General features: G+C 35.6%; 3 protein-coding genes across 3 annotated transcripts; all 3 read left to right on the plus strand.

Annotated features, from left to right (window-relative positions):
- The first annotated feature begins 21,246 nt into the window (after positions 1-21,246).
- LOC130047577 (uncharacterized) lies at positions 21,247-23,454 on the plus strand. The gene has a single exon (XM_056142898.1). The coding sequence runs from the start codon at positions 21,247-21,249 to the stop codon at positions 23,452-23,454; it is 2,208 nt and encodes a 735-aa protein (XP_055998873.1).
- A 368-nt stretch (positions 23,455-23,822) lies between these two features.
- LOC130047578 (uncharacterized) lies at positions 23,823-25,658 on the plus strand. Its single transcript, XM_056142899.1, has one exon. The coding sequence runs from the start codon at positions 23,823-23,825 to the stop codon at positions 25,656-25,658; it is 1,836 nt and encodes a 611-aa protein (XP_055998874.1).
- Positions 25,659-30,788: 5,130 nt separating this feature from the next.
- On the plus strand, positions 30,789-39,983 carry LOC130047663 (uncharacterized). Its single transcript, XM_056143041.1, has 5 exons — positions 30,789-32,188; positions 32,628-32,760; positions 33,534-33,670; positions 35,293-35,467; positions 38,531-39,983. Exons 1-5 carry the CDS (start codon positions 31,625-31,627, stop codon positions 38,794-38,796), a joined length of 1,275 nt encoding a protein of 424 aa, XP_055999016.1. The 5' UTR covers positions 30,789-31,624; the 3' UTR covers positions 38,797-39,983.
- The last annotated feature ends 29,740 nt before the right edge of the window (positions 39,984-69,723 follow it).

Here is a 69,723-nt window from a genome sequence, read left to right on the forward strand (position 1 = left end):
TATCACAAACTTTCTGTATATTCTTACACCGACAGCAAATTAATCCCGCGCACAAAGATCTTCAAAAATTGTTCATTTGCTTTTTAAACAGCTTCATTAAGTTTTAAAGACAAATCATGCATGTATGTTGACATTCTTATAACAATGTAATTTAAATGAGTCCCCTCAATACGTTTAAAGAAACTAAAGATAGTGAGCACGAGAGTTTGTAGCAATAAAGTTTTAACAGACTCGAGATTTTCTTTGTTTAAAGTTCATATATATATAACATCACCCAAGCTTCGAAAAATGATGTACCAAGGTGCGATATAACGAGCCCCCCCCCCCCCCCGTAATTATAAACAAATCAAAAATTAAAGCCAGTAATTTAATTGTTACTAAATGAAGAATTCAAACGTAACCCTCTAAAATTTCGCCGCATTTAGATGGGTAAGTACATCAGTCGTTTACTGCAAAAGGAAAGTTAAAACTCAGAAGTAATCGCATATTCCCAGACCTATGAAAAACGTGCAACATGAAGAAATCTGACAAAATCAAGTGACAAAGGACGCGTACAGGTACAAAACATGTGCTAGTCACGGTATCATAATATCATGGCAGTTTTAAAAATTGCACGATGAAATATTTTAATTGACTGTTTCATAATGATTAGTTACAGGGTGTAAGATAATTTTTTTAAAAACAATTTTACGGTTTTAGATAGGTAAACAACGCGGCGAAAAATTATAAGTGCACATTGCATTGACTAAAACAAAATGAGTCAAAAACCTTTAGTGATATCTATAATGTGTTCCTTTACATAAAAAAATAATTAAAAAGTGGGTTAGGGTTAATTAATAAGCATAATGCAGGGGCGGATCCAGGAATTGCTGTTACGGGGGGCACCGCTTTATGAGGCAGATGGTCCAGGGTGAAGCCCTCGTGGGGGTCCAGGGGGCGAAGCTCCCGAATTTTACAGATTTTATGTGGCTTGAAATATTTCTCCTATTTAGACATTTGTACTATTTTCTATCATTTTGTGAAGGTGAAATTAATAAAATGACCAAAATTTTAAGTTTTTTTTTTTTTAAATGAAGTTCTCCCAATAAAGTAATTAAAGAAATCAAAAGATTTTGTCATTTATTTCTCCGGGAGTGGAAGGAAATATTGCTTCTTTTATTGTTTAGTACATTTTCCGAAACAAGATACCGCGATTTACCTTAAATTTGAAAATTTTAGGGGAGGGGGGGGGGGCGCCGGCTGCGCCCCCTCTAAATCCGCCACTGTAATGTACTATTCCGATTGTATTTTTTTTTTGAAGAATTATGGAATTCCATTAATGTCATTGTAATAGTCAATATTTACGTTTTCCGAAGTACGGAAACCCATTTCAGTCATATTTCTAAATTCATCCGACGGTATATATATGAGATTTTGTAAACAATTACTTATGCCCCCTTTCAAAGAAGAAAAGGAGGGGGTGTGCTTCGTACTTGTCCGTCGGCAGACCACATGTTCGTTCTTGGGAACCATTCACTTGATCGTTATGATATTTCAAATGTTGGTTGGTTATAAGTAGAAGAGGACACCTATTGGTTTTTAGGTCGAAAGGTGAAAAGTCAGTCCATTCTGGACATAGGAAAATACTGTCCATTCAATATCTTGAGAACCCTTTTTTTGACAGACATCAAACTTGGTACACTGGTACATCCTAAGAAGTAGATGACCCCTTATGATTCTAAGGTCATATGGTTAAAGGTCAAGGGTAAAAATGGACATAGGAATATACTATTCACTCAATATCTCGAGAACCCTTTGCTTGACGGACATCAAACTTGGAACACTGGTACATCTTAAGAAGTAGATGCCCCCTATTGATTGTTAGGTCATATGGTTAAAGATCAAGAGTCAAACTGGACATAGTAATATATTGTCTCCTATATTAAAAGAATCAGTAGCTTGACTGACACCAAACTTGGTACACTGGTACATCCTATGGAATAGATGACTCCTATCTATCTTAGATCACATGGTCAAAGGCCAAGGGTCAGTCCATTCTGGACATAGGAAGATATTGTCCACTCAACATCTTGACTTGCATTGGTTTGGTACTAATATCAATTAAATGATGCATGTGTATAACCGTTTACAATTCTGCACCACGTTGGGAGTGGGGGTATTGTTGTATGTTTGTATTGTTTGACAAACATTTCTTGTTTTCTTTATTGTTTTGATGGTAGCATTATATGACTAGTTGATGAATAAACTCTAAAAAAAAATATGCATGGATAGTGAGTTAAGTAAAAACAGCAATGTTTCTTACAGATGTCAACTGCATAGTCATTGTAACATTGAGTAAAGTTTAAGGAATTGATTTGCTGAACTTTTTGGTTGGATGGTATCTTCTTACAACCACTGTGGTGCTTATTTGAGGGTTTTCTGTTGTGATATAAAGTACTATATGACTACATAATGATTTTCCTCCAATTCTTAGCATTTGTACATCATGGGTTGTTTAGCACAATCATAAGTTAGCAATGACTCTTTACATCCATGTTGGATATGTACATGTAATTTAAATGGCAGTGGCCATGACTTAGTCGAATTTAGTCACCTTACACAGATGTGATGCATTAAAATATAAATCCTGCTAAAAGAAGCGTGCATATGCGAACTCACACACACGATGTTCGTCATCCGTGTACTATCTTGCTCCTTTAAGATTACCTATTCCAGTTGACAATGAAGAGTGAGTAGACTCTCAGGCCCTTGAGGCCTTTGATTTTTTTATCCATTTTATTTTTGCAAATAATTGGGGGTGGCGACCGTCGCTCCTATGCCGACGCCCTTGGACTTATTTACATAATATGGCCTAATTCTACCCAGCGTCGCTCAAAGCTTACCTTGAATTATTTTCATTGCCCCATTTTGTATTCCGTTTAATAGAGCTGAAATGTTGGCTGTCTTGCAGATATTTGATTTCTTCTGTATTTTTAAAAATCTCTTTGGGTCCTCAATTATAGTGTTTTCAGAATTTTCTTCTCTCAATCTTTTTCCTTCCATTTCTTCAATCAGTTTTTTTTTATTATTGAAAGACGCGCCTACGTCACTAGTATCGGAGAAGGGTTCTTCTATTTCACTATCATACATTTGTAAGTCAACTATTGTTGTGTTGTCGTAAAGACAGATATATATTGTTTTGTTGTTGTAAATAAAGGTATATATTATTGTTTGTTTTTTTATTGTAAATACAGGTATAAATTATTGTTTTGTTGTTGTATATATACACGTGATATTGGTTTCATTTGATCATGAATGTTAATATAATACATTTTGAATATATTATTTTTATTATTAAACTATTTTCGATTTGAAAGCACTTATGAGGTTGAATTTAAAACTGTTCACGTGCCCTTTGATGGTTTACAAGGAAGTGCATTGCGTGTTTCATCGTTTACATCCATTGAGTTATCCTTCCTTGATCAGAATCTAAGCTAAACCTGCATGAAAGGCAGACACTCTCTGTGGCCGGAAGTCTTTTTGTCTAGTTCTTAACGTTTAGAACGTTTAGTGATGTTTCATAATTACATTTGGCTTGGGAATGATGTATCGATATAATACACTTGGGTTGACATTTAATGGAGCATGGTACAGTACTGTGTTATCAGGAGTTGAACACGAAAGCGGAACACGAAATTCTACAGAAAATGTCGATCATCACACACGATTAGTAATGACTTCTGTAGAAATTATAGTTTAAGGTCTACAAGGTACATGTACATAGATTTAACAAGCCCTTGCTTATGTTTCAATATATGGAAAACCTGAGGTATACTTTATGGTGAAATCTATGTTATATAGGTACAAATGCATTTAGCCGGATATTGAATCAAGAAATGAATTTTAATTTTATTTTAAAATGACGCGCGTCATGACGTATGCCATTATGTCGCAGTTCAAATTTTTTTAGAATGAAAATGTCTGATATTGAAATTCTACTTTTAAAACCCCAGAAATTAAAATAGACGTACTACATTCATCAAAACTCATACGCGTATTGTTCACAACTACAGCGCATTTATGAGAAAATAGCTGTCTTTACAATTTGTAGATATATCAAAGGCAAACACAATGAAAATATAATTACCCAAAATTGACAGCCACAGACTGTACATTCACAGTTGTACGTTTTTGTATGTGAATACTGGCGATTTTGTCATGTTGTCATCAACTATCCGACTTAGCATCAAAGGCAAAATAGGTGGAAAGTATGTTTTTAAAATTTGCCATATTTTGTGTTTTTACATATTTGTACACGTTTTATTGGATAGGTTACTTAATGTCACGTGACTAGTCAGCCTGTTTTAAACTCTAACTAGTCAATTTGTGTATGTAGTTGTCAGTTAATTTCTGATATAAAGAGTTTCGATCCTGACATTTGTAGTATTGTCAATTTTAGGGAAGATATCATTGATTTCTACATTGAAAAAGAATTATGAAATTAAAAAGAAATACTGGGGTCATAGTATTGTTATTGAGCTGCAATGTGTTAAACTTGACTTTTTTGCGCTTAAGATTCACTTAAATTCGATTTGTAAGTTGGCATCACAGTAACAGAAATTAATCATTACATAAAATAGATATGCACATCATTCTTCTAACAATATAGATATAAAAAGTTTAATGCTAGTAGATTGAAAAACAAAAATAATGACCTTTTTGCACTTCGTAATTAAATTCATCATATGCAATTTAAAGTTACAAATTTTATAACCGATTTACCATCAAACTTTGCAGGATATCTACATTTTGATATTCTTGAGAAATAAATCACTGAAATTTACATTACAAGACCAGTGTATATATTTGTGACGGACGCAACTTAAAGAAATGTAAGACTGTTCATCAAAAGCTGGCTGCGTTATAATGATGACTATCGGGGTCTATAAGGACCTCTTCTAATGACTGTGCCTCTGTTTAGTTCATGTAACTCAAAACTCAATTTATTTTCTACGTATTTCCCTTTCTACACGGAGGTTTTTTTTAAGGATTGAAAACTATTTAGCAATACGAGGGAAATAAATTAGCAGGGATCTGACAAGGACATTTTGTACACAAGTGTTACACTGAATATGCGACATACAGGTACATGAAGGGGAGAAGTCCCGGCATTCAACAAGACTATAACGAAATTACAATTAGTGTAAGACAGACCCTATATTGGTGTAAGACAGACCCTATATTGGTATAAGACACACCCTATATTGGTGTAAGACAGACCCTATATTGGTATAAGACACACCCTATATTGGTATAAGACAGACCCTATATTGGTATAAGACAGACCCTATATTGGTGTAAGACAGACCCTATATTGGTATAAGACAGACCCTATTTTGGTACAAGACAGACCCTATATTGGTATAAGACACACCCTATTTTAATTTCATTTACGTACACTAAGGATATTCCGAAGTTTTGCTTTTACTTTTTAAAAATATGGAACCCGTGTACATCTAAGATGATCAATATAGTTTAGCCCTTAATGAGACAACCTATGTCATACAAACCATACAAATGTATATAACGGTACATACACATGTACATAACGGTACATACACATGTACATAACGGTACCGTACACATGTACATAACGATACATACACATGTACATAACGGTACATACACATGTACATAACGGTACATACACATGTACATAACGATACATACACATGTACATAACGGTACATACACATGTACATAACGATACATACACATGTACATAACGGTGCATACACATGTACATAACGGTACCATACACATGTACATAACGGTACCATACACATGTACATAACGGTATCATACACATGTACATAACGGTACATACACATGTACATAACGGTATCATACACATGTACATAACGATACCATACACATGTACATAACGGTACATACACATGTACATACCAGTAAGCGTGGGTAAGCGATAAGATGTCACTAGGAGAGATAACTCTACTTGGTTTAAAAAATGTTCGAGGACACGTAAATTCGTGGGTAAGAGTGACCCACGAAATCCGCGAACGTCAATCCCCCACTGACAATGATGATTCCTCAGTATGTCGGTGTGACGAGGCTTCAGGTACACGTATATTATATACTTTCAAAAACTGAAACAAATTTCTTATATTCACATTTTAATCATTTCACACTCGACGGTTCATGTGGAAGGCGACTAATGGGTTAGGCCAAGATTATTCATACGCCGTGGTTAACTTCAGCTAGGGAGACTGTTGAGGAAATAATGTGAATATTGTTAGGTTACCCCTACTCATTTTATGATAGCGTGGTTGTCCTAAATACAGTATTGATATATAATTCCGTTTTTGTAATGAAATTATTAGGTACGTTTATAGAGTTGATCCAGCATGTCTGTTCACATTGTGAATATTCACCACAAAACAACTCGGGGTATTTAGTGCGCTCCTGCTGGATAAGCATTCCAAGTAATTGGTTCCAGTCAGTAATTAGAAACACTAGTTAATTGATTTTGTAAAATAAGGAGGATGGGTAACGGACATAAAAAAAACGACTTGGGAATGAAAGCAAATGTTGTAGATTCGTGAATGTGTTCATCAGCAGCGACTGAATGAAAAGAATGAATCAAGAAATGAAGAATGCTAAAACTTCAAATTAATTTGACATTTTTTTTCCGGTAAAGCAGAATTTTTTTAAATCCACAATGAATCAAATCTTTGGAGATTCAGAGTCAATGAGTTGATATGGCGTTCAACTGATAAAATTGATATACTGTATCTGAACGGTGAGTTGTTAGTGACAGCAACCACTTCATTTTCTACGAATTTAACAGAATATACTAACTTAGAAGGATGGTTGCTATATAGCATCGATGTTCCATAGAATCAAGAAAGTTAAGGTTAAGATAAGTGCATATAAGATAACGAAAAATTATACCATCCTCGACCATGACACGAGAAAACACCTCTCGATGCAACCAGAGGAAATTGAAAAGAAGTCGACGTATATTTACAGAAAACTGAAGTTTGATAACTGTTATGTCAGTGCGGAAGACTTCAAAAGTAAATCCATGTTTCTGCTAATGTTTGAGTATATCGGATTAAATCACAGTTTGACTGCATGTTCAGGGGACAGCGTACAAATGTCCGGTTGAAAACAGTGTGTTGTGCTTCAAGAACAACTGTTGGCCGTATAGTGGCTTCATGTTCCAGCATCCCCGAGAACGCCTCTAGAAGATAATGGTTGATTGTATATTGTTTAACCTCTCGCTCGAGAATATTACTTCCTTATGCATGGACTATAACAAACATTCTATTTCCAGGGCCCCCTGGGTAATAAAGACTCGAGAAAATTTCACTCATATGGAGACGTCGCCTTTGTCTATCGTGCCACACTTGCTGAGGACCTATTCTATCCCGGATCCTAGACTATAATGGAAAACAGAGTACTCAGTATTAGTGGAGCTACAATGTAGGTACTGGTGACGCAGTGTAACTAGATCACGGGAAGTGACGTAATCCGAGATTCTTCTGACGTTATATTGTGACGTGTGCAGGAGAGAGTCATCGGAGGCCGTATTAAAATGTGGGAATTCACCAACACCAGCTGCTCTCGCTACTTTGCCTACCTTTAACTACTTTAATTCGCAGGTCTAACTGCCGAGACACGAGCATTCAGTAATCGGATAACCATTCTACAAGTTAATCATGACTAATATGATGTTATCACCGTTTAAACGGACTAACTCCGACAAATGAAGCATCACTCTGAATTAGATCGCCTCCTCGCGATTCGATTTCTTTGCGCATGACGTTAGCACACAAATACACGAAATTCCAATCGGGATCAACGTATTTATGATCAACTTGAAGAATAAGCATTCGGTTACTGAACCTTCGCGTTAAGAGGCTAGATCTGTGAATAAAATTGTAAAAGGCAGGCAAAGTGGTGACACCAGCTGGTGTTGTGAATTCCCTCTTAAAATTTTCAAAATGGCCTACGCTCAGACTCCCTCCATACGTCACGACATACAGGAGTAGGTAATAGTCAGAAATATTGAATTAAAAGGACAGTGGAGAACTTTTCTTCACCATCCTGATTCAGACTACATCTCCATTTCTCATACATTTGAACGGCAATCAAACAACATGAAAACGTGCACCCAACATCACGCTTAAATTCCCCAATGTTATAAGGTGTTGAAATATATACTTTTGTGTTATCGCCAAATCGTAGAGGTAGGAGAAAGATAATGGCAAATTTACTTCCAAGTTGTTACTGAGTGGTTCTTTATAGGACCGATCAAACATACATACCCCGCAATAAGCTTAGTTGATTTCTCTAACAAATATACCACACTTTGATACATGTACTAGTGCTTTTAAAAACGCCACCATCGACATATATTATATACTCGTACTTTTTACTAACACTTAAATGAAAACCATAAAATCCTGGCGCCAATTCCATAAATCTCCAAAACATTTTTTTTTTCAGAGACAAAATATATTCAATTTTTATATCACAAAGCTTTGTCAACGACTCAACAATCATGATCTCCAACATGCCGATACATTATTGATATTCTTCCGAGAATGGGCACTCTGTTACATTATGTTTGTTTACAATCTTTCGCTTTTTCTATAAATGTTTCCACTTGCCTAGCTGTCAATTCCATTAGTGCATTGTATAGAAACTGGTCAGGGCTGTGGATTAGCACTGAGCCAGCATTCGTCGTATGGTATGAAATAGAACGAGTTAATGCCATGTCTTTGATCGAGTCATCACTGTGCTTTTACGATTGATTGAAGAAAACACGCTTTTTGACATTAGAATAACGAATTACCATGGTCCGTTAATAGATCAAAGTACAAGGATATTCGTGTTAGGATCGGATATGGCTACTTTTTGGCATTTTTATTGCATACGGTTCAAAAGCGTCTTGTTAGAATATAATGATTTTCCACCTTGAAAGCGTGCATAGTCAGAATGAATCATGGGTAACGAGTGTGTTTCTCTACACTTGGCGTCTGACATTGATTGAAATGAGATGTCTTTGTTTTTAATTTGTATGTATCCAGTAAGGAAAACATTTATATTAGAATGATAAAGAATTACAAGACACGCAAACGTGTTTGATTGGATAAGAAAAGTATCTACAATATATCTCGTTATTTGATTGGATTAAAATAACATCTCCAATATATGTCCTTATTTGATTGGATAAGAAAAGTATCTACAATATATCTCGTTACCGGGTATTTGATTGGATTACAAAAGTATCTACAATATGTCCTTATTTGATTGGATAAGAAAAATATCTACAATACGAAAGGTGAAGACAATGAATAGTGATCAATCTTATACCTCCTATCAGGAATATAAAATAAAGAGTTGGGCAAACACAGACCTCTGGATATACCAGAGGTGGGATTAAGTCCTTAGGGGGAGTAAGCATCCCCTGCCGACCGATCAAACCCGTTGTAGGTCCTATGCCTTGATCAGGTAAACGAAGCAATCTTTAGTCTTAATCAGTGTGCCAAGAACGGCCTACCAATAGATATGAAACACGTCAGACAGCATTTGACCCATTAATAGGCTGTATTGACAATCTAGATCATTATAACGATCATAGAATTTGCGAAACCCTCAATTTAAACGAGACTGTTGAAACCCATGTAACATCATTTTGTTTGTTATTAGCCTGCTTCGATTTAAAAACTGATCATACGCAGATCATGCTCTTGCTTATAGCATCAGTTGAGAGATACATGTACAATTTGATTTGCTTTGAAGATATTTTATTATATAAATATACAAAAAGATTGCTTACACGTTCTAGCAACTTAGAAAACCTCTCCCGTATACAAAATATATTATGTTATACATGTACAAATAAAGATTGTCGTACCACAGAAAATATAATATTCGTTATATTATACATTTATGAGAATATACAATATATGTTTAGGTTCATGTAAGTACATAATCAGGCATGAAATGCTAAACATATTTTAAAATTATGATATCTTCCGATTAAAATATGTTAGAGTTCTTAATAAACTTCTGAACTGCTCTGAAAATCTAAACTTTACATCATTTGAAAAATATTCATTTCCCCATAATAAATATCATTTAACTAAAGCAGTTCATTGAAAAAACAATTTGTTAGTAGCCTGCCTCGATTTAAAAACTGATCATACGCAGATCAGGCTCTTTCGTATACCATCAGTTGAGAGATACATGTATAATCTCCATATGATAATGGAATATTGCTACATAAATATGGGAAGATGACGATGAAGAAGTTGAAATCATCCCGTTTGTCATAAAGTTGAGTTGTTAGTTTGTCGTTAATATTCATTTTTAATAAAAATATCCAAGTATTATGCGGATGCGGAAAAATGTCTTACAGTAGCATTAAAATCATTCGCCTTTTTCGTTCCTCCATTTCTATAATTATCAGCTATTTGTCAATGCTTGAAAACATCTGAAACATTAGCATAAGATTCTTGTAAGCATGCAAACGTGGCCTTTGGTCTATTCTAAGGTATAATGCAGTTGCAGTCTTTAAATGCGGGGAAAATGTTGAATTCCATTAGTACAGCGGAGATTTTAAAGGACTGAGTTGAATGCTGATTTATTAATTTCAGATACGCTCTGTGTTGTCCCTGTTGAACGGAAGTAGGTAAACCATTACGAATTAGGGACGATTTCCTTCCTTGGGACGAAATTGCAAATTTTCTGCAATCAACAATTCAAAGAACTCCCTTTTGGAACTACTTCTATAAAGCATTCTAAGAACACAATTATATTACAGTGTTTTCTTTAAATGAGTACCAACGTTTATTGTGTGTGTTGCAGTGACTGGACTGATATAGAGGACTATACCAGGCGCGTAGTCAGAAAGAAAACAATATGTGTACACAAAGTATGACAAGGGGTCTGGGGGCCGCCTTGAGGCAAACCTCCCGGAAGCTCCTGGGTTTTGCCAATGAAATAGCCCATTTCTGTGCATAGAAACCGGGTTTCTCGTCATTATTCAAACCCCACGGAATTCAAAAAATTATTTTCTAAACTTTTTTTTTCACGTGAGGATCCGGGTTAGAATAGGTCCTCAGTACCCCTTGCTTGTAAGAAGCGACTAATTAATGGGGTGGTCCTTCGGATGAGACCACAAGAGCCGAGGCCCCGTGTCACAGCAGATGTGACAAGATAAAGATTTCTCCCTGCTCAAAGGCCGTAAGCGTCGAGATAGGCCTAAATTTTGCAGCACATCACCAGCAATAGTGACGTCTCCATATTATAAATAAAAGATTCTCGAGAGGGACGTTAAACAATATACGATCAATCATTGTAGTGTTTTATCATGCCAACTCACCGTGTGTACCTGAAGTGACTTTACATTGGTTTTGACTGGTATATATATTTTAAATGTTACTGATAACAAAGAATATCGATTATCCTAATCTGTCTACTACATGTATATATATATATAGATACACTTTATATATACAGTAAAATATCTCTATCTCGAAGTCCGAGGGACCTCGAAAAAACTTCGAGATATCCGGGGGTTCGAGATATCCAAAATTGATCTTGGATATTTTTGTTTTGAAGGAGGATATTTGATGCATAGTATGCGATTTGCATTATAAACAAAAACCCCGTTGCCGTTTCTTATAGTTTAATACAAGTTGATAAATTAATATTGTGGAATTTCAAAGACAAACATTTCGTTTTTTAAATATATATAAACATCCAATTGAATTCACAATGTCTTTCAAAATTAAGATGATCGTGCCTGTATGCTTATTTTAAGTTTACTGATGTCCAGGCTCGACTGAGATGTAGTTATTGCGTTGAAAGAACTTATCACGTAAGAAACAAAAAAGACGGATTTAAAAAAAAAAAAAAAAACTTTTAAATGTTTATTAAAGAAATTTTCGTGTTTTCTCTGTACTAGTTTTAATGATGAAGTGTGTATTATTAAATGCATTATCGTTATTAAGAGCATTACCTTCAAGCGAACTTCGAAGATTTTGTGCGTTTATCTAACCCACATGTTAATGATAGAGCGTGTGTCTTTCAAAACACCATCCCTGGAATCGGGTGTGTTAGGTCATAATTGGCGGTGAACTTTAGCCATAATATTGAAAGGCTTCACTAATCACCCAAGCTGTTGAACCATTTATTGCGACCTGGGTCTACTCGGAAAAGGCGAGCGTGGATTAGCGGTCATTAATTATAATTGATGTAGCTGCGGGTGTGAATGTGCGACTTAACGACGCCAGGTATGGTAAGCTGAGCAGAAAATTGACTGCACTTCGAGATAAACCAGGTGAATTTAGGGTATGGGACCTTGAAAATACTTCGACATAAGCGGAGTATTCGAGATTACCGTGTTCGAAATATCAGAAGTTTTTAAAATAATTTATATAGGGAAAACGGCCGGCACCGGCGGTCGACTTCGACTCAAGCGGGGTATTCGAGATAAACCATATTCGAGATACAGATATTTTACTGTATATATATATATATATATATATATATATATATATATATATATATATATATGATGTTTTATATATTTATATGATGTACATTAAAGTGATATTTTACATGATGTTAATGATTTGAATTTGAAATTCAAAAAGGACTTTACATTTGACTGATTGGCCATCATTATGCAGATTAATTCATAAACCAGGACTATATAATGCAGTTATTTTTTAGGCATAAACATTTTATGGCAAATCTCTCTCTCTCTCTCTCTCTCTCTCTCTCTCTCTCTCTCTCTCTCTCTCTGTGCTAGGTAACTACGCGCCTGCGTACAGAAGCTTTAGAAGGACCTTACATATCTCACATTACTTATCATTATGACAGGTGCCCTATAATAATCACTGTCTGTTTGTCTGTACATTACTTATCATTATGACAGGTGTCCTATAATAATCACTGTCTGTCTGTCCGTCCGTCCTTCTGTCTGTCTGTCTGTCAACACTTTCTGTGATATGTGATAACTTCAGTTTCCTTAGGGAGATTTTCAAAAAAAATTATGCTCAATACTTTGATTAGTCGGAGGAAGACCCCTTTTTATTTTCAGTTTTATCGACTTTGTCCTTACGGAGTTATAGGACTTGTTTATAGCCACGAGGAATTGATTGATTGATTGTATATTGTTTAGCGTCCCTCTCGAGACTTTTTCACTTATATGTAGACTTCATCAAGACCAGTGAAGGGCTTCAAATTTAGGCCTATGCTCTGCGCTTACGGTCATTGAGCAGTGATGGTTCTTTATCGTGCCACACCTACTGCGGCACGGAACATCCACAAACTTCCGCCAGAGTTCGTTTGCTTACAAACCAAACTCTTCCACTTAGGCATTATGGGATAGCGATTTCGTAGGTCGCGTATACTGTAGAATGACGAAAAAACATAACGTCAAACGTAAACAACATTCAAAACAAGAACGTAAACATCAAGTTCATTACTTTACACAATAATTTGAACGGAGTCTCCCTACTTTTTAATGATCTTTTGATCATTCTATGTTTAAGATAAAATCCATACTTTTGTATTAATGCTCTTAATGTCAATATCTTCAAACGTTTAACTACTTCTATAGTGTTATTTGCCTGCGTGATAATCGCGGACTCACAATATACAAATCTGTATATTGTGCTGCGTCACATAGGAGAGGTCTATTCGTAGGTGATGTAATGAGGCCTCGACGGGGAGTTTGGGAACATCAGTTTTTAATGTCATCTCCAAGGACACGTGATATTGACACGTGACATTGACAACTGATGCCGAGCGTTTAGCGGTGGGACTGTCACTACAGGTTTTAATGACTTAGGTCTGTCGCGGCCGGGATTCGAACCCCGACCTTCCGCAAGCAGGGCGAACGCTCTACCTCTAGACCACCGCGGACACGAAGAAACATGCAATCCATTGTCCCATAGACGCATTGGTGAAGGGTTTTCATTGTGGATCGTAGGGAATTATTTTGTAAGAAGTTGGGATGTAGAATGTTTAGATAGATCCATGTCGAGGCTCTGATATTTCGATCAAATGATGCAGAAACAGTGTAGTCGCCGCGGTCACCTACTCTGGACATAGTAAGTATGAAATAACTAATAAAAACTAAGTAGAAACAAATCAATGTTAACAAATCAAATAAGAACTGGTTAATAGCGAATGAATAATCAAAGGCGTACTTGTTACCTGTATGTACATGCATGAACAGATGTGGTCTGACCATCTCTCTATTCAGTAGATAACACCACTGTAAAATTCTGAAGTTCAGTCTATAAAAGTAATTGTGTGGAATCTTGCTTTACTGAGTTTCAAAATTACTCATTTTACAATTTAAAAATGATTTCTGAGTACCTAACGGAACAGAAACGTATGTTTGCTACTGGCAAATACTTCCACTGTATACTTCCTCACAGTTATAAATTCTAAACCGGATCCCCACGGGATTAATAAACCAGTAATGATAAATGTAATATAAAATCACTAATATCAGATGCTTATTAGAATTAACAAATATCTAAAAACAATTATGAAAGGTCCCTCCAAGCTCAGAGCGTTGTCTACTAAACTGCTTTGTATCATATTTCTCTAATATGTTGCTTATACAGCATCCCGAAAACAAAGAATACAGAATTATTGGCCCGCCATCTTGAGATTTATCGGATTGGACAAAGTAAGTCTGGCTCATTCTCCGGCAATTTGTCCAGAAGTCAGGAAGATTTAACTGCCACAAATTACTGTAAATAGATTTATGAGGAAATTCTGCTAAAATCGCCAGACAGTTTTTGTGTTTCGTTGAGGATTTAGGAGCATTGCCTCTCGATATTCAAAATGAGATCAACTATATATGTGTTACTTTGTCTTCGGTGTGTAACCGTACACTCAGTCTCAATCAATCATAGAATGGAATGGTTTTTCTTACATGTGGTCATCTAGTTTGCATGGAGTTGTCAGCTGACCGTTTGTTGACCCGACATTTTAAACAGAGGAGACTACTATAAAACACTCGGGAAGTATTACAATTGTCTGCGTACGTTAAACGCGTTTAAAACGAAAATACACTACTTCCTGTAAAATGACGTAATAAATTGAATTATGGGTAATGTGAAAATGGGAATATTCAGGTCTGAAAACTCACAATCAGAGTAAGAATTTACAGTCAATGACGGTATTTATTATGGTAATTTCACACCTCGCTGACTGTACTATGGTTAGTCCAAGGTTCCATGACTTTTTTTTTCATGATTTCAGGTTTCATGGTTTCAGGTTTCATGACTGTGATTAAAGGTGGCCTACTTCAGACTTCTGTTACAGGACTGCACAGTACCACGAAACAAGAACCAGTCTACAGCTTCATGCAAAATAGTGATCTAATAGGACCAGAGTTCATGTTCATTAAATGCAGACAATCAGACAAAATGGACCGGTGGTTGATGGCTATGATTTATTTCTGTATGGAAGCTAGCAAAGTTCGCTGTAACCCTAAAGCGGATTTTTCTTATTCCTGACCTGTAAGTGACTGCAGTTTTAATATTATACACAACTTTACTCTCAGTGTTATAGATGATATCACATATTGATCAGAAATCACTCCATTTGATGGACCTTCAAATTACCCCCAGGCAAATACGGCAAATATTGCTATAGAATCAGTTTTATATTTGATATTCAATAATTTACCAATTCACGGTAAAAGAATTTCTGAGAGCTAGAAAGCATTACACCTAGTCCAATTTATCATAGTCCATATTTTATTCACACAATTGGCACATTAGTTTCCATGAATGGTACATTTTTATGCAATAAATATGATTTGATTAAAACCAAGCGAAATACTCAAATTTTGTCGCTTTCCTGGTCGACCTGTGATCATGACTGCCATCACATGCGCTCTGTCGTCCCGCTGACATCGGCATTATTATGCAGGTGATAAAGGAATATTGCTAAATAAATATGGGAAGTTGACTATATAAATTGATATTTCATAAAACAAAATCTACTATATAAATTGATTTTACATATTTTTTACTCTTTTCCAACTATACTAGCGGAAAAAAGAAACTCATTATAAAATTTATTATAATTTTTCTATATATTTAAGTGTCCGTACGCACGAGTTTTACTGGTCAATACTGTTTGGAGTAAGAAGTGTAAAAGGTTTGTTTGGACACTATTCGTTAAGGAAAGCGCTTTAGTTTTGACAAAATTTATCCTTCTGCCATGCCCGACTCAGCGAAAATCAACGTAATCGTTCTGCTGGGATGCTTCAAGCTGGTATGGCGCAAAATATCGTAGCAAGACACTTTGGAGTTCATCGGAACACCATCCAGTCATTATGGAGACGTTTCCAACAATCTGGTAACACTCGGGATCGACCACGTTCTGGGGGTACTCGTGTGACGTCGCGTCGACAGGACAACCACATTAGACTTGTGCACCTGAGAAATCGTTTCCAGACAGCAAGTTTGACTGCTCGTAGCATTCCTGGACTTCGACCAATCAGTCCAAGAACTGTGCGTAATCGTCTGCGCTAGCACAACATCAGACCAAGACGTCCAGCGGTGCGCCCAAACTGCTTCAACGTCATCGTATCACTAGACTTGTGTGGTGCAGATGACATCTGTGATTCAGAATACAGGACTGGGTCAATAATATGTTCACTGATGAATCCAGAATTCATTTGAATAACAGTGACGGCCGTTGTAAAGTATATCGTCGCGTTGGGAAGCGGTGCCAGGACGCTTGTGTTGTGCAACGTCGAAAATTCGGTGGAGGTAGCGTTATGGTGTGGAGTGGAATAACATCACGTGGAAGGACCCCTCTACAAATTGTTAATGGAAATCTCACCGGCGTACGCTATCGAGACAAAATTATTCAGCGCCATGTGATACCCTTCATACAGAGACAGCAAAATCGGATCACTCTGCAGCAAGACAACGCAAGGTCACATGTTGCACGTGTAGTCAGAGTTTTTTTTTAATCAACAGAATGTCGATGTCTTGCCTTGGCCAGCTGTTTCCCCCGATTTATCGTCGATCAAGCACGTCTGGGATGCAATGGAACGACGTCTACGCCGTTTACCAAATCAGCCAGTGACATTAGCTGATTTAGATCAGGCTTTAACCAACATCTGGAACAACATCCCTCAAGCATTTCTAAACACTTTAGTGGCATCAATGAGGCGCTGTTGTCAAGCATGCGTGAGTGCAAATGGTGGTCACACGCGTTATTAACTTTGTTAATTCAAGTTCGAATACCAGTATCTTTCGAGTGTGCTGAAATTGACGTTATTCGATGTTAACATTAATGGATTATGAAATGTTTTATCGAATACATTTGTTAACAGTATTACAAAGAATTAAATTTGTTCATTGTTATTTTTTATTATTTTTTTTTCATATATTAGATAATGCACAGTTTCTTTTTTCCGCTAGTATATATGGTACTTCACCTACAGCTGGTGACGTCTCAATATGAGGGAAAATGTTTCGACTGGACGTAAAACAAACAAAACAACAGCAATCAAATTTCATGATCAGTAAAGTGAATGACCTTAAAACCAAATTCCCAGAATTTCACGCAGCCACTGCCTAGTCAAGTCCCATCAGATTGGTCAAGCACACTACTGACAAACAAGTTCATGTTACAAGAGGGTCAACTGTCTACTTTAAAGTCAGCGTTCGCAAATTCTATGGTCGTTATAACGATCTAATTTACAAATACAGCCTATCAATGGGTCGAGTGCTGTCTGACTTGCTTCATACCGATTGTTAGGCCATTCTTTACTGATTTGATTACGGATTATTCCTTTTACCTGATCAAGATATATGGCTAACGGCGGGTGTGACCGGTCAACGGGGGATGCTTACTCCTCGTAGACACCTGATCCAACCTCTCCAGGGGTCTATGTTTGCCCAACTGTTTATTGTATGAACCCTGAAGAAAATATATAACCGTGATTAAACAGGATCTTATGGGGAAAAGTCAGCCTGCGTATGCACAACTGTACGTTTCCTTTGGGCTTGATGACGCGATCTTTATGCATGGACTGGAATCTACAGTATAGCACGTTACCGTGGCTGTGGGAGACAAATCAGATTGCGCATGCACAAGTAAATGAATGGTTATAGGGATTGTGATTCAATACTGTGAGTACATGTTGATGAAAGGCACAATATCATATTGTAGCTCTAGACAGTGTCGGATCCATACACTTTGCGACTTTTACCCCCGAATGTGTGTGTGTGTGTGTGTGTGTGTGTGTGTGTGTGTGTTGATTTTACCCATCTCCCGAGGACTATGATGTGAAAAAACACCAATAGTCCGAGAAAAAATCGCGTCCTCGGAAGAAAATTGTCGGGATTGTCATAAAATGTCCATATCTATCATTTGGTGAAATTTGGTAAAAGTCCTCTGATGGAAGGTAAAATGTGATTGTGTGTTAGACAGTCACACAGTTTTATCAGTCTGCCATTAACACACATGAATATTTCCGACGCGCCCGTATGCGCGCGCATTCATATGGCGGAAATGATGTAAAACCTTCGAGTCGATATGTAAGTATTCACAGCTTCATTTAACGTTGTTATTATTAATGAAAAGATAATGTAAAATGTTCGAAGTAAAATTTATACATTTAAACAAGCAGTTTAATGATAATTTTATCAAGCAGCTCGGTAAACTAACAGGACATGCGCTAAAAGGAAAAAGGCGTGGTACGTCAGGTACCTATACACTGTGGATGATAGTTAGTGGGGAGAAAAATGTTAGTAAACATGCAAGGGAAATGATAAATGCACATAATACATATTGATATTCACATATATATAACCCTCCTTTGAACGATTATATGAACGACTGTAACGTTAATTACTCCGAGTTTTTATTTACATTGATTTCATGATGTGATCAAACTTGTCTTCAATGTAGAGTGCAATGTTGTTCTAAACACAAGAAATAACCATGTAATAAATTACTTTTGATGATAATATTTAATTCTTCACCATTTTAGAAAAAAAAATAAAAAACGGTAGATTTATGGTAATGTCCGACTTTAAATAAATAAATATTATTTGATTTGAGAGGAAATTCGAACCAATAGAATACAATATGATTTTTTTTTCCAAATTAGAACCCTTGTTCCGTCACCGGAATTATTTATCCGGATTTTGATTTTTAGTTCTTTCCGATCTGATGTTTTGAGAACGTAGTACAAACGTTATATGCAGCATGTGCTCCTGAGCACTCGTGTATCTGTTTACCTGCATAAAATGTAGATCTTCAGTGTCTTGTTCACTTGAAACTGTTCCTGCACAGCGTAAGTGTTTATCTAGATGTTTTTTATTTAGATTGCAAAGTTATGGAAACTTGTTTACCTATTCAGTTTTGCATATGTATACTAGGTTGTGGATCAGAGAAATTTCGGGATAAATATGAAAGGAACTGTTATTGTGAAATTATCTGGATTTTTTGTAATGCTATCATACTAGCATTTCTTGAAGTATTTAAACAAGCCTTAAATATGAATATTTCCTGATGCATACACAATTTAGGGATTTTTATGCCATTTACATGTGTGTATGGATGATGTTTATGATGCGGGGTTTTGTATCGATGGTATATACAGTTTTTTACATGAATTTATGAATATCAGAGAAAAAGTGTATGCGCTTATATTTTCTATTATCATATTTCAATTGTTTGTTTGCTTTAACACAATTTAAAGCAAATTGCTGTCTGAATTTAAAAAGTATGGTCACCAGTTATTGTCATAATCTTACATTGATTTGTGTATGTATGGTTAATCTCATTTTTTGTACATGATTGAATTGTAATAGTGTGTTCTTTGTTACTTTTCAGTTTTCTTACCATTTCATCTTTACTCAATAAAGTTTTGGAGTATTTTTGACTGGTTTTACTGCAGTATTGTCTTGGACTCTCCAGACTACAGACTGTACAGTAAGAAAAGCTACTCAGAATGGATCCAGTGGTACAAGAAGAGGGAGATCTCCGCTCCACAAGGACTTTGACCGACAAGGGACAAAGTGTATATCAATCCTCCGTAGATAAATACAAATCCAGGCTCGATGACTTGTGGAAGACTATTGGTTTGTCAGTCAGCACAATCAACAGAGAAACCAAATTCCCTACACTGTGTAAAATAGAAGAAGACCTCAACCAAGCATACGAGAAACTCAGTTTGATCAGAGAGGACTTTACGCACTTTCTTCAAAGGACAAAAACAGAAGAGAGTGAAAATTACTTAAAAGATGTGGTTATTGTGTTCGATGAAAGAACAGTAATAGTAGAAGAAGCATTTCGGAACATTAGTGAGTTAAAGGAAATCGCAATAGAAACAGCTTCAGTTGTTTCCCGTGTCACATCTCGGAAGTCTCGGTCCAGTGGATCACAAGTAGACACTGTTGTAGCCCTCAAACGCGCTAAGGCTCAAGCAGCAAGAGTGAGAGTCAGATATGCTGAAGAAGAAAATCTAGTACTTAGAAGGAAAGCACAGCTGGAAGAGCAACAGACCTTATCCGCGGCTAAAGAAAAGGCATACATAGAAAGATCTAAACAAGAATGTGAGGCAGAACTTAAACTGTTGGAAGAGAAGAAGGCAGCTGCGGAAGTTGACGCAGAACTGCACACACTTGAACTTGAGGCGGAAGAACGTGGTTCTGTTATTTGTGCACTACCTAGAGAATCAGAAAACACTCAACAAAGAACAGCTAAGTACGTAGAGGCTCGTAGGTTGAATTTCACACCCGATCCTGAGGATGAAAACTTAACATCACATCACCGTACTGAAAATTCTTGTGATATAGAGCCACCTACCAACAACATTTACGAAAGAGGAGGCCTTTCAGCTCCAACAATGTTAACGACAGCTCCAATTGAAATAAACAATCAACTGTCCGAATTCACACGTTTCTTATTAAAGAAGGATCTTTTGATGTCAAGACTCAGGAACTTTGATGATAAAGCAGAGTCTTTTGCAGCATGGAAAATGACTTTCCAAAATATCGCCAAAGAATTGAGTGTGTCTACATAAGAAGAAATAGATTTGTTAATTAAGTTCTTAGGCCAGATTCATCGAAACATGCCAATAGCATCAAGACCGCTAATTACCATGATTCTAAAGGATGTCTTCACATAATCTGGGAACGTCTCAGTGATAGATATGGCTCTCCAGAAATGGTGGAATCTGCCTTAAAGCAGAAACTCGCGAACATACCCAAGTTGACGGATAAAGACAATAAAAGACTTTACGAACTCTGTGATGTTTTGAGTGAGGTAGAAGCACTTAAAGAAGATAAAAAATATGCTTTGCTTCTAGCATATTTTGACTCCTCTGCAGGCATCTTACCCGTATTAAACAAACTGCCACATTCGATCCAGGAGAAGTGGACAAACCATGCCGTGAACTATATAAAGAGAAACGATGTGTCTTTCCCACCCTTTTCAGTGTTTGTAGAATTTATGAGAGACATAAGCAGGGTGAAGAACGATCCAAGCTTTCAGTATGGTGGAATTCAGTCGTCGACAGAAAAACCATTTGTCTCCAAGACAAAGAACTTTCACGTGACAGCGAAGAAAACAATTTCTCAACAGGAAGTTCACGAGGAACCAGACAAGGAGTGTCCTCTACATCGCACAAAGCAACCATTAAATGACTGCAGAGTCTTTAGAAACAAGTCATTAGAAGAAAGAAGAAAATTTGTGAAAGAAAATGGCATCTGCTTCAAATGTTGTGAATCAACTAAACACGCTAAAAGGAACTGTCGGAAGGATATCAAGTGTACCGAGTGCAACAGTGACACACATCCCTCTGCTTTACATGGCACACTTCAGCAAGTAAGATCCCTCGGAGTGCCCAGAGCTGACGGCGGGGAGGGAGAGAAAAGGGGTGACATTGTAGACACCAAATGCACACAGATTTGTAAAAATGTCAGTAGCGTCAGCAGATCATGTTCCAAAACTGTTCTCGTTAATGTCTACTGTGAAGGATTTCCCAACAATGCAGTGAAACTTTATGCGATAATAGATGACCAGAGCAATCGATCACTTGCAAAATCAAAATTATTTGATGATCTGCAGGTCAAGAGCAGATTAGTGGATTATATCCTCACATCATGTGCGGGGTCTGTACCTACTAAAGGAAGACGTGCCACAGGTCTTGTTGTGCAGTCTTTAGATGGCAGCACCAACCTTAAACTTCCTACTCTCATAGAGTGTAACAACATTCCGAATGTTCGTTCCGAGATTCCAACACCAGACGTCGCCAGATCTTATCCTCATCTTCAGGACATTGCTAAATACATTCCTAATTTGGATGACGGTAGTGATACTCTGCTTCTTATTGGTAGAGATCTCATGGAGGCACATCATGTTTTAGACCAACGCCTTGGTCCCAGGACCACACCTTACGCCCAACGCCTTCGTCTCGGTTGGGTTATTGTTGGTGAGAGTTGTCTCAGCGGAACACACAGACCAGAAGTTGTGAATGTGAACAAAGTACACATTTTGGGAAATGGACGACCATCTTTGTTTGAACCGTGTGTTAATGTACTGGATCTCAAAGAAAGCGGATTAGACACTTGTGCGCATTCTGCGTCGTTTAATACCACAAAGTATTCAAACTGCAATAACTCCGATATTTTTGTGAAAACAGCTACAGACGAAAAAATTGCGTTTTCTATCGAAGACTCCGAATTCTTAGAGCTTATGGATAGTGAATTCCGAAAGGACTGCGACGGAAGCTGGACAGCTCCTCTTCCTTTCCGGAAAAATAGACCCAAATTACCAAATAACAGATCTCAGGCGATGAAACGAGCAAGGATACTGACAGACAGCCTCCGTAAAAACACTCAGAAAAGGCAGCATTTCACCGAGTTTATGGAGAAGATATTCATGGAAGGGCATGCTGAGCCACTCCCCTTGATTAACAGTGACAAAGAATGCTGGTATCTTCCCTTGTTCGGGGTATATCACCCACAAAAGCCAGATCAGATCCGAGGCGTTTTTGACTCATCTGCCAAATTCAATAATATTTCCCTCAATGACGTTCTGATGTCAGGACCCGACCTCACCAACCGTTTGATTGGAATACTTCTTGGCTTTCGTCAAGAACCCATTGCATTGATGGCAGATATCCAGAGAATGTTCTACTGCTTCAAAGTTGAAGGAGAACATAGGAACTACCTTCGCTTCCTATGGCACAAAGACAATAACATTGACAATGAGATTGTAGAATTCAGGATGTGCGTGCATGTGTTTGGAAACAGCCCGAGTCCAGCAGTGGCAACTTATGGTCTAAGGAGGACGGCTATGCTTGCAGAGAAGCAGTACGGCGCTGACATGAGGGAGTTTGTCAATAAGAAATTTATGTTGATGATGCCTTAATCTCACTCCCGACTTCAAAGGAAGCCATAAGTCTCCTAAAGCGGACACAAGAAGCTCTAAAAGCAGAAGGCAACTTGCGTTTACACAAGATCTGCTCCAATTCCAATGAAGTTTTGTCAGCCTTCGACAAAGAAGACTTAGCCAAGGAACTCCGTGACCTGGACTTTGACCACGGCAATCTTCCCTTACAACGTAGTTTAGGAGTTTGTTGGAACCTGCAGCTTGATACATTTACTTTTCGTGTATCCTTGAATGAAAAACCATTCACAAGGAGAGGTGTGTTGTTGTCTGTGGTAAATGGACTGTATGATCCGCTTGGATTCGCGACACCAGTGACAATTGGTGGGAAATTACTGTTACGTGAAGCAATGATAGAACCAATAGAGTGGGATCAACCACTGTCTGATGACTTGCTAGTCAAATTTGATTCTTGGAGAGACAGTCTTATCTCTCTAGAAAACGTCAACATCTCAAGGGCTTATATTCATCAAGTTTCAGGAAGGAAGAATCCCAAGGATCTTCTCGTATTTTCGGATGCTTCCGAAAAAGCTATCGCCACAGTAGCATACCTGAGAACTTTTGATAAAAACAGTACGCAACATTTGACATTTGTGACCGGGAAGGCTAAAGTGGCACCAAAACATGGCCATACCATTCCGAGATTGGAATTGTGCGCAGCTGTGATGGGAGTTGAAATTTATGAAACTATTCAAGATGAACTTGACTTGGATCTGAATCAAGTGACATTTTTCTCAGACAGTAAAGTCGTACTTGGATACATAAACAATGAAACCAAGAGATTTCATGTATATGTCAGAAATCGCATCGACAAGATCAGAAGAATTAGCAAACCTGCACAATGGAGATATGTTCCTACGGGTCTAAACCCAGCAGATGAAGCCACACGCTCTATACCTGCTAGAAACCTTCAAGAAAGTTTGTGGCTTAATGGACCGCCTAGAAAACTCCTAAGTCAAGTAGATTCAGATACTTCTTTCCCACTAGTTTCACCAGAAGAGGATAAAGAAGTCCGAGCCTTGAAAACGAGCACGAAGGTAACATTAGGTTGTCATTATTTCGAGAAATTCTCAAATTGGAGAGATCTGAAGAAAGCGATTCGCATTCTTAAAAATTCAGCCAGATTGAACGGTGTAGTGCACAATGACAACCCTGTATCAGAAGAAGAGTCGCAGATCTTCATCATCAGAACCCTTCAAAATGAGATGTTTCAAAAGGAAATAGAAGCATTACATTCAGGACTACCTTTGCCGAGACAGAGCACTATACTTTCTCTCTCCCCATATCTAGATGATCTTGGAGTACTGCGTGTAGGTGGTAGACTTCGAAATGCTAAGATGAACCTCATGCAAACGAATCCCATCATCATTCCCAAGCATCATGTATCTGGTTTGATAGTACGTTACTATCATGAAAAGGTTCACCACCAAGGTCGTCAAATGACAGAGGGCGCTATTCGAAATGCTGGCTTTTGGCTGATAGGCAGCAAAAGGTTTGTTACCTCTCATATACACCACTGTGTCAAGCGTCGTAAATTACGAGGCCGTCAAGAAGAACAAAGAATGGCGGACTTACCTGCTGAGAGATTTGACATTGCACCGCCATTTACCAACATCGGTGTGGATGTTTTTGGGCCCTGGACAATTTCCACGAGAAAGACGCGTGGTGGCCAAGCAAATTCCAAACGATGGGCATTGATGATCACCTGCCTAGTTGTACGTGCGGTCCACATAGAGATTCTGGAGGAGATGACATCCTCGTGTTTCATTAACGCATTAAGACGCTTTTGTGCCATCAGAGGCGAAGTCAAGATGATAAGGTCAGATTGTGGAACGAACTTTATTGGGTCTGTAAAGGACTTGAACGCGAACGTCATTAGCATAGAGGCACGACCTGTCAGAGAATATCTTATTGAGAACAGAATCAACTGGGTGTTCAATCCTCCCCACTCCTCACACATGGGTGGAGTGTGGGAGAGGATGATTGGTGTAGCACGTCGGATTCTCAACCCTCTTCTTCTTGATGTCAAGCATTTAACACATGAAGTACTAACCACACTGATGGCAGAGGTTTCATCTATCATGAATGCGAGACCTTTAGTACCAGTGTCGTCTGATCCAGGAAATCCACTTCCTCTGACGCCCAACACTCTTCTAACCATGAAAACGGATCAAACTGTGCGGTGATTCGAGATGGATAACTTTAATCCAAAGGATCTTTACAAAAGGCAATGGAAGTGTATTCAGTACCTTGTTGACCAATTTTGGACGCGATGGAAACGTGAATACTTACCAACTCTACAGTACCGCAATAAATGGCAGCAAAATCGCAGAAATGTGAAGGAAGATGATGTCGTACTCCTCAGAGACAAATCGCTGGATAGGAATGATTGGCCCATGGGGATTGTAGTGCGAGCTTTTTTGAGTGACGATAAAAAGGTCCGTAAAGTAGATGTCCGCACTGGACTAGATAGAAAGGTTTTCACAAGACCTGTCAGTGACATTGTTCTCCTTTTGTCAGAATGATTGTGTAGTCATTATTTGTAATGTATATGATACTTTGGATTTTGTATTGTGATATCTATTGATATCAGACGGGGAGTGTTCCGTCACCGGAATTATTTATCCGGATTTTGATTTTTAGTTCTTTCCGATCTGATGTTTTGAGAACGTAGTACAAACGTTATATGCAGCATGTGCTCCTGAGCACTCGTGTATCTGTTTACCTGCATAAAATGTAGATCTTCAGTGTCTTGTTCACTTGAAACTGTTCCTGCACAGCGTAAGTGTTTATCTAGATGTTTTTTATTTAGATTGCAAAGTTATGGAAACTTGTTTACCTATTCAGTTTTGCATATGTATACTAGGTTGTGGATCAGAGAAATTTCGGGATAAATATGAAAGGAACTGTTATTGTGAAATTATCTGGATTTTTTGTAATGCTATCATACTAGCATTTCTTGAAGTATTTAAACAAGCCTTAAATATGAATATTTCCTGATGCATACACAATTTAGGGATTTTTATGCCATTTACATGTGTGTATGGATGATGTTTATGATGCGGGGTTTTGTATCGATGGTATATACAGTTTTTTACATGAATTTATGAATATCAGAGAAAAAGTGTATGCGCTTATATTTTCTATTATCATATTTCAATTGTTTGTTTGCTTTAACACAATTTTAAAGCGAATTGCTGTCTGAATTTAAAAAGTATGGTCACCAGTTATTGTCATAATCTTACATTGATTTGTGTATGTATGGTTAATCTCATTTTTTGTACATGATTGAATTGTAATAGTGTGTTCTTTGTTTCTTTTCAGTTTTCTTACCATTTCATCTTTACTCAATAAAGTTTTGGAGTATTTTTGACTGGTTTTACTGCAGTATTGTCTTGGACTCTCCAGACTACAGACTGTACAACCCTCTCGGGCATACAACATACATGATTGTTAACATTTCAATGTGCAATGTTTATTTTTAAAAATGATGATAAAAAGAAAAGAACGAAACAAGAGCAAAATATGCACTATTAGTATGAGGAATGTTCATACACGAGACATTTTGAACATGATAATACTTATTTGTATTACATGTACGTAAGTACCACCGTGTATCCTAATGCAAAACAGTCAGAAATACACACACACAAATATATATATATATACATGTACATAACCGCACTGCATGTAATAATAGTAAAGGTAGTATAAGTACACATGATTAATACTCCACTGTAATGCAAAAGATACCACGAACCAGAAATATTGTCACAAAAACTTTTTTTATTCCATTTTACGAATAATGTGTTTGTTAGATCCCATGTATCATTTTGAGAGAGAGAGAGGGGGGGGGATTCATACTAAATTATACAAAATAAGTAATTGAAGATTTTTTTTTATTTAAAAAAAGTGATAAATTTAAATAAAGGATGTTTATGATAATGATATCATTAATTAGGCATATGATAGGCTTTATCAGTAAAAAATAAAATCTGACTGTTCTTAGATTTTCATCAGTGGTGTCTAAAACCAGGTCCGATGTATCATGGCATATATTTCTTTCATTCTGTCTTCACATATGTTTATGAGTTGGGTAATCGGATTGGTTTATAATAACCATTTCATATCATGTCTATATTTATGCTGTCGATTTGGACAACCGCGTTATGGACGTATTATTCAAATCGTCTGTGACTGCACGTAGCGTTGATTAGCTTACTCTCGAAATGTAAACTGGTCTTCAGTTAGGAGAACCAGATGACGGAAGACCATGATGTTCTGACACTTTGGTCAGTTTGGAACTTGTGATAAAACGGTAGTAGGCGTACTTTATTGACCACTAATATAGTTATGTGTGTCATATTTAGTTTTAGCAGCATTAACTTGAAACTTTCATTAGATGTGCATTATTGACAACGGGGCTGCATATGATATACCTTCGACGACGACTGGGGAAATCTAGCCGTGAGTAATAGTCTAGTACAGCTACAGTGCAGTGTATGCAGGCCTAACAGGGTATTATAAACAGATAAACTTAATTGTTATTTTATGGCTATTGTAAGTTTGTCATTTTAAGCCCTAACAGTTCAATATTGGCATGATAAGAATTTGAAATATCAACTTTTCATGTTATTCATGAAATCTGATGTCATGTTTGACAGGTTGGGAACACTTCCCCTTATAGCGAGATATTCTCGCTAAAACGCGATTATCAGGGTTGTCACTAGAAATTCTTGAAGACAAGTCCCGGACTCGTGGTTTATAAGCATCTTGAGTCCCACGAAAATTTGATGAGTCCCATGAATATCTAATGAGTCTTTTATATAAGACAATTAAAATGGAAGCAGTACTAAACATATCAATTTTAAAGATTTATTTTAAATCATTCGTGACTAATGGCCTCGGACATCTAATTGTCCACGCCAACAGAATTATTTCCCCGAATCTCCTATCATCACAACAACCCTATTCAGCGGGTTGGGAACACTTTCCCCTATAGCAAGATATTCTAAAAAAAACAACGCGATTATCCCTCTCTAGCGAGATTAAATATATCCCGTACAACTGAGAAAAACACCTGTGGAGTACATCTCTTCGTGTTTCACGTGAAAAGAAGAAAAAGTGCTAAAATGTTGGATACTTCTGCAAATATATTAATCAAAACAAAGACACTATGTGTATTGGATTTCAGACTGCCTCCCTCTTACGCAGCAACTTTGATATGCAATTTTTTTTACTATGTTTTAAATTTCATAGAAACAATTCGCATCATGTTGAGTTTGTGTCACACTTATTCAGCGTTGCAAGGGATTTGCCATTATTTTCAATAAAGACGCCAAAATACCTGTTTATGGTAATGTTTACTTTCTCGCTAAAGAGGGATACTCGCGTTTTTATTACATAATAATCGATTTTTTTTTTGCAGCCATACATTACCTGAGGCTATTATCTGGTCTTCGTGACCAGCTCTTTGTGCACTGGAGCGACGCGAGATTTCTGGTCGCTCTCGTTGACTGAATAAACAGATTTTGACCGCATAAACAAACAGGCGATAATGTGTCACTGACAAGACAGATTTTGAAATACAATTTATTGCAAAAAGGGATTTTCGCCACTTCCATTTTTTTTTTTTGCCATTTTTCAAATAAATTCGCCATTGGCGAAAATGTCGAAGCCCAGCTCGAGCACTGGCCCCTACATAAATAATTGAATAACTTGTTGTTTATTTTATAAGAAAAAAAATATCAGGTCACATTGCGATTTATTCGAAAAATTGAAATATCAATATTCAAATTCTGTTTCCATTTCCTTATTGTTTCAAATCTCTCTCTCTCTCTCTCTCTCTCTCTCTCTCTCTCTCTCTCTCTCTCTCTCTCTCTCTCTCTCTCATGGCATCTGACTGCAAAACATGCTTCATCAGACTTTTTATGCGATTTCGAAAGTTTTCAGCTTTACAATGCTGTCAAGTTTATAACTCGGGCAAGCTGTCATAACAATTGGACCTTTCGTGTCATGTTTTGTACACACAGCACATGCCATCCCCTTTTAGCCGTTGTCGAGCTATATTCTCCCCTTCTTTCCACTTTGGTAAAAACAGACACTTTCTTTTCTATGGAACGCCGCAGCTGTCTTAAGGCTATAAAATATGCAGCATATTGTCACTGATATATAATATCAAGTTTATTCCTTATTCAATGGGTCTATTCTCTATACCATTAAGGCCATTTTTTATATCATTACGTCTACTTGATATAATATGTAGTGAAAAACCAATAACATGATGTCAAATCAATGTATTACATAGTTGGGTATACATAATATTCAATCTAAAATCTATAATATGTTGTCGAAGTTGTATTTCATTAAGTCATATTCATAAATCAGAGGGTTCAGACGTTATAAGATGACGTCAAAACAACATGTCACTCTGTCGTTTTAAACAACGACATCAAACACACACAATATCAAGTCTATCCACTGTATCATCAAGTTCATTTATTATGACATGCAGTGAAAACACTATAATATGATGTCACAACAATACATCATTAAATCCTTTTCACATGACATGTGGTTCAATGTATAATAATTTAAGTAAAATTTTTATATCAGTTTCTCGTGTTTACTGTTATTTACTCTGTTTTAAATGACGCGCTGTGAAATATTTATAACACATTGTCAAAGTTAGGTTTCATTTCATCGTTCATAAGTTACATATACCGCTACGTTATTATACGATGTCAAGACAATACACCGTTATGTTGGTTTTATATATTATGTTGTTGTATTCCGAATGATTTAAAGTGCATTCGGAGTTTCTCTCGCCGAATCCTGGTGGTTTCGCCTCAAATTTTACATGTTCACCCTGAGTGGATTCGCCCCAGTCACAGTAGTCGAGTGATATCGCCGATTGAAATTCCACACAATTCCTATCACACATTTTGCAAATTCTTTTCCCTATTTCCTTTAAGTATAACTTTCTTTCCGTCAGTGTTATTCTTACCTCTCACTTTCAATTCTGAGATTATGAGCACTTTTTCTAATTTCGCAGTTTTAAAAACCTTTTAAAAATATATTTTTCATTTTCGAAATTTGTTTACAGTCAAAATATGTAAGAGATTCTACACAGGTAAAGGGGGGGGGGGACCCGACTATATAAATAACGCAGCAGGCGCGGATCCAGAAATTTTTTCCAAGGGGGGGGGGGCCGGGGGGTGGGGTCGAACATATTATATATAATATAATAACAGTCAACTCAATTTTCTTATAAATCGTTATATTGTAATTTTTTTTTTCTTTGCAAATTCCGGGGGGGGGGAGGGGGAGGGGGTCCGGACCTCCCACCCCCTCTAGATCCGCGCATGCGCAGTCTTCAACTATATACGTTACCTGTATTAAATTGGGGCGAAACCACACGATCCTCTGGCGCGAAAAGTCATAAAAACATGGAGGACCTACGCGAAATACTTGAAGAATTAGGTATACCTAACGTTCTTGAAAATTTCGAGAGGGAAAACGTTTCACAAGAAATGATATGTATGTTATCGGACAATGAATTAAAAAGGTTGGGCATAGAAACAATAGGATTGAGGCATAAACTGAAACAACTTCTCGATTTAAAGAAACATCAACCTTCAACTTCTGTCATTTCTGAAAGATCGCGCCTATTCAGCCCTTATTCTTGCACTTCAGCAAGTAAACCTGGGAAAAGATCACGTAAGAAAGAAAAGTTTATCACGCTGCATTTTCTCTGCTTGGCACACACAGGACAGAAGAGTGTCCCAAACGGCAACGAAAAAGAAGTTTTGAATAAAGCAGGACTAGGAAAGAAAAAAATTCTTTTGAAAAAATCTGATGATGAGAAGGAATTAGCAGAAACACTTATTTCGAAAGAAGTAAATGAAGATGGTGATTTTGTCGGCTTTCCAAAATTAGCAGATGGGGGTGGTTTTGAATTACTTCGCAGTACTCAAAACTGCAGAGATTTAACTTTAATAAACTGTTCATGGTCAGCTAAAGAATTGCAGAAAAATGTGAACCCACAGGTTACCATATACATTAGACCAATACAGAAGAATTTATCGACTGAAGCTATCGTTAATCGTCCTGAAAAATTGGCAGAATTGAGCATTGAAGAAAATTGTGTGACATGTGGAAGAAAATTTTAGTAAGGGAACTACGAAAACACACAGAAACGTGTGACCAAGCACCCTCAGTTTCTACAGATGTTGATACTACCAGTATAGTGCCAGTAACACAAATCGTGCAAACTGATGTACCAGTTGATGTTAATGGAATGAGTTTTTTTCAGAGCCTATTCGAAAGTAATGACATTACCCTTACAGTGGCCCCAACAGTTGATATCGAAAGTGTTGCAACCCCATCGATAGAGTTTGAAAATGTTACAACCCCATCCATCGAGGATGAAAGTGTTGCAACCCCTGTGCATGTTGAAACTGTAACAGGTGTGACAAATAGAATAGTTAATTTTTGCAAAACACAAAATATATTGGACCCTGTTGAAATTTTGCGTAAAGTTCAAAATGAAATGGTGACTGGTAGACCTTTGGAAGTCGTTGACGTTACAAATAGTTCTGAAGGCGACACAAACTTCATTTTGGTAGACAGAACTCATCTTTTGGAGACATCGTTTGATGAAATCAAAGGAATTGAGGATCTTAGAAAGACTTTAGAAGTACAGTTTTATGATGAGGTTGGTATAGATATTTTAGAAATGCATATAGAGTGATGATAGAATTTGAAAAAAATGGTAACAAATTACTTTTAAGAACAAATGTGGGGTGATTAATTATGACATCAAATATGGCATCTTGGTGGCCAAGGGTTTATGATCCTCTCCGCTTCTCTACAGGTGTAGAAAAGCGGAGCGGCGTATCACAAACCCTTGGCTAGCGAAGATAACAATATGGCTGAAGAGTAGAGAAACAACCTAGGAATGCTAAAGTTTTATTATATGAAGTGTGACTGTCAAAATTCTAAAGGATGAAAGCACTAACAGATGACAATATTGTTGAGTTTAGTGAATATTGACTTTTGGGAGGGGGGATATTTTATTATTGTATCAAGATTTGGATTTACAAACTATGTAATAATGCATAAATTTATATGCATATATATACTTTTTGTTGTAGACGGCTGTAGATTATGGAGGCCCCAGGAAGGAGTTTTTCAGATTAGTTTTGCAGGCCATCAAGGAGAAATATTTTGACAGTGGACTGAGAGAATTACTTCATGAAGATTATGAAGTTGTTGGAAAGACTTTTGGTTTGTATTAAACTTTTAATTTATAATAGTGTGCTAATTAAGTAACTACATTTAAACGAATGTCAAACAAGAAATTTCAGTGCAAAGAGCCAAGACACTTTGGCCTGAAAACTGTCATCTAAAAGACCAAAAGGGGAGGGGGATTTGCCTTATAAATGTTGTACCCTCCCAATTTTACTATAAATGTAACATATGAATAATCAAATGTTACAATATATTGAATAATCATATTAAAGTACTCCTGGTGTATAATATCATGATTTTAATTGTTTTCTCTTTCTTTTTAGGGGATTGGTGGGGTAGCGATATTTAATAGAATTATATGTTCTTGTTATTGTATGAATAAAATTTTGTACATTTATTAACATCTACTTTTACACAAAAGTATAGAAATATTTCATCATCAACACTAGAGACAATGATGCCTTGTTATGATTCTGTAATAAGCAATATTGTTGAGTTTTTATAGAAATAATGTTTAAAATGTGCTTCTTTTTGTTAATAATGCCTTCCGGGGCCCTTGATTGGTCGATGAAATACCTTGTTCGGGGAAAGTAGGGTTTTAAAAAAGACTTATCATAAATTATGATACAGATACTAAGATGTACAATGTAAATTAAAGCTGATTTCAGAATTTAGGGAGACTCTTAAGTTAAGCTAACAGGAACTCTTTTACATAGAAGCTTGAATGTTATATTAATGTATTATAAATGATAATGTTACAGACCTTTGGAGTTTAAATGCATGTGATTACAAGTATGTTTGTATTGCAGCTTTAAGTATTCTACAAAATGGCAAAATCCCAACTTTTTTGGACCCAGATGTAATCCAGAAGATATTTTCTGATTCCACAGACAATCCATGCATAACAAGCTTGAGAGGAGGGCTTGAGACATTGGGACTGTATACAGTAATACTTCTAGTATAATTTTGATTTCAAAGACCTTCATAATTGTGTGAATATCAAATTTACTCATGTACTGGAAAAAGTGCTATGGATATATGTACATTAGGGCTGTGCGGTGCACCGAAAATTCCAATACATTGAGTTTTATACCATTCGATTCTATGTACTGATTACAAATTCCGGATTTCGGTTTGGTTTAGATTTTGCATGCACCAAAACAACAATTATGGCGGATGTGCAGACGTGTATTTTTATACAACAGAGAATCAAATCATGACTGTTGAGATTTAACATTTTCACCACTCAGATACATGTACCAACTGGGCAACAGAATATGATCAGCCAGATCATTGCAGTGTATCTTTACATGATTTATGACTTTTCTGTCAGTGCTGGGGATCGTAGATGATGACACAGATTAAATGATTTGACAGTTGATATGAGAGAGAAGTAAAGATTTTCAAAGACTCAATTGATTATGATAGAATTGTTGAATTTTGACATAAATGAAAACAATATCATATACATTTTAGATTGACTAATAGATTTGTATGATAATCCAAAAACTATGCTGCACATTAATATAACAAAATTTAATAGACTGTTAGTGAATGTTTTCTGTTTTTATTAAAGTTAAAATATGCAGTTATAGATATGATGTTTACAAATGACGTCATATAGTTATATAAAACTTGAATGAAATTAGATGCAGTATGCTACTCATTAAGAATATAAATTTTTGTACTGTTATTGAATAAATTGGACCGAACATGAACTGAATCGTAATCTAACTTAATCGTGCTGCTCTGAATCGAAACGGAATTGAACTAACCCTGAATCGTCACAGCCCTATATGTAATGAATTTGCCATCAATGCTGTGTACATAAGTAATTGTGTGCTATTTTGGAATCAATCAACAGTTACAATCAATGAAAATATGTGCTGAAGGTTTATTAATATGTGAGATTTTGTTAACACTTAATGATTGATGTCTACCCATCTGTCTGTCACAATCTGTAAACTTCTCACATTATTAGATATCATCTGTAGATTGAACCAAACTTGCACACATATGCATTCTTGTGTATAGGGCTTTAAAAATTACTAAATCATATCTACATGTGTACCATACCCTGGCATTTAGAAAGGGAGGAGGGATTATTGAACATAGGTACAATGTAGTGATCATTCGAAATCTTTCACAAGAACTTACAAAACTTCTGTGAAAGAATTATTGTACATTCTAAATTGTTCAATCAGTGAACTCGGGCTGCCCCCACAATTGTCAAATCAATATGAAAACATCCTTATACTGAGTATAATGCAGATTCTGTATATTTCACAAACTATTCTCTGGGGCCACGAAGGGGAATATATTTTAACATAGATTTATATTGGAAAACATCTTTAGAATTTTCTCAGTACCAGTAAATGCCCAAACTGTCAGATAGAAATGAAAGCTTGTTGAAAATATGGCATTAGGGAAAAAATATAGTGTGGGTTTAAAGATATTCAAGTTCATGCTGTTTGAGATTGATTGACATAGTAAATCCCCAGAAGATTGCATGATGACGACTTTCATCAAAGGTAGTATATTCTTAATTCTATTGCATTTTTCTTTTAGATTTGTATGCAGCTTCCAAGTTTTCTGTACCTTTTCCAAAAACATTCATTACCCTTGACATTTAGGATGCTCACATTCCTTTTAAAGCCTCAATTTTCTCAAGAGGGCAGCAACAACATGGAAGTTGAAAAGAAGGTCTACGCTGCATTTGTTCGATATCTAAGAGAAGTCGCAAGTAAGACATGCAAGTCTGTGTAACGGTTTTGAGAATGTTTTCCTGTTTATATTGCAAACAACTGTGACTCAGGTCTGAAAGAGTCCAGGTAGACATTTTGGTTTTTAAGCTCACCTGAGCTGAAAGCTCAATTGAGCTTTTCTGATCGCCTGTCGTCTGTCTGTCCGTCTGTCTGTACACTTTTTACATTTTTGACTTCTTTTCCAGAACCACTGGACCAATTTCAAGCAAAGTATTCGATATGCAAATTTGGTAAAAGGCATCCTTTGGTGAAGGGCTTTCAAGTTTGTTCAAATGAAGGGTCATGTCCATTGCAAAGGGGAGATAAACACAAAAATGCAAAAATAGGGTGGGGCACAGGGCCTAAGTCTGTTTGGGCCCGAACTCTGTGATACCAAAAATGTAGAAAGGGGTCTAACTTTAACCCAGATCAAAAACTACCCACTCACTTCAAATGCCCAAAAAATCAGAAAATGAGTGCAGTATGCATAATTTACCGGTCTCCTTGCATAGATTAATGTCTTAACTACTTGCATGCCAAATTTCAATCCACAGGTTCTTAAAATAACAGAGATATACATCATTGTTCTCTCGATTTCACTTGTTTATTTTTACTAAGACATTTACCAGTCCAGTTCACCAGGTGGTTTTTCACCTAAGACAGCAGCAAAATTCAGACTAGTGTGGAAGATTTTGGACCTATCAATTAAAATTTCACATTGATAAATAAAAAAGCCAAAGGTGCACAGATTAGGTCCCACGCGAAATGGATATATGAAGGGGAAACGAATTTGTCCTTTTTTCTCAAACATGAATCTTCCCACCAAGAAAATAATATTATTAAATGTATCAAATATGAAGATAATATTGCCACCATTTGTAATGATATTTAAGGTAAAATGTATGATTTCTACACAAAACTATATAAATCATCAAATATTGACGACAATAATATGAAATTCTACTTAGATAGTACCACTATATTGTATAAAGTTAACGACAAACAGAAATTAGAATTAGACCGGTAAATTACGCATATTGCACTTATTTTCTGATTTTTTTAGGCATTTGAAGCAAGTGGGTAGTTTTTGATTGGGGTTAGAGTTTGACCCCTTTCTATATTTATGGTATCACAGAGTTCGGGCCCAAACCGGCTTAGCCCCTGTGGGGTAGGGTCATTTAAAAATCTTCTCAAGAATCACTAGGCCAAAAGAGCTAAAAAGAGCTAAAATTAGTCTAGTCAATCTAGCTCATATATGAGCAAAACCTCTAATTGCAACAGAAATTAAATTTTGATTATTCATGCAAGAAAACACATGCAAACAACAAATTAAAAATCGGCTTTTGTATTTCAATGGGAAAATTGGAATTTTGGGGTAAAATGATGTGCTTACCATTCCGGTCCTATGTTTCACATATTTAAAACAGTGTATAGTAAAGCTTACGTTACCAATTCTTTATTAAGCTGAGTTTTATAATAGTTTGTACTACATCTATGACGAAACAAGGTTCAGTTTCTTCGATTTTATAAAGAAATCTTTAATACGTGCACTTCGTCAAATTCTAGAGTTTGGGAAAGAGGGAGGGGGGTATAGCCGTATTTGACATATAGTTCTATCCAAATTTTTGTGCAATTAATATCGAGAATTTCAGAAGTAATCTGTTTTAAAAACAATGGACACATAGAATTAAAAGCAAAATGAATCAGGCACAAGCATCGTAAAAAAAAAAATGGGTTGGGGTGGGGGAGTTTGAAGATAATTTCACAATATTGCCTGAAAATTGACAAGTAAATTTTAATCCAAAGTTATAAATATCGTCAATATATATGTTGTTACAAGGTGAAGGTCAGTTGATCCGGGTGTGTATTGAATTTGAAGAGCAAAACAGAATGTATGCTATAGGCCTACCAGTGCTTATAGCTTCGATATATCCATTTTCTCGCATTTTATCAGGGTCTCTGTCCAAGCGGGTTTTGAAAAGGTGACTGGGTGTGTTTTTAGCTCACCTGAGCTGAAAGCTCAAGTGAGCTTTTCTGATCGCTTTTTGTCCGTCGTCTGTCTGTCTGTTCGTCTGTCTGTTAAACTTTTCACATTTTCGACTTCTTCTCCAAAACCACTGGGCCAATTTCAACCAAACATGGCCAAAAGCATCCTTGGGTGAAGGGCTTTCAAGTTTGTTCAAATGAAGGGCCATGTCCCTTTCAAAGGGGAGATAATCACAAAAATGCAAATATAGGGTGGGGTCATTTAAAAATCTTCTTCTCAAGAACCACTGGGCCAGAAGAGCTGAAATTTACCTGAAAGCTTCCTGACATATTGCAGATTCAAGTTTGTTCAAATCATGGCCCCCGGTAGTAGGATGGGGCCACAAGGGGGGATCAAAGTTTTACATACAAATATATAGGGAAAAATTTAAAAAATCTTCTTCTCAAGAACCACTAAGCCAGAAAAGCTGAGATTTACATGAAAGCTTCCTGACATAATGCAGATTCAAGTTTGTTCAAATCATGGGCCCCTGGGGTCGGATGGGGCCACAATAGGGGATCAAAGTTTTACATACAAATATATAGAAAAAATCTTTAAAAATCTTCTTCTCAAGGACCACTGAGTCAGAAAAGCTGATTTTTACTTGAAAACTTTCTGACATAGTGCAGATTCAAGTTTGTTCAAATCATGGCCGTTGGGGGGGGGGGGGGGTCAAAGTTTTACATACAAATATAGGAAAAATCTTTAAAAATCTTCTTCTCAAGAACCATTGGGCCAAAGAAGTTGACATTTACATGAAAGCTTTCTGACATAGTGTAGATTCAAGTTTGCAAAGGGTAGTTTGGGCCATAATAGGGACTAAGGTTTTACATGCAAATATATATGGAAAGTCTTCAGATATGGGCCAAGGTGACTCAGGTGAGCGATGTGGCCCATGGGCCTCTTGTTTCATGATGGTGCTATTAATGTAATGTTAATCACTGATTGAAAATAATGACATTTTACTTTATTTTTTTACACAGATATTATGATATAATAACATAAATAAAGTCTAGTAAAGTTCTTTCTTCTCCAGGTGGTCGGAGAGAACACTTGTCCTTAGCAAACGTACTACAGTTTGTGACAGGAACTGATGAGGAGCCACTACTGGGGTTCAAAATCCCACCCACTATCCAGTTTCCAGAAGTCATGAACTCATTCATTCCAACTGCCAACACATGCATCAACTCTCTCCAGCTTCCAAGACCAAAACCAGACTTAAATGTGAACTTTCCTTTAGATGAAAAGCTATTTGAATTATATGATTATGCTTTCTTAAACCTCTTTTATGGACTGCATTAAGTTTTTAACAAATTTTTAGTCATTCTCTATCACCCAATCAAGTCTCAATTTTTTTTATAAGAATATGTTACACAATTATACAAGTATCACCACATACTTATTACAAAAAATTCTACAGTATGTAGGGTCCATGGGTACAGCTTTAGGGGATTTGTTTCATAAAACTTGCTGAATTTAAAAGAAATTTGTTATATCAATATAAAGTAATCTTTATATATAGTGAAGAACTAGTAAAGTGCACTGGTCTGGGTCAGGACAGGACTATTTTTAGTGCAAAGTTTTATGTAAATTTACACAATGTATCTTAAAAGATATTCCTTCAAAATGTGTAGTAAGAACCTGACCAATTGATATGAAAGCATTCTTGTATAATAATGCACATTCAAGTTAGTTCAAATATTGGTACCAGGGGAGTTGATGAGGCCACAATAGAATTTCAAAGTTAAATGTATAGAATACCAAAGTTGGCACAAAGCATCCTTAGGTAAAGGGAATTCTAAATTGTTAAAATAAAGGGCCAGGCCACCTTCCAAGGGGAGATAATCAAGAAAAGATAAAAATAGAGTAGGGTCATTAAAAAATCTTCTCAAGAACCACTGGGCCAGAAAAGATGAAATTTATAGATGAGCTTTATTAGGTAGTGCAGATTCTAAATTGATAAAATCATAGCCCCCGGGGGTTGGATGGGGCCACAATAGGGGATCAAATTTTTACATACAAATATATAGGGAAAATCTTTAAAAATCTTCTTCTCAAGAACCACTGAGCCAGAAAAGCTGATTTTTACATGAAAGCTTTCTGACATAGTGCAGATTCAAGTTTTTCAAATCATGGCCCCCGGGGGTAGGATCGGGCCACAAGGGGGGATCAAAGTTTTACATAGAAATATATAGGAAAAATCTTTAAAAATCTTCTCAAGAACCATTGGGCCAAAGAAGTTGACATTTACATGGAAGCTTTGTGATATAGTGTAGATTCAAGTTTGCAAAAATCATGGCCTCCAGGGGTAGGTTGGAGCCATAATGGGGACTAAGGTTTTACATGCACATATATATGGAAAGTCTTCAGATATGGGTCAAGGTGATTCAGGTGAGCAATGTGGCCCATGGGCCTCTTGTTAACTCATCTGAGTCGAAGGCTCGAGTTAGCTTTTCTGATCAAAATTTGTCAGTTGTCTGTCAACGTCGCCGTAAACTTTTCACATTTTCCTCTTCTCCTGCAGAACTATTGGGCTAATTTCAACCAAACTTGGCACAAAGCACCATTTGGTAAAGGGGATTCAATTTTGTTCAAATGAAGGGCCATGCCTCTCTCAAAGGGGAGATAATCACAAAAATGCAAAAATAGGGTGGGGTCATTTAAAAATAGTCTTCTCAAGAACCACTGGCAGGGCAAAAACCGTCCAAAATCAAATAATTTTCAAAAATCCTTTCTTTACAACTACACATCTACATGTATATGAAAAGCAGGAACGCCTCCACCAAAATTATAAATTCATAATACCCTGGATAGTAGTTTTTGACTCAATTTATTATCAATAGCAATAAAGATGATGTTATTTAAATGTTTTACACAAATTTCATAATCACAGGGGTAGGGATTTTGGTTTGAGGGTGGGACCAACATTATCATAATGATTATTGTCTTTACTTCTTAAATTTTACTGAAACTGTATAAAAACTAAATGTATAATAAAAAACAGCAGAAAAGTACGCACTAATTTTGAATTTCATAACAAGGGTTGTGACTCGAGGGCTGGTCCAAAATAGCTGTATAGTGGGTTGGTAACAAGCCATCCGATGCGATTTTGTAACAATTTAATCCGTCATGTTATAATGGGGAATCGCCCCATATGGGTGTACTTCTGTTTTGGGCAGTATGTGGTTGTCTATATTGTATCAGGTCGAAGATTGTTTTTCCTTTACATTTAACATGTGTATTATTGTCAATGCCACATGTAATTGAAATCCATTACTTTATGAATTTTTGTATTCTACATCTTGCCATAAGTTACAGGTATAACTCTGTCTCAAAGTCCTTCTAGTCAAAAGTCTGGTCATTTTGTACTTGTAACATTTTTGCTCTTGGTGTGAATTACCATATATGTCTTCATTATTTAATGATTCTGTGTATATATGTTTACATTTTGTCATTTATTGAATTAATAAATGACAGTTTTAATCACCTTCATTTGGTGTTCACGTATGTTGACATAAATCATATAATATGTAGTTTTTCAGTAGTATGGGCAGTTTTGGGGTAATTTATGTTTGAAGAGCACATCTTGTTAATCCTGTTGCCGAATATTAGAATTTAGCTTTGATATGCTGAACAAAAATTCCTCTAGATTTCATGACCCTTGGGACTAATGATTCTTTTAACTGATCCTCGGGTGATCGATAAGACCTTTGGGCCTCTTGTTTTATGCTCGTCTTTAAATCAGACATATTAAGGTACTGTAATGTCTTTGTCTGCATGTTTGTCCCCCCAACTCCAACCTAAGTTTTCATGTTACAAAGTTCTTGTATATGTTACAGAATGTTTGTATGAGTATTGAAGATTTGCATTACATTAAGACTAGGAATTTTTTTGGCTCAAGTGACCTTTTCTCTTCAAAATTTGTCCGTTGTCTGGCATCGGCGTAAACTTTTCACATTTTCATTTTCTTCTCCAGAACCACTGGGGCAATTTCAACCAAACTTGGCACAAAGCATCCTTGGGTGAAGGGCTTTCAAGTTTGTTCAAATGAAGGACCATGCCTCCTTCAAAGGGGAGATAATCACAAAAATAGGGTGGGGTCATTTAAAAACTTCTTCTCAAGAACCACTGGGCTGAAATTGACAGGAAAGCTTCCTGACATAATGTAGATTCAGTTTGTTCAAATCATGGCCCCTTGGAGTAGGTTGTGACCACAATAAGGGATCAAAGTTTTACATGGGAATAAATAGGGAAAATTAAAAATTCTTCTCAAGAACCACTGGGCCAGAATAGCCGAGATTTACATGAAAGCTTCCTGACATAGTGCAGATTCACGTTTGTAAAAATCATGCCCCCCACCCCCTGGGGTAGATTGGGGCCACAATAGGGACCAAAGTTTTACATGCGAATACATTTGGAAAATCTTTAGATATGGGCCAAGGTGACTGGTGAGCGATGTGGCCCATGGCCTCTTGTTTAATTTGTGAGAAAAATTGCAGGGTTTTGAATTACATAGTTTGCCTGTTTAACTCCTCCTAAAATGAGTAAGTTAAAAAAAATCATACAAATTTAATGTATTGGTATTAAAGAGCAGCAAATTGCAAGAGTTTTCATTTTCCCCATTTTGAGAAAATAACTGCTTGCTAAACTTCGTCATTTTAGATGAAATATTACTTAAGGATACAAGTGTTTTTTTGTTTTTGCTTCAAATATGTTGTGAAGTATCACTTTTTTATGCACCTTGTACATGTAAAGACCATCACATGGTTGTGCAAGGCAGCTTTCAGCAACAGGCTTCATTTTGATGCAGGATATATTTTTTGTCCATTCATAATAAATTTTCATATTCATGTATATTTCAGACCTGTTTCATACTGGGTTTTTTAAGAGCAATATGGTCATTTGGTCTCTTCTTTATTTGTACATTTATAATTGATAGGAAGCACAAGTATTTAAGTTATTAGTGTTTATGATTTTTTATATTAACTAAAAATACCCTGTCATAATTGGGGGGGGGGGGAGTAAATAACTTACTGACAATTAATTGAACTTTCTAATGCCAATACATGTACTTTGTATGAAGTGAATGATTATAAATTTCATTTATGAGGATACCATCCTATGGGAGGAATAAAAATGTTTCATCTACACACATTGATAGAAATTGCAGCAATGTATCAACAAGCCAAAAGTAGATGAAACTCATTTGAGTTGATCATTAGGTTTTGTTTGAATAGAAAACTCTGTGTAAGTTACACTATTGATTTGTTACAACATTAAATATAATTCTAAAAGTTGTTGTTTTGTCTCTTTATTTTCATTTGTACAATTTTACTGATGGTTCTTTATTATATCAAGGACTTTTAAGTAAACGTCAATTCCAAAATTTGTAGAATTCCAAGAACTAGTTATTTCCTGGTCAAGTTGGTGTTTGCAAGCGGAAGTGATCATGCTATCTGAAACGGAGGTAATGATTGGTCTGCCATCTACATCATCATGATCATTGGAATTTATTCCAAAACCCTCAGTTCCATATTCTGCATTGACAAAGTCTATGCCCGTAGGATTCTGAATATGTCCCGAGGTCCATAAAGCTTTCGGGGACGATTTTGTTGTTCTCATTCTATGTCCAGTCCAAGCATCTTGCCAAATTTTTAGTTTCTGATTTATAAATGGAATGTATGTATAATGTAGAGCTGCTATCTGCAAATCATCAAGTGGATCCAAAATCCCATCATCTTCCATGTAGTAGAATAATTTGTAGAAAAGAGCCAACACACCAGTATAGACATCTCTCCACAAGCGCTCTATTCTTTGATTGTGCACACTTTTACCAGTAAGCATGCTTCCTCTGCCAATTCCTCGATTGGCAATCATAAAATCAGCAATTGCAGTATTTTCTAATCCCTTATCTGAACGAACTCTGAGTGGAAGGCCAAATTGAGAAACACCCTCAGTAAATTCAGAGATTGAAAGGAGTCTTGATATTTCTTTAATTGAAAACCCGTCGTTTAAGAGGTTTTCTAGGACATTCTGCGGAACTACAAATTCCTTTGGACCAAATCTAGAAAAATCTTGTTCGGGTCTTCGAGGACCATATGAAACACATGCATATCTTAGTTTAACCATGTCAGACTTGTTACCAATTCCCAATGACTTCATTTCTTCAGCTGATAATAAACCCACAATGTCAGGAGAAATGTCCTGCTCTTCAAAGTGTCTAGAGTATTCTCCAAAGCCCAGCTCTTCCAGAATGTGGCGCATTTCCGACATTTTCAAATGGATTTATACAAAGCATCGACTCTTGTGTGAAAAACTTCAAATGCAAGTCTTCGAAACACATGATATACATACACGACATTATATATCAAAGTAACTACGTAGTGTATAGTTTTGACAGTGTATTAAATGATGTAGCTACATTTTATATGCAAACGATTGTATGATATAGAATTAAAACCCCATATTTTAACGTTTTCGCAATTTATCATATAAAAATGACGTAATAACATAGTCACATCAAACTGTTATAAGAAAATGAAATGATAGTAAGGTGTTTTGACATCATGTGGATACATTTGAACCACATGTCATGCAGAAATGACTTATTGGTATATAGTTTTCACAAGTTATATCAGAATTCAGACTGTATAATTATTGTTGTGACATCATATTATAGTGTTTTCACTGCATGTCATAATAAATGAACTTGATTATACAGAGGATAGACTTGATATTGTGTGTATTTGATGTCGTTGTTTAAAACGACGGAGTGACATGTTGTTTTGACGTCATCTTATAACGTCTGAACCCTCTGATTTATGAATATGACTTAATGAAATACAACTTCGACAACATATTATAGATTTTAGATTGAATATTATGTATACCCAACTATGTAATACATTGATTTGACATCATGTTATTGGTTTTTCACTACATATTATATCAAGTAGACGTAATGATATAAAAAATGGCCTTAATGGTATAGAGAATAGACCCATTGAATAAGGAATAAACTTGATATTATATATCAGTGACAATATGCTGCATATTTTATAGCCTTAAGACAGCTGCGGCTTTCCATACTTTTCGTTTGAAGTAACCCTTGCATTGTTCAACTTCTGGTTTAATTGCGTTTTGTAATTTGATACCTCAGGAATGTTTTATAAAGTGGCAACTGGAAATTAATCTTTGTTTATACAGTAAAATATCTCTATCTCGATTTCCGAGGGACCTCGAACAAATTTCGAGATATCCAGGGGTTCGAGATATCCAAAATCGATCTTGGATATTTTTTTGAAGGAGGATATTTGATGCATAGTATGGGATTTGCATTATAAACAGCAACCCCGTTGCTGTTTCATATAGTTTAATACAAGTTGATAAATTAATATTGTGGAATTTCAAAGACAAACATTTCGTTTTTTAAATATATATAAACATCCAATTGACTTCACAATGTGTTTCAAAATTAAGATGATCGTGCTTGTATGCTTATTTTAAGTTTACTGATGTCCAGGCTCGACTGGCATGTAGTTATTGCGTTGTAATGAAACCTATCACGTAAGAAACAAAAAAGGAGGGATTTAAAAAAAACTTTTAAATGTTTATTAAATAAATTTTCGTGTTATTAAATGCATTATCATTATTAAGAGCATTACCTTCAAGCGTACTTCGATGATTTTGTGCGTTTATCTAACCCACATGTTAATGATAGAGCGTGTGTCATTCAAAACACCATCCCCGGAATCGGGTGTGTTAGTTCCTAATTGGTGGGAACTTTAGCCGTAATGTTGGAAGCTTCACTAATCACCCAAGCTGTTAAACCATTTATTGCGACCTGGGTCTTCCCGGAAAAGGCGAGTGTGGATTAGCGGTCATTAATTATAATTGATGTAGCCGCGGGTGTGAATGTGTGACTTAATGACGCCAAGTATGGTAAGCAGAGCGGAAAATCGACTGCACTTCGAGATAAACCAGGTGAATTTAGGATATGGGACCTTGAAAATACTTCAACATAAGCGGGGTATTCGAGATTACTGTGTTCGAAAAATTAGAAGGTTTTTTATTAATCATTTCTATAGGGGAAACGGCCGGGACCGGCGGTCGACTTCGACTCTGAAGCGGGGTATTCGAGATAAACCATATTCGAGATACAGATATTTTTATTACTGTATTAGGACTTGGATCAGTGGGAAAGAAAAATGTTGATCAGACAATTACGGTCACCACAGAAATTTGGGGTGCCCACAAACAAAGTATAGTCGCCAGTGCGAGTGGGTGAGCAGTAATTTGAAACCCTAGCTGTTCCATGATTTTTTTCTTTTTCCAAGGAAAATTCACAAATGATAAAACTTGTGAGAACAAAGGAAAAAAGTCCAACAGGTAACAAACATGAATGAGTGATGAACATATTAGGGATTGTTTCCAGATCTAAATTATAAATAGAAAACATTCTTTGCAATTTTTCTATCGAAACAGGGATGTTGATCATGATCAGAACATTCTCCTGGGGAATCCTAAGTTTATCAGAATGTAGGTTAAAAACATTTAAATGATGAATATTAAAATCATAATAGAAATAAGGGAATAAAAAGAATTTTTGATAATGATAACATATGGTTTGCATTTTTAAAATTAACAATACCATGAATTATTATGATTATAAACTGATGACCTGTGTTTTTTGATTTGTTAAACTTGTTGGTTATGTACATTTTGATTTAATTATTGGAGTTCAAACTCAACTTAATTGTCAAGTGTGAAAATCAAGTTAAAAAAAGACTTGATCTCTCATATTTTCTAGTTAGTTTTGTATCCTGGTACTTAAAAATTGATTTGAATGTGATAAATGTCTCAACACTGTGAGAAAATAGTACATTTAGATCCAAGAAACAAACATTTTTATGAACATTCCAGCAACATAAATGTATGAAAATTATGATTATTATAATGACCAGAACAGTCTAGATTCAATTCTACTTTCATATATTAAATACATGTATTAAGAAATTCATATTTCTAGAGATTATTCAATAGATACAGGGATTTATTAATTGAGTTTCTTTTACTACCAGTAAAGGGTACCTTTCCCCCTTTGACAACAAATGAATATTTCCCCATCCAGGATCTAAGCATATTTCCTTCGATTGTAAAAACTACACAAATTGTATTGGAATTTTAACAAAAATCAGTATAATTGTATTCTACATAATTTCTTTAATTATCAAAGTTTCACAATATAGATAATAATCAGTAATCAATCAATTCATATGCCATTTTTTGGAGATATTATAGTCTGAGGATGCCCCCCATCCTAACCCTCCCCTGAAAGTTGATAATTGCACTGACCATCCATAATAACATTGATATAGACCGGGACATCGAATGGACACACTTAGCGAGAAAGACTGTAAATAAGTGTACCAAGGATGCTTGTGCATAATATGATGTAAGAGTGATCGCCAAAAACTTAAAAGACCATATTGCCAAAATTTCTAGATCTATACCTTTTTTTTATTCAGTTGAGGTGGGCAGATGTATGAAACGTATTCATGTTAGAAATGGACATGCATTAATTGTCTACATCCTTCTCTTTGCTAGCCTGTTTTGATTTTTGAAAATGTGAAAATATGCTAGAACTGGTGACAGTTTGCACTTTAACGATTCAACTCAGATTTGCCTGGATTTATGTACTGAGTATAGATTGACTTTCCATAATTTTGATATTGCATGCATCTTTAATTGTAAGGAAATCAACACTTACTTGCTCATTTTCACACTTTTCAAGTCTCTGGTTGAATTATCATGATTATGAGTTAATATTTATTAGCGGTATGCTATATTTGTTTACGAAATTTTTAAAAGAAATGGATATCGATATAAGTTTATTGTATCTTTCACATTTCAAGCATTTTGGGGGCAAAATGTGTCATTTAGAAGTTCAAATTTGAGATTATGCAAAATTAAGATCTTTTATATTACAAAATCAATATTTCACTTGTTTGTTTTTATACATAAAAAGACTCGAGTCTTTGTTTACATAACACAGATTTAAGGCTAAAATATTGCTATTATTCTTGCATTCAGAAGGTCAAAATTTTGGCTGTCAGCATTAAATTAGTTATATTTTTAATGTTTACCATAAAAAAGGAAATTTTTTTTTATTAAAAATCGTGAACCAGTCTCTTTAAGGGACTGGTTCACAATTTTTGAAATTTTTTTTTAGTTCACCTGAGTAAATTAGGATGACCTATTGCAATTGGTTGTCTTCCATCGTTGTGCATCGTCCAATTGTTTTTGAATTTGGTATGAAGCATCTTTGAGGCAAGGGGGCAAAAATTATAAATTTCAGGACTCTGCATCCCTGGGGCCCTAGGGATAGGGCAAAATTGACCAATTTTTAAAAAATCTTCTCTGCAACTGCACATGTGTAAAGAAAACTAAATGCATAGTGATGTGGAGCAGGAAGGCTTTTACCAAAATTGTAAATTTCATGATCTGCAGGTTAGGAGCTCTGACCCAAGGGCGGGGCCAAACTTAGTATATATATAGTGTTTATGTGTAAAACACTTAATAACATCTTCTTTAGTGCTATTGATACTAAATTGAAACTAAATGGATAGTTAGAAAGAGCAGGTATAGTCCTCTAGGGCTGAAACGATTCACTGAAATATCGATACTGTTCAATATAAACGCTCGATTCAATGTTCGATTCATATGCATAACATGAGGAAATAAAATTTTGTTTTATCTCTCGTGTTTTAGTACTAGCTATAGGGCATTCACTTGTATTAAACATTCTGAAAAATAATCTTCAAACCTGTGCAGGCAGATATTTTTGTATCAGAAATAAGTCGTCTTTAGCCATCACTAATTCATATACAAGAGTAAGTCACGCATAATTTTCGTAACTTCTTTTTATGCCCCTGAGATCGAAGATTTTGGGGGCGGGGGGGGGGGGGGGGGGGGGCATATTGTTTTTGTTCTGTCTGTCATTCTGTCTGAAACTTTAACCTTGCTAATAACTTTTGAACAGTAAGTGATAGAACTTTTATATTCCACATGAGTATTCCTTGTGACAAGCCCTTTCCGTGGGTACCAACATTTTTGACCCTGTGACCATGACCTTTGAGTTTAACCTACTTTTTGAAAACTTTAACCTTGCTAATAACTTTTGAACAGTAAGAGATAGAGCTTTGATATTTCACATGAGTATTCCTTGTGACAAGACCTTTCCGTTTGTACTAAACCTTTTGACCTTGACTTTTGACCTACTTTTTAATTATTTTTTTTACATTGGTCATAATTTCTAAAATTCTTGTGACAAGATCTTTCTACTGGAACCAAGATATTTGTCCTTGTGACCATGGCCATCCTCAGAATTGGCCATTATCGGGGGCATTTGTGTTTCACAAACATATTTTGTTCTGTAAAGTTCTAAAAAAAATTCTAATTCCGTTATCCCATATTGATCAAGTTAGCAAATAGAGAGATATTTCAAAGCTAATTAAGTGTCTTAATTGTTCTTTAATACATTAAAGACTTTTAATTGATAAACTTCCAATCTATAGTGCTTTTGATGTTGATGTCATCGATGCAGACAAATGTCACATCTGTGAGATTTTTATGCACATTTATAACCATTTCTGCTGCAGTTCTTGCCGAGGACATTGTGAAAAAGCAGTAAACAAATTAAAATTTTGTTATAGTTAGATAATTTTAGCTAGAAAAGAGTTGGATCCCATTAGGATGAGTGCATGGTGTCTGCCCTGACTGCATGTCTGCCTATCCTAGCACCATTTAGATTTTGTATCAGTAAACTTAAAATATGTTAGTGCATGTTCATATCTCTGTGATGATTTAGTTGGGGCTGTTTTTGTTTTTTGTTCAAAACTATGACATTATTTTCCTATCAAACATATCCAATAGTAGTATTCGTATGGCAACCCATGATATGGCACCATCGCTGTAAAAACGTTTTATTAGTATTATTCATATGCTGTTCCACTTTTTCCCCTTCTAAATATATCTGTGATCATTTGACCCAGCATGACGTTTTAGTGAGCAAAATATTTACGAAGGTAATGTGGCCAGGGTTAAAATACTAGATGATTCAAGGAGAAGAAATAATGGAGTTTGAATGATATCAATGTTGTTTATTTGTGTTTGAATGCATGATGGTGATCATTGTACATTGATAAAGTGGCTTTTTATAGGATCCGAAACAGTATGTGACAGTGAGAGAGTTGGTTGGCGGGGATTTCTACTTTCATTTTTGAGGATGCAGTAAACGGACGACAGGAGGGGAAGCTGTGCATTTCCTCGTTGGATGATTTGTGTACATGTGTGGACGTAAATGTCATTTCAGTGAGTTAAGTTGGATTTAAGAGGCTGAGCAAAGGCACAAAGAAAATGTTTCCTGAGTATAAAATCTGAACAGAGAATATTGCATCATTCCTGATCAGGCAAGTCTAGCTTGTTCATTTATTTCATTATTCATTTATTGGTTTACAATATTACAGAAGGTGAAATGTACATGTTTAACTCTTTCTGTGTATGTGTATTTGTTTTATTTATTTTTATTGGGGGGGGATTATCAGTTTGTGTAGAGTGTCAATTTTGTGTATTGCTTAAAGATCAGTACCAGTGTCCTAATGTTGAACAGATATGTAAATTGGTACTTGGTTGGTTCATGCAGTCCTCCTTGACATTGACAGAACTTTCCCATGGAGAAAGTTATGCGTAGAGAATCGGTCATCTATCTGTGTCTCGCAAGTACTTGATGCAGACAGCTATCATGCTGAATCCCGTGAGGGAAGGGGATATATAGACTTCCTTTGGAATGACGTACATACTCAATGTTGCGTCACTTGTGGAGACCCACATCTTGAAGAGTGACCTTGACTTTTGACCTTGACCCCATTTTTAAGGTCAACCACCCATACCTTATGGAGGAGAAAGTGATTTTGACCTTAACCCACTTTCAATGTCATTCAAGGTCAACAATCCTAGAATATCATGTGACTACTCCTAAAGATGTAGATGGAGCTTTATGATAGAAAACGTCATTTTTCGGCCCCTATTTTCGCCCTTGGGCCAATATGAAAATTCCAAAACCTTATTGCACATCTACAGGACATTACTATTCAGCTCCTTGAATATCATGTGACTATTCCTAAAGATGTAGATGGAGTTTAAGTGACAAGCTTTATGTTAGAAAACGTCATTTTCCAGGCCCTATTTGCCCCCCGGGGCCAATATGAAAATTCTGAAACCTTATTGCACATTTACAGGTCTTTGCTATTCACCTCCTAGAATATCATTTGGATTGCGCTGTAAATGTGGACACAGTTTTAGTGACAACAACCGGGACGGACGGACGGACCGGGATAAAAACAATATACCCGAACTTTCTTCAGAAACAAAGCTGCATAATTTAGGGGAGGGGGTTCTAATGAGTCTGATGAAATTAAAAGAAGGACCCCCACATTTGCATTCAAACTAGATGTACTTCAAAATGAAATCATTTCTACTCTTACTGAAAGCATGTTTCTCAATTCGGGAACGAATCTTGCATACAAAATAATTAATAGGGGAACACATAAATTCGAGCTCCTTTGAAATTTAATGAAATGCAGATATGCACCTTTCTTTCAACACGAATTGATATGTTGTTTCAGGCACGTATACAGGCCGGGGGTTGAGGTGGGCAGGGAGGCTGGTCTACTCTCCCCACTTTTTTGACAATTTACTTTTTTCCGTTATTCTAACATACAAAGTCATTATTTTCTACATCCGCAGTTCAAACTAATATTTTTTTAAAAAAAATTTGTAATGAATTCAATTTTAACCATCAACTCCTGTAAGTTTCCAATATATTGTCATTCTTTAAATTTTTAAAATAGCTGGAAATTGTTAATGCTTGTAAGCTTACATTTATATCTATACAGTGATCAATTTTCTTTCCTTCTGTGAAATAATATATTGTACATAAAGTAGGACTCTTCTCTCTCTCTCTCTCTCTCTCTCTCTCTCTCTCTCTCTCTCTCTCTCTCTCTCTCTCTCTCTCGCACCTGTTCAATCAATTAATATGGACATACAAAGACCGTAAATAATTATATGGTTCCCAAAGAGACAATAAAACTATATTTTTGTTTATATATTTCCTTTTATATGTGTCTTTGTGTAATCAACTGTTTATTATGGATTGCAAATGTAATACCTGCATTTTCACACAGATGTAAATTTCGATCATTATTCCCTTATTTGTATATCCAGGTTTGTATTATGATCATCGATAAGTTTTGAATTATGCATGCAATACATGTATGATTAGATTCCCAATTTCTATAAACTGCAAAACCTTGACCAGACAAGCATTCAATACAGGAATTTTTTTTACTCTTACATCTTCCCTGATTGAAGATACCCAGTTTGGCATGGGTGAAGTGTGTCGCAGTCTGTATAATGGAATGACGTGTTGTAAAGGCAGTCTGTATAATGGAATGACGTGTTGTAAAGTTCTAACGGGATACAAATGGAGTTTATCATTTTGTTTCCTGGATTTATCAGAATAAAGAAAATCTAATATTTTCAGTAAGTGCACATCTCCGATACCTGTTGAGTAGACGTCTGTATTTGATACGTTGTTTTTTTTTTTGCGAATATGCCATGTGCATTACATATTATGCATATGGCATGCACCTGTATTTTGCAAGAATTGATATAAATAATAAATTTTATGCTCTTTACTTATTCCATTCTATCAGTATGTAATTGGCAAATGATTTCTCCGCATTTATTTCACAAGAAACTGCAAATACTTGCATGCACTTACAAGTATGCAAGAAAATCTTCTTTTTTTTTTTTTTGCATTTTTGTCTAAATTATCTGAACTTTCAGAATGTTGCATGGTATACAATAAATATTTTGTAATTTTGAGCAAAGCCTAATGTTTTAAAATGATTTTATTTGTTTCTCATTCACTATATATTACTATCAGAGATGTGCACTGGTCGAGTCCACCTAGAAAATCACTCAGGTGTGACAATCACATTTGGGGTATATATGGGTAGAGTAAATTGGGCTACCTGAGAGAAATATGGCGGATAAGATGAGAAAGGTGTACGTATTTATTAATTCATGTCAGCTTAAATCGAGCTTTTAAAAATTATTAATGAATACTATTTTACAAACTATATCAGTTCATTTTATTAACAATTTTGAATTCTACGATAAGTATTCACTATTGAAAAATTATCGTTATCCGTGTCGGATAGAAGCCATATTTTTAACGTTTCCTCCCGGTAACATGGCTATTACTTCATAATTTTAGATACATATGTAGTACATGCCTTGAATTACAAATGTACCAACTTTGATGGTGTTTCCATTATTTGAAAAGTTATGGACATGCATACATGGGTATATAGCTGTGAATCTTTTCATTGTGTAAAAGAAATACAAAGACACAGTAGAGACACTTTAAATGCCAAATTATTCTAACAAGTTCAAATGATTTATTTTTTGTGATATTCATACTCAAAAGGAGTAATAGTGTTTTAATGCTGTAATTTATACCCCAAAATTTTGAATATCTTTGTGGTGTTTAATTTTGGCACAATCTTTGCTAGAGTAGTTTGTATAGAGTACTTTGGTTACCAGCCACAGAATTCAATTGATAAAATGCTTACAACATATTGAAATTTTACTTTATTTCGATTCTCAAGACTTAGATCATCTCTTTGGATTTCAAATCAAAATTACAAGGATTATCTGTAAAAGCATCAAGGATGGAAACACCTTAAATCCATTCTCGTATAGTGTAGATCTATACTAACTGGACAAGGTATTCAGGTGTAAGTTCAAGTTAATTAAGATTATCAAAATGTTTACACAGAATTTAGAGCAAATAGATTATGTAACTGAATTACTTTTGACTGCATGCTCAGTGAATTGTCAGTAATTAATGTTGAATTTTTAGGTCACCTGAGTAAACTCTGGCGACCTATTGCAATTGGTTGTCGTGTGTTGTCCGCCATGCATTAACAATTGAACATTTTTAACTTCTTGATAACTACCAATCCAATTCTTTTCGAACTTGACATGTACCAAATGTGGATACCATGGATAGGGATCTTTGATCTTGAATTTTGAATCTTAAATGTACATTTTTGTTTTAGATTACCATAAAGTAACTAATTAGAGCTCATAAGATGGTGCTGTGTAAACCCTCCTTTGTTGGAAATCGTGGACGAGTCAACTCTGAGTCAGTGGTCCGTGAGACCTTTGATTTTATGAAATGCTATGAAACTCGTTATATCAACAAATATTAGTAGTCAAGACAAGATATCAAGGTTGTTTTCATTTGGGGGTACAAAAATCTTATTAACTTCTTTGTTTTTTAACAAAATTATTTGAAATATTAAGTTTTAGGTATATATTATGAAGTTGTTCAATATGGCATATATATAAACATTCTGAAAAATGCATATGTGCTGCAATTTGATTTGCTGAAATTTAAATTTATTTTTTTTTATGTTTTTTGTTTTCAACCAAATGAGACAACATTTAGATTATTTGTTTAGTTATTGTAGTATTTACTTTCACATTATAGTTACCTTTGTAATGATATGGTGACATGATTGTTTATTTTACCCTAAATTTTTTTTCCAAAGCCAGTAATTAAGTTAAAGGAGAGTCCCATAGACAGATGCTGAAAAGAGGACAGTTAGTCAGGGTTGTGTCAATTAATTCGGTATAACGTTGGTTTCAACATTTTAATATTTACAACTGACCAGGTGTAAAGGTGCACATTTTCCATTTTTTGAATGGAAAAAGGAGTGGGTTCGATTCCCTCGGTCAGTATATACAATAAGTTTTGAAATCATAGCATATACCGAAAATTCATTTTTGTATTACATGTTGTAACTTGCTGGGTCCTTGAATGAAAGGGGAGGGGGTAAAATAGAACACTTGCAATCTTAATTGTTTGCGAAGGGTCAGAGGTCTTTCCACTTTTTGTTAGTTTTTGGTGACCTAGCTTTTACCTTAATCATTTCCTTACATACCTTACGTTGAATGTAAACAAAGCTTATAAATAAAAGAAAAGAGAAAAAATTAGTGTTGGGTATGACTAGTCAATAACTGCTGTATAGTTTCATTTGGCAATATGAATTAGGGTAGAATTACAAGTATTAAAGGACGGATAATGCAAGCATCAGATATCATGGAATTCAAATAGTTTCAATGTTATTTATTTCTGTATTGATTTATTAAGGTAGTTATTCTGCATTGATGAAGTGCCTTGTGTAGAATTCAAACTGGTGAATATGAAATGTGGTAAAGTTTGGATTTTTTGCATGCAATTGTACTTTCAATTTAAAAAATGGTAAACTTTATATAGAATGCTGCAGATTTATTTGTTGGCTTTGTTGAGTGTGTTTATGTGTTGGGTGTCATTCAATGAGTTGACTAGGATTTTAAAAGAGGATGTGCAAAATCTGACAGGCAGTGTGTTCAGGATGACAATTGTGTACAATTTGCATAGATTGAACATTAGTAATTGGTTTCTCTGCATGTCTTTCATGTACTCTGTTTAGGCAGCTGTTTGAAATCCTGGGTAAGCTTGACTGATAGATGCATAAAGAAAAAGAAAGAACTCTATAGGCATGATAGGAGAACATGGAGGATATCAAGAACTTGTTTTTCAATTCTATACAAAAATATCAATTAAAGGACTAAACGTTTAGGTTAGTGATGTTGGTAACCTAGACAATATGAAGGGTGATGTATGCATTTATGTTAAATTCTATATATACATAACTTTTGATGTACACCAATAATTTCTCCAAGACACAAAACTTCTTATGTGTACATTATGAATAAAATCTACCCTCATATTTTTGGCCCACATAGTTTCATCAAACCCCTGCAAGAAGATTGAGAAATATCGGACATTTGTCATTATAATGTGCATTGTGTAAAAGATGTTGATATACAGATCAAGATACGTAACAAATGTTTGTGATGTTATTGTTGCTAAGAATAAAACCATATGTATATATATGAATTGCAGATACATTAATATGTCTAACTTAAAGAAATCTAAAAAATGTTAGAATGAACTTTTATGAAAATTCAACAAAATATCATCATTTTGTATATGACAATAACAAACAATACAAATTTTATGAATATTCAGCTACATATGTAAATGATTATATTAAAGTAAAGATTGAAATTTGTCAAAATGAGAAAAATATATAAAATATATTGGTTTCAAATATTTTGGAGTACATGTACTAAGAAATAACATTGAACTGACATTATTGTTTAGCTCATCAAAGGCTTTTAATTAATATTAATAACATTTAATATTTGTCTTAGTTGTCAATCCCCCCCTCCCCCCAGATTTTATCTTTTTCTTAAGAATTAGATCTGTAAATGGTGAGGGAAAAGATATTGTCGAAATCTTTTAGACAAATATATACCATGATGATATATCAGGATTTAACTTTTGCTGGTTTCTTCATAATTGATATTTTTTATTTTAAGGAAAGAAAATGTAGATTTCAATTTTTTTAACGAAAGTAGAGATCGCGAGATTGTAAGATGTAAATGAAAAATTTATATTAAAAAAAAAAAATAAAGAGTAAAAATAATAGGCGAGCGTCGAGAATGCGAGGGACCTCGCACTTTCAACCCTCGCCTTTTATTTTTTATACCCCCCGCAACAAGTTGTGGGGGGGGGGGGGGTATACTGGAATCGGGTTGTCCGTCTGTCTGTCCGTCCGTCCGTCTGTAGACGCAATGATTTCCGGGCTCTAAAGCATTATCCTTTCCACCTACCGTCACCATATCATATATATGGACTACCCATGGGATGAAGATGTTCCCTATCGATTTTGGGGTCAAAAGGTCAAAGGTCAAGCGCACTGGACATCGAAGTAGCAGTATGGTTTCCGGGCTCTAAAGCGTTATCCTTTCCACCTACAGTCACCATATCATACATATGGACTACCCATGGGATGAAGATGTTCCCTATCGATTTTGGGGTCAAAGGTCACGCGTACTAGACATCGAAGTAGCAATATGGTTCGGTTTGTCATGCCATTTGTTTTTTACACTCAGAAAAGAGGTAGTTTATACCTATTACCAACACCCTTTGGGAGATTGGGGTAAGCGGGGGGTATTCTTAGTGAGCATTGCTCACAGTACCTCTTGTACTCTCTATTTTTGACTTTTAAAAAAAAAAGTAGTTAGCATTTCCTGTATCTTTTTACGCATTTGGAAACCTTTGCTAAGTTTATTATAACTGTCCTTTAATTATTGTAGAAATCAATAAATTTTGTAACATCCTCATTAAAGCAGTTTTTTGTAGATTATTAATTCTTTGACAAGCCTCCCCCCTTAAAATTCCCCAAGTTTATTTTTATTATATGACTAGACTTCTTTCTATACGCATCATAACTCAAGAGCTTCCGGGGCCTTCACTTCCTGGGCCCCCACTAGGGTTTTGCCCTGAATATAATGGGAACCTTAAGGCGGCTTCCACCCCTCAACCTCTTTCATATATATTCTTGGCTGTATCCTCTTTCAATTTAAAAATCCGTGACAATTCTACCATCACCACAATTACTCTCCGCCATTGTTGGGCGCATTGATCAAACACCCGGATAAATAGCAATTCGTCCGAACGAAAAAGTTTTTTGTTCGAACAAAAAATTTTTTTGCTCGAACGATTTTTTTTTTGTCCGAACAAAAAACTTCATTGTTCGGACAAAAAAGTTTTTCGATAGGACAAAATGATATATATGCGGAATTTAAGGGACATTTTCATCGTGTCTTTATAGAGAGCTCTGTAGATACATGTACATGTAGGTATACATACATACATATATACAGAGATCTATAAGCTTGTAGAGAGGGTTGGCAGCGGATACTCGTCAGTGACGTAGCAACAGGGAGGGAGTGGGGCAGGAAGAGCCTGGTCCCCTCCCTACTTTTTAAAAAAAAGTCTTCACCCTTTTTTTTACATGTTAAAATTCTTTTTGGTCCGGTTACCCCCCCCCCCCCCCTCTCCTTTTTGGCTGGCCCCCAGCTTCCCCTTTTCAAAAACGATGCTACGCGCCTCTCGTGTCCCCTAACACTTTCAAAAGTAGGAGGTGGGGACAAGAGTATGGTGTGCCCCCTCCTTACACTTCTGGGATCCCAAACGAGATCCTCATCTTTATAATAAATGTTGTTTGATAACACACCCCCCCCCCCCTTGATTCTAGAGTTAGAAATTTCTGTTCAAAAATTGTTATTTGCTATAAAGAAAGGTAGGCCTACTAGTATATCATAAAATTTGTATAAAATTTGGATATCCAGATTTGCGTTGACAAAACTTTGATAGGCTCTGATTGGCGCGTAATTGCATTATTGTCGTCCTATACAAAAATTTATTTCCTTATTGAATGTGTTACACTCCGTTGTACAGAAAATTTTCATTTAATATATTTTTGCCCGGGGGGGGGGGGGGGGACTTGAGGCCTACTTCAAACTTTTAAGACTGAGCAAGGTGTAGGGATTTCCACCATTTTTAGCTTGTTATTTCAGGGGTTGGGGTTGGGGGTGATTCTGTAGTTTACTGTATTTACCGTCGCCATCTTCATGATGTTTATATGGAAAATTTTGGAATTGAATCCCACTTTAGCATGTACCCCAATTTAAGTTTTGTGCTTCCCAACCACCACTTTACGATGTTTCACTACGGCATTGGCGTTGCCTTATACATGTAGCTAATAACAAATTCGTCTGAACAAATTGCTAACTCGTCCAAACAAATTACTAATTTGCCCGAACAAATTTACTTATTCGTTCGAACGAATTTCCACTTCGTCCGAACAAATTGCTAATTCGTCAGAACGAATTACTAATTTGTCCAAACAAATAGCTAATTCGTCCGAACGATTTGCTAATTTGTCCGAACGAATTGCTATTTCGTCCGAACAAATTGCTAATTCGTCCGAACGAATTACTAATTTGTCCGAACAAACTGCTAATTCGTCCGAACGAATAATAATTTTTTTTACATGGCCTTTCTACGCCGCCGTACAAACGAAATGATAACAAAAACGAAGATAATACACTGCATGGGGTCAATGTAACGAACATCCAATCTGATTAAAATCAGCTCCTCGATCCGCTCCTTTATTTCTTTTGATTTGTCGCTACTCGAGGAGCGACAAATCAAAAGAAATAAAGGAGCGGATCGAGGAGCTGATTTTAATCAGATTGACGAACATCCCACGATGGATGACTCTGACGCAGCTGAACATTATTATTGTTGATTTAGTAATAACATAAAAGGATTGTTTTTCCGTGTTTCGTGTTTTAATTGCTGTACTTCTATACATAGAAATAAAATACAGAGACACTGTGTCATAGTTTTTTCCCCTAAAAGAAATACAAAAAGGGGGTATTGTGGGTAACTGTAAAAACTAAATCGTAGTTGATGTTGGTAACTTGAAAAATTGATTTACGTAACTGATGCTACCATTAGACAAGAAAGATCATATAGGTTTGAAATTCGTGTCTTCAGAGATAGTTGAAACTGGTCAATATAACTGAGGAGTTTGCCAATCGACGACTCTCGCGATCAAAATTAATCCCCTTCTCATTATCAAAAATACCATAGGGGGAAACATATCAGGAACAGGCACTTGGTAGCGTTTTACGGGGCGGGGAGGGGGGAGTGGGGAAGTCCGCGGAGAAGATGACTTCGCAATTCTCTAAAATGCTTTTTAAAAAGGGAAGGGTAGCTGAGAGAATGTTCTTCAATACATGTTCGATTCATGACTCGCACAATAAATAGTACGCTACTCCTCCACCCCCATCAATACGAAGGAAAATATGTTTTGGAGGTTTAATGAGTTGTATATTACCCCCCCCCCCCCTCATAATTATGGTTTTTGTCGACCAAAATCATGTTCGAATTTGTATTATTTTTTAACTAATTTCATGTTTTGATTTGCTTGTCAATAATTTTACGCAATTTTACGTAAAGGATATAAGCCAAAAACTGTCCATTCTGTGAGAGAAAGAACTGATCGAGGCCCGTAGAGCCAAGATTAGTTCTTTCTCTCACAGAATGGACAGTTTGAGGCTTATATCCTACTTAAAACATTACATCTTTTGTTCTAAGAATGGACAGGCTCAGGTAACCCATTCACAATGATAATTATGAATAAAGCTATTTTTTAATAGTCTGACAATAACCAGTCTTGTGTAGAAGTCGGTTTCTTTTGTTCACTTATTGGACAGTGTCAGGTAAGTAGTCTTGTACTGCAGGTTTTATATTCACTCTCTCTATAGTACTGGACCATATCAACATGTCGTCCTCTGATAGGGAGAGCATATTCATTGTACATTCAAAATATACGGATTTTAATGAAAGTACTACGAGAGTGTTACATTCTGGATATGGAGGGTGAAAAAGTTATGGAGCCAAATTTTTTATCTGAAAAGCATTGTTTTCAAATATTTGGATGAGGAAATAATTAACGGCAGCCAAAAGAACCTAATACACCCATGTGAAAAGAAATTATTCATGAAAGCGAAAATAATAATTCAGAATTAAGAATATGCTAAAAGAAAACATAAAAAAAAAAAACACTGTGAAGGATTTTCGGAATGTGCCTCTGGATCCAACAAAATCCAAATACAGCATGGAAGCACGTCTTTCAAATTTAAGTTTTGATGCGATATAATAATGACCAATTGAATTTTAAAAAATGTTAATCTTAAAGTTGGAGCAGACAATTCTACTAAGGGGGAATATAGTTTTAAGTGTTTCAGTGATTTTTCCGATATTTGTGTTGATTCTTACTTGTAGGGAATTGAAAATTAAATTTGTATCTTTTTGACAAATGTATTGTCTTTCTCTTATTTTCAGCCTATCTAATAAGTTATTGGGGTTACCTGTCACTGTCCAATAAGTTGACAATCACTGTCCATTATTTTTAAGAACGGACAGCATCTGTCCATTCTTAAAAATAATGGACAGCAATTGTCAAGTTACTGGACACCTACAGGTAACCTTTTCATTACAAGTGGACTTTCTTCTATATAAAAGCCTAAAAAGACAAAGGATTGCGTAAAAACAATGTTTTAATAAGTCATCTTCTCCGGCTGCTCTCCTTCCTTACATTGAAAAACGATGCCACGTGCTGTTATATGGGGCTTCACCAAATGATATGAAAGAGATGCCATTAATTTTATATGTTGAAAAATTCAAAATTCAGGTAAGTATTATTGATAATTGTAGACGAAAATTGTGAAGTATGTTCACATTACAAAGTCACAAGAAAAAGTGATGGAGAAAAAGGAACAATATTTAAATTTTCTTTCGTATATAATCATAGAATTTGTACATACCTGTATCAGTTCACTTATTCATATATCAAATAATGTATGCGTTCCATAAAATTAAGACTTGTTATTTTTTCTGGGTGTTTATGTACTGCTTACAAAATGTTGATATCTCAATGTTAATGGGAATTTGAAAAAAGTTTAACATAACGAACAGTTATCAATCTCATAACTCCTATAAGCAATACGAAATAGAGAGTTGGGCAAACACGGACCCCTGGATATACCAGAGGTGGTATCAGGTGTTTAGGAGGAGTAAACATCGCCTGTCCACCGGCCAAACCCTCTGTGAGCCATATATCTTGATCAGACAAACGGAGATATCCGTAGTCAAAATCAGTGTGCCAAGAACGGCCTAACAATCGGTATGAAACATGTCAGACAGCATTGACCCAATGATAGGTTGTATTGACAAACTAGATCGTTATAACGACCATAGAATTTGCGAAATGCTGACTTTAAGCGAGGTATGTGTAATAGACTATACATGTGTATTATAATTTTAATATCGTACTGGTGATTGGGGAAATACTTTTTATAAATCTGGGGGCTTACATCTTCGATGGCCTCGACAGTTTGAGCTTTTTATTTTTAGAGCCGTGTCTGGACGAAAGTAATGCCTCTCAGAGAGAGAGAGAGAGAGAGAGAGAGAGAGAGATTATAATTACATGTACAAAGTCCCGTATTCAAAATTACAAAATCGTTGTAAAACTACATGTACAAACATCGAATACACATGGACATTTAAACTAAACAGTCTGTTAAGAATACTTAAAAATTTGATTAAGTTAGATTCATGCATCTGTGTACATCGTTGTTCATCCGATGTGGTCGAATCATGTGCACTTTGGTGTAGTACAATATATGGACATTGAAAGTTTTATACATTCAAATTCCTTGATTTATTTAATATCGAATCATTCTTTTTATTTTACTTTAACCACTTACTTATTTCATTTTAACTATTCTTTTTCCTCCATTTTTTTTTTAAATGGAAAAATCAACTTTGACAAATGAGATAAATTATATAACGTGAATCTTCTATTTCTAAAAAGTTAAAAGACAGTAACTTCTTAAATAACCCCGAACTCTAGTCTAAATATTGAAAGAGTTAACGATTTTAATGCAAATAAAGTGAGAAAAATTATTAGATTATAACTTCCTTTGTCTAGAATTAAAGATTTTTAAAACAAGATATGTATTTTGATGTGCATTTACTGATACTTACATATGCGTCTGAAAAATATCAAGTTATATTCCAAACTATTTGCTGATATTTTGGCTCCAAACTTGTTTTTAATGCTTGGAGGATATATAACAATCGTTTTCATTCATTTTTTTTTCCAAATACATAAAAACTCATATAAATGAATACATACAATAATTGTACTTTAAAGTTTACAAAATACGGAGAGTAAAATCGGCAAATGTTTCGCCTCGCCATTTTTTCAGCCATAGTGAATTTTTCGTTGCATTTACCAACACCTGTCCCACATACACGGTGCAGGTGATGTACACCAAAACGCCTTTGCGCTTGACTAAGGAGGGGTGTACAATTTGTGGTCAATGTAGACAGATAGAATGCACATTTAGTGGTATTCTCTATTCTCTTTAGAAAATTGGACAGGCATGGATGTAGACTATGCCTGTCCACCTCTCTAAAGAGAATATAGTATTCTCATCCATGCTTGTACATCTCCGTTAACCAAGGGTGGCGCTCCACGGTGTTGAGCGCCACGCTTGGCTTGCGAAGATAATCTATTTACGGAGTACAACAGGGCCGAGTTTCACAAAACTATCTTGATATATGTCATAAGATAGATCCCAAGAATGTCTTAAGATCTTACTTATGACAATCATAAGATACGACAGTACCGTTTCACAAAACTATCTTAACTTCAAGAAATCTTAAGATAGATCTTAGGACGTTGTTATAATCGAAGGATCTGTAACACGAATTTCAAATCACCTAAAAATAAGTAAATTATCAGAAACAAAACAGGAATATTGCCTAAATTGTTCCACTCCACCATGGTCAGTAGTTAAGGTGAAACCCTAAGAGTGGCAGATCTATAAAAAAAAAATATCAGAGGGAGGGGTCCAGTCAATGTTGCAGTATATTTTGTGGGTTATTACTACACTAGTTAGGATGATAGTCCATCTTATCGATAAGAATGAGTTGGGTCCTTTAGTTAACGGGTTCTGATTACGAGGATGATTGATCCCACAGAAAAAAATAAGATCTATGTTATCTTTTTAGTATTCTGTCCTTGTTTTAGCTTAGGGCCCAATAATAGTTTTGATAGTACTCACGTCTTTAGAAATATGTAACTGCATGCTTAACATCAAATGGTTAAGGTGAGCTTCATTGATTCTAAGCCTTTAATGGATCTCAACATATCGTTACCAAATTGGAGAGGGATGATCTTCACATGTAGAAAATTTGAATCTACATTTATTTACCATATATACGAATTCCGAAATATTTTGATATCTAATCAGTGTGTTACATATTGATAATAGTAAAAGTCACAAATATAACATATTTTAAAAGTCAACAGTTACGGACATGCTTTATCTAGGTTTTCTCATCATTTACGAACATCGTTTTTTACAGTTACTCTTTTTGGTTGTTGGTTGTTTTTTTTTTATTTATTTATTTACTTGGTTGGTTTTTGTTTGTTTGTTGTTGTTTTGTATTTTGTTTTGTTGTTGTTGTTTTTTGTTGTTGTTGATACGATGGATTTCTTCATTTAGGGATTATGTTATGAACAGGCTGCTGTGTATTTCCTTTCTATATCTAATACATATAACACATTAATGGCATTATAAAAAACGAGAGAATTACAAAACCAATGATCATAATTTTCAGCTTAGGATAACTGTAGTAACGGACATCACACTGACCCCAATGACATGTTTCCTCAAATATAGTAGAATTCTCTGTGTTTGCCATATTTCTCTGCTTATCCGCCACATTAGATGAATATCCTATTCGTTTTGCATGGTATATAAGGGGACAAATTTGGTATACCCTTCACTTCACATCAGTATTTCCGATTTATCTGAGCGGATAACCTCGATAGGTAACACGTACATCTCCGATAGTAATGTGTATAGGGTATATGTAAGTAATTTGTTATATAATGACTCGTGATTTATAGAAATTCATCGAATTTCACGTAAATGCCCGACCCAAATGGACATATATAACTTTGAATCTATATATCTATTATAACAATGTCTCTATATGAGAAAGGAAATGATGATATATTTCTCCTTTATTTTTCCTGTCAAATTTTGTAGGAATGGAATATTAATTTTGTTGTCTGTCGTGGATAGTCAATAATTACATTTACAAAGAATTATAACATTGTGCTCAGATACTAGTATTCTACTAAAGAAATCTTCTAATATTATAAAAAGAATAGAGTAGTAAAAATGTGGCGGATTTAAAGGGGCGCCCCCCCCCCCCCAATCCAATTATAAGTTAAATCATAGTCTCTTGATTAGAAAAAAGGATAAAAGTAGCAATCATTTTTTTCCACTCTGAGAATAGTAAATGACAAGATCTTATATTCATTGTTACTCTAATTGGATTTTTAAAATTTTATTCCCAAAACCCTTAAAATTTGTCATTTTTTTCATTTCACCTAATTAAAAATGATAGAAAATTGGAAAAATTACTACTTAGGAAACGTATTTTAGGTCCTAAAAAAATTGCTAAAATCCAGACATCCTGCATCATTAAATTGCGTCCCCTTCATAACTTCAATTCATAGATCCGCCCCTGAAAAAAACTTTTCTTCTATTTCGTTTTGGTCACACGGAACACATATTCTGTTTTTCATTGGTTCACATTTACATCTACCAGTTTCGATTCTCGGTGGTGAAATGCTGCATCTAAACATGGCCATAGTTGAACTCGCATTTTAAGGGAGGTTTTGCTACACGTATAAGAAACAAATGAAATCACTTTTAGAACACCATACAGAGCTCGAATAACGTTTCTGTAGCATGTCATAATGATTACTTCTCAGGATTGGGTAAAATTTAGAAAAATATTAATTAATTCATAAACTTTTTCGTTTTGCCATCTGGCACAATGAATATAAACTGAAAATAGACTTATAGCTGTATTTTGAAATTTCAAATCGATGTATTCGATAAGATAATAGTAATCATAAATCAGTAAAAATCCATGATGAGGTGTTATCATTCTTTTATGATGCAATGTAATTATAATGCATTAGTGGGAAATCCCAGAATCATATACTGATTTAGATATCCATAATAACAAAACTGAATGCTTCTCCTTTTTCTAACGTGTCTAACGAAATTCAAGAAAAGAACCCCGCTCTTGCATTTAATCTAAATGTACTTCAAAATTAATTTATTTCTGCTCTGACTGTAATCGTTTTTCTAATTTTCTGGGACGATTTGAAAGGGAAATACATAAATTGGAACTCCATTAAGATGGAATGAAATGCAAATAAGTACATGTATAGTATATACATGTATTTTTATCAGTAGTGAATCACTTTTTGCCACTCCCTCCTAAGAAATATCCCAAATCCATTTTTTCTTGCTTGTCGAGAAATGTAATGCAAGTGTGAAATGAACTCCTCCGGCTGTTTCCTCCTCACGTGGCTGTATTCTCCATCCGATTGAATGATTGATAATATATTGTTTAACGTCCCTCTCGAGAATTTTTCACTCATATGGAGACGTCATCGAGCTGCAAAATTTAGACCTATGCTCGGCGCTTACGGCCATTGAGCAGGGAGGGATCTTTATCGTGACACACCTACAATGTACTGTGACACGGGACCTCGGTTTTGCGGTCTCATCCGAAGGACCGCCTCATTTAGTCGCCTCTTACGACAAGCTAGGGGCACTGTGTTCTAACCCGGATCCCCATGGGAATATCTCCATACGAAGAATTGTTATACTTAGAGTTTCATCCAAAATAATCACTCAGCGATACGAATTACATTGTTTTTGAAATTGGGAGCCGCCATATATAAATTAAGTAGCGGCCGCCAGATAAAATAACTGGCGGCCACCAATTAATTTATATGGCGGCCGCCAGATAATAAGTGGCGGCCGCCAGTTATTCTATACCCTCGCACCTATCGGCTTCCGTACTACATGTATAATGACAACTTGTTACAAAAGAAGTTTATTATCTTATCAGAATATAGAGAATCTAACATTTTTGGGAAGCGTACATCTCGAATCCGGGTAAAAAGCTGTCTGCATTTTTTTTTAATGTCATGTGCAATACTTATGCATATGTGCCTGCATTTTGCAAGAATTGAATATGCCATATCTCTCTCTCTCTCTCTCTCTCTCTCTCTCTCTCTCTCTCAGCAAATTATTTCTCGGCGTTTCTCTCATGTCATTGACATAACTGCAAAGTCTTGCTTGCACATATAAATATGCAAGAAAACCTGTTTCGCATTTTAGTCTATATTATGTAAACTTTCAGAATATTTCACTGATATACATGTATACAATATGCTATTTGTAATTTTGAGCAATGCATGATATTTCAAAATGTGATTTCATTGTTTTTCATTCCCTGTACATTCATATCAGAGATGTACACAGGTCGAGTCGAACTAGAAAATCTTGTATAGCAATTAATTGGCTGTCTGAAAGAAATATGGCCAATGAGAAAAAAATTCGTGCCAGCTTAAAGGAATACGCTGTTTCTGTTAATTTGTCGTCTTTTCGCAAGTGTTTTGTCAATTTATCTGCTTTACGCAAGGCGGGTTGTCATCTTTTCAATATTTTGGGGCAAAGAATCACTAATTATCGTTCTGTCGTCTTTTCGTTTGCTGTCTTTTCACCACAAAATAACGACAAAACGCTAAGCGAACACACAAGAAAATTGTTTGTTAATTTGCGAATTTTGTTTGTCGACTTTTCGCATGTATTTTGTAGTCTTTTCGACCTTCCGTTTTGTCGTCCTTCGTCTTTTCGTTATTTCGGTTGCAAAAAGTCGCTAATTTTCGTTTTATCGTCTTTTAGTTTTGTCATCTCGAAATCACGATAGAAAGACAAAAAAGAAAACAAATGACACAAAACAGCCACCACAAGGATCCTCAAGGAAAATTTGCTTATTTGCTTTGAGTTGGAAGTACGAGGAGGTATTGTATTTCATCATATTTCTGTGGAAGAAAATTGGTACCATAAAGCCATTTTTCTAGGGAAGGGGTACTTTTGCTGGTTAGAACAATGTTGGGGTCTATTTTTTAATGTATTTTGCATTTCAAATATAAATGTTCTATTTGTATGCAATTCACAAATAATCATAAAGTACGAAACCTCAAAATTAAGTATCGCTACAAGTGCCCAGGTAAGAAACGAACAGCCAACCCCTGTCTATAAATTTTAATCAAACACGTTATGTGCCACGTTAACATTCCGTTAAAAAAAATGCTCTTCCTGATTTCATTTCTAGGACAACTATAGCAAAGGAGGTCTTTCGAAATATATATTTTTGAAACCTGCTCAAGCTCGAAAAAAGCTGTCAATGCGCATTTCAGATTCACTGAAACCATCCTAAAGCCGGGCAAGAATGTTTTATAATTTCTTTGGGGACTCTCCCTATTTCTTTCCCAAACTGCATCAGTCACGTAGATATCAAATACGGTTCTAGATAGCGCTCTTGCATTAAAAGAGGAAGTGTTTGAAGGGGTTAAAATCCCACTAAAATTCGTCAGAAGTCACCGATATACCTTTCATTTGCTCCTAAAGAATTGAAAAAACTAGTCGAGATATATATATATATATATATATATATATATATATATATATATATATACTTTTTTTAAAATATGAAAGAAAACACAGAAATCCTCCGTAAAGCTTAAGCGCTTTCATTACATCTTCAGAAGCTTTTTAAAATATTTTTTTTAATATTATTCGATTACTGAGACTCTATTTCAATTTTGGATTAATATATATATATATATATATATATAGAGAGAGAGAGAGAGAGAGAGAGAGAGAGAGAGAGAGAGAGAGAGAATAACGGTTGACACACCGTCCTCTCACGGTTAAAACACCGTCCTCTCACGGTTAACACACCGTCCTCTCACGGTTAACACATCGTCCTCTCAAGTTAACACACCGTCCTCTCAAGTCATAACACACTGTCCTCTCAAGTTAACACACCGTCCTCGGAAGTTAACACAACGTCCTCTAAAGCATAGTGAAAATACAATGCTTTAATTTTCAAAATACGACAAAATTTAACCCCTCATCGTGTAACTACCATTATGTCTTCTAAATAAACCAAATCTTGAAGCAATATCTCCATTAGAAAGCATGGTCCTCGGAGGAAGGTGTGGTGTCATAGTCCTCGGATGGTAGGTGGTGCATGTGTGTGTGTGTGTGTGTGTGTGATACAGGCCTCTACGCATGGCAACAGAGAGAGAGAGAGAGAGAGAGAGAGAGAGAGAGAGAGAGAGAGAGAGAGAGAGAGAGTGAGTCTCTGTAGTTAAAATATCTGTAACTAAAAAATAACTGTATTATACAGTTTGTCCATTCAATCAAATCTAAAGTCCTTTTTGAATTTCAAATCAACATCATTTTGAATATCATACATGTAACGTTGGTGGCTCATAAAATACTTCGAAAATAAAAGAGAACAAACGAGTATCATTTTGAACTTCATCTATACGTTACATCCTTTTTAATATAATATGCTAGAACACGCCTTTTTCATTTGTTTCTAGAGGTCCAACGAGGTCCATGCCGATCTGATGAAATGGATCAGATTTCACCACTATAGGTCTTAGAGGTTTTCTGGCTTTTTTCAAGGGGGCTTTCCGCTGAAATTGGTTGCATTCCGCAATGAATTTCTTGATGTCGTCGTACAAACTTTTCCAGTAGTATCTCTCTATATATGTTACCATTGCATCACCGTAAGATTCAAAATTTTTATTGCCGTTAGACGAAAAAAAAGGTCTAATAATATTTGTTATAAATATTTGTGTTGGAAAAGTTACGGTAAAGTCCGTATTATACGCACGGAGTTTATTATCGCGTAGTTTCGTGAGAAGCATTACAAGTGCAATAGAATTATTTGCTTTTATTATCGTAATGCTAAAATACATATAAAAACTCTTGACCAACAGAGCAATCGCCAATCTATGTTATCGTGATAGATGACATGCACAACTCCACATCAAGTACTCGCGTAAAATACGGATTCAACATTCTAGGGATGACTAAGAATGTAGTACATTATGTATATGTTTCCGTGAATTCATCAAACCAGTAAATTGTAAATTTCCTGAAAATTTTAGTAAATTTGTAGAATGATTATTTTATTAATGGTCACTGAGTAATATTTAAAGCGATCTCTGCTCAGTACACGCTGTATTAAGTAATATCGGTATAATTTCAGTAACTGAATAAAACTTCAAATACAAATGAGATATACTCTTCTCTTAGTTGCTTTTCTTGTTCGGCTTTAGGAAATGAATCATTCTATAAGACTTCAGATCTATGTCTTATGTTCTAACAGCAATAGAAGCAAATGTCCACAGAGGTTGTCGGTCAGCTTTTGGACATTTTTCATATTTTACAATTTCTTGGTGCCCCGGTCACAACTTAACTGAGTTCATATCAATTGTCATTCAAAAACTGCTAGTGTAGCAAAATCATCATCAGGTGGAGAAGCTACGGTTTTACTAAATGCAGTGGGTCAAAAACATGCTAAGCATTTACAAAGCAAAGCTAAAATGCAATTCTAAGAAGCATGAAAGCATATCTCACATGCACCAGTAATGC

The sequence above is a fragment of the Ostrea edulis genome, chromosome 7 (genome assembly GCF_947568905.1).
Source record: "Ostrea edulis chromosome 7, xbOstEdul1.1, whole genome shotgun sequence".
In the NCBI taxonomy this organism is placed as follows: domain Eukaryota; kingdom Metazoa; phylum Mollusca; class Bivalvia; order Ostreida; family Ostreidae; genus Ostrea; species Ostrea edulis.

Bases quoted from the DNA above. Each gene is read 5' to 3' on its own strand.
- LOC130047577 (XM_056142898.1), top strand. From the start codon at position 21,247: ATGGTGGAATCTGCCTTAAAGCAGAAACTCGCGAACATACCCAAGTTG.
- LOC130047578 (XM_056142899.1), top strand. From the start codon at position 23,823: ATGATAGAACCAATAGAGTGGGATCAACCACTGTCTGATGACTTGCTA.
- LOC130047663 (XM_056143041.1), top strand. From the start codon at position 31,625: ATGTGGAAGAAAATTTTAGTAAGGGAACTACGAAAACACACAGAAACG. The intron at 32,189-32,627 runs GTTGGTATAGAT...TTTTTGTTGTAG, and splicing joins AAGTACAGTTTTATGATGAG to ACGGCTGTAGATTATGGAGG. The intron at 35,468-38,530 runs GTAAGACATGCA...TTTCTTCTCCAG, and splicing joins ATATCTAAGAGAAGTCGCAA to GTGGTCGGAGAGAACACTTG.